This window comes from Malus sylvestris, chromosome 8, assembly GCF_916048215.2.
Source record: "Malus sylvestris chromosome 8, drMalSylv7.2, whole genome shotgun sequence".
Classification (NCBI taxonomy): domain Eukaryota; kingdom Viridiplantae; phylum Streptophyta; class Magnoliopsida; order Rosales; family Rosaceae; genus Malus; species Malus sylvestris.
Window position 1 is genome coordinate 19,335,051 of NC_062267.1, and position 72,089 is coordinate 19,407,139.

General features: G+C 37.9%; 4 protein-coding genes across 4 annotated transcripts; all 4 read right to left on the bottom strand.

Annotated features, from left to right (window-relative positions):
• Positions 1-2,660: 2,660 nt before the first annotated feature.
• Positions 2,661-5,377, bottom strand: LOC126632899 (E3 ubiquitin-protein ligase RING1-like). The gene is made up of 2 exons (XM_050303431.1): positions 4,869-5,377; positions 2,661-3,536 (listed from the first exon to the last, which is right to left on the bottom strand). The coding sequence occupies exons 1-2, from the start codon at positions 5,242-5,244 to the stop codon at positions 2,905-2,907; spliced, it is 1,008 nt and encodes a 335-aa protein (XP_050159388.1). The 5' UTR covers positions 5,245-5,377; the 3' UTR covers positions 2,661-2,904.
• Positions 5,378-16,532: 11,155 nt separating this feature from the next.
• Positions 16,533-18,790, bottom strand: LOC126633489 (uncharacterized). Its single transcript, XM_050304104.1, has 3 exons — positions 17,595-18,790; positions 16,993-17,221; positions 16,533-16,880 (listed from the first exon to the last, which is right to left on the bottom strand). The coding sequence occupies exons 1-3, from the start codon at positions 18,518-18,520 to the stop codon at positions 16,716-16,718; spliced, it is 1,320 nt and encodes a 439-aa protein (XP_050160061.1). The 5' UTR covers positions 18,521-18,790; the 3' UTR covers positions 16,533-16,715.
• Positions 18,791-32,966: 14,176 nt separating this feature from the next.
• LOC126631605 (probable inorganic phosphate transporter 1-4) lies at positions 32,967-34,949 on the bottom strand. The gene has a single exon (XM_050301725.1). It carries the CDS (start codon positions 34,765-34,767, stop codon positions 33,190-33,192), a length of 1,578 nt encoding a protein of 525 aa, XP_050157682.1. The 5' UTR covers positions 34,768-34,949; the 3' UTR covers positions 32,967-33,189.
• A 2,327-nt stretch (positions 34,950-37,276) lies between these two features.
• Positions 37,277-40,718, bottom strand: LOC126632973 (uncharacterized). The gene is made up of 2 exons (XM_050303517.1): positions 40,351-40,718; positions 37,277-38,622 (listed from the first exon to the last, which is right to left on the bottom strand). The coding sequence occupies exons 1-2, from the start codon at positions 40,573-40,575 to the stop codon at positions 37,474-37,476; spliced, it is 1,374 nt and encodes a 457-aa protein (XP_050159474.1). The 5' UTR covers positions 40,576-40,718; the 3' UTR covers positions 37,277-37,473.
• Positions 40,719-72,089: the final 31,371 nt, after the last annotated feature.

Consider the following 72,089-nt stretch of genomic DNA (forward strand, 5'->3'; position numbering starts at 1 on the left):
AAACCTAATTCTTTGCATCATCCTAATTTTGAGCCGTAAAAACCCAACAAGGACGAACAGGTCAATGGTGTAAATGTGACAAAGACCGTAACAGATGCTCTTTACTGTCATTACTCATTAGTGTACATCCAGTTCTCGGAAGATTTTGAAACAATTGTTCATATCCGTAATCACGAGATCATTCTTATTGCAGATGATCTTTAAATCCAGCGCATATACTGAAGGGTTTTCTGCTGGCAAGCGCCATTATACACACCGTACATATTGACGATTGTTTGAGTTCTTTCTCCCATTCTCCGTCGCAAGAGAGTGCAGAATCAATCTGCTCCAGGTTTGAATCATTTTTATGCTCTGCTATATTTCGAATGCTCTTTTCTACATTTGATAGAATATTTATGTGAACATTTAAAACTTTATGAGATGCTTCTTTTCTAAAAATAATGTTTTTGCGAGTGTGTTTCGTGTTTACGATTTATGATGCTGATAACAAAATCTGGCTAGTGCATTTGACTTATTACTTCAGCTCATCGGTACGTTGTCTTCCGATGACAGAACAGCTTATTTGTAGGATTATAACATGAACCTATGCAGAAGTGTTTATATCGTTTATGTAAGACACTCACAACAGTATCAGACAAATAATGTCGGAGCGATAGATAGTATTTTGGTTGAAGGTTTACGGTTTCTGCTGCAGCGTTGAGTTCCGTTTGGTTGAAGATGTGTCATTACGGTTAAAACACGGACCAGTTTGATTTTAAGCAATTTCGATCAAGCCCTTTTTTTTTTCTTTTTTTTTTGTGTTATAGATTTATTTATGCTGACCTTAAGAGATAGAGATGAGCCTATGATCTTCGGGACGCAGAGGATTACAACCCAAAATTATTGAAACATGAAATAATAGCCAATGTTATGGCGTCCGGCGTAATTAACAGCCACTTTTGAGGACTAAAAATAAGGCAAGAACTTCACGATGGATCAGCTGCATCAAAATACAATTTCTCTTTAGGACTTTTTTGTTTTCCTAAAATTGGAACCGTAGCAGGGCTCTATCCATTTATTCACTAGACCAAATTCATTTTTTTTATTTTATTGCACAACAAGAATTCAAGCAATTTAAATCAGGTTTTGGACCTATTTAGTAAGAATGGAATTGTTGGGGGACATTTAGATCGAAGTGGACTTGGGCTTTGAGAACGTCATTTTCTCCCTTGGTACGGATTCGTAATAAGTCCCAGGATATCTCAAAAGAGTTAGCTTGTCTTAGGAAATACGTTATACGCTGATAACATCATTGGCTCGATGATAGCATGAATGATCAAGATAATGACTTGTTCAAGTGAAGCGTGATGTGGAAACTAAAAGATTATCAGTTTACATGAGAGATAAGGGATTTGCATGGTTGCATGGCATTCTTTGCTAGATAATATGGGCTTTCCTAGGGTGATAGTAAGGTTTTTAATGACTGGGATGTTTGATGCAAAGCTATGGAAATTATTAAGGTTGCATGGATGGTGATGCTTGGGGCTTGGAGTAGGCTTCTGGGCTAAGTGGAACTTTCTGGGCTTTTTCCTGGGTGGTTCTCTTTCACTACGTTTTCTCTATCTCCTCCTCCCTGTTTTTCTGAATCTCCTTTTGATGGCTTCTCTCCCTCCTTATGTAAGTGAAGGCTTCTTCTCTAGGTTTCAAGAGAATATCCCTTTGTGGCTTGGTCTTCCCCTCATTTCTCCCTAACTATCCTATTATTCCCATTTTGGTGTAAACTAGTTACACTGTTGAGACCTGCAGATTGTTACTTCCTGAGGCGCGGCTTTCCCAGGGTGACCTTTTGCAAGCGCTAAATCTGGTAGCGCGCTTCATGGCTTAAGCACTTTGGTTGTCTGTGCAGGCTGGGAAGGGAAAGTCAGCATTAAATGTCTGGGCTTAACATGCATTTAATGCAAGAATCTAGTTTAATCCTAACCAAGGGGGGTTGGCTTGCTAGGGAAAGGGATAAACTAGGCTAGTTCTCTCTCAATGATGTTTGCGTGAAATACAAAGGGTATGGACTTGGATCTTTGGGCTCCCAAGTAGCCCAAAGTCTTCCATGACCCCAATTCCACATAGGCCCGATAAACTTGTGTAACCATCCACACTACAATCCACTTGGCAAGCCCCGAATATGTGACTTGGGATTAGCATGATTTGTGGCTAAGGAAGCATGGCGTGATGAATAGGCATGAGCATGGCGCGGCATGCCATGTTTGTAAATATATTCCTCATCGATCATGTGCCTTGGCGTGTGCTTGGGCTTAAATGTAGGCTTTGCATGACAATTGGACCTTGAGATTTGCTTGGATTGGTGTGTGACATTTTTGGGCCCCAACAAGAATATTCTCATAATTATCCATTAACACGACGTGTAGCTTTTTTCATTTATTTCATTTTAGAATCAGTTGTTTTTACAAACATGACGGTATGGACAAATCTTTTGTTCCGTAATAATGTGTAAAAGATGCTAGCCGCGCCTAAAAGTCGAGTATTTTTTTAATTATAGCATTTTAGTCCCACTAAAAAAAACACAAATAAATGAAAACAAGATGAAAAGCAAATCAACTATTGTTTCGGGAAATTTAAATTCAAAACTTTGACATGGTACGAGATGATATGTCACTAAATCAACATAAAAGAAATTGAAGTTGCAATAGTTTAATTAATTTTTGTGGCTGGAAGAGGTACAATGCTTTAAGCAAAAAATGAATACAAATAATAGAAATTGAAGTCGCAACCATTCCCATTGTTATCACAATTATGTATAACATTCATAACTTGAAATTTTTTTCATAATCAAATAATAGAAATAATAATTTAACATTAACATTAACCAACTCTAGAAGTAGAAGTAGCATTATCACCTTGTGGCTCGTTTCAAAGATGCCTTGATCGAAATGGCCACAAAGATCCCAACCTACTCCACCTCACGCGCCGTCTTGTCCGCCCCTCTCCGCCACTATTCGAGTCCCCCAACTCTACCAATCCGCCACCGCATACCTGAATCTCGACCCGGCAAACCGGGCAAGAGTTGTGGAGCCTCAGCCACGGAACAATACAATCGCTGTGGTATATGTGATTGCATGACAACTCCCTCACCTCTCCACCAATCTTAAACTCCTCCATGCAAATTGGGCAACAAGACTCATTGCTCAAATGGACCTCGCTGATTTTCACAGTTGGTATTGCGTTGATTGCCATTTCGGGTACTGGAGGCGGGCCGGGCCTGTCGTTTTGGGTTAGTTCTTCGATCAGTCCGTGAAGGCCCGGCCCAAAAAAGTAGTTTCCTAGATCGACTCCACGTGGAGCGGGTAGTACTGGATTTTCTTGTGGTCTATGAGTGGGTCCCACTGGATTAGAAGGGTCTTCCACGGGTCGGACTATAATCAAATTCCTGGGACGGCTTCGAGTGCGGGGCTCAGATTCAACCTCCCAGTTTTCTCTACCATCAAAGCTAGGGTTGCGCCGCCTCCGTCTCCTATTTGTCCTCAAATCTTGAACTTCAGGTTCTGTTTCAAAGCAACGTGTCAAATGTCGAGAAAAGTATTGCTAATTCATATGAACTCCGTGGCGGAGCCAGGATTTCTTGTGAGAAGGGGCCTCACATAAGTATAGAAGAAAAAAAAACGAATAGTGGTTATAAAATTACAATGCAAAACATTATAATATATATCCAAATAATTAAGTAGTCAAAATTAACATATGCATAGATAATTTTATAGAGTAATCAAAATTATTCTTGGCAAATTCCATTGAAATAGTAGCATCATGTCATCTATACTATTGAAAGAATTATTAATCTCAATAGAGAGAATTACTAAAATTTTTGCAAACCCTAAAATTCAAGTAAGAGGTGAGATAGAATAGAAACAAATGTTTTATAGTGAATAATAGAGTTTCGACAAAAAAAAAAAAAAAGAATAATAGAGTATTACAAACCTTTTTGTTCTTTATTGAATAAATTTGGGAGTTGGAATGACTAAATATATAAAATTCAAGAAGAATAAGGAATAACTCTACCAGTGCATAAGTGAAAGACGGTTTTTTTTTTTTTAAAATTAAAAGTGAATTATGGGTTTTAATTTAATGTTATTGATTTGTGAAATGGTGGTGTTGTCCACACACCTCTTTTTATCTTGCATACACCTCTCTCAATTTTCGGCCATTGGATCAAATGCATTGAAGAATATCAAATGACATAAGTTAACAAGGAGTGTGTGAAAGGTAAAAAAAAGGTATGTGTATAGCACCACACTTTATGATAAATGACCATTTAAAATATATAGTTAATTTTGGGAAGGGATCTGTTGGATGAATAGGAAATAATGATTGGATTTGTTTTAGTTGTTGAGAATGGTTGCAAAGCAATTGAAATAGGTGTAATACTATCTTTTTTTCTTTTCCTTTTTTTTTTTAGTCAGGGTAGGCCTAGGACCGATGTAGGTCTTAACTGCCTCCGCTAGTGTATGGACTGTTTGGATTTAAATATAGAGTCCTTTGTCATAATATTAACTTCTAATCATAATTTGGCGCATACCAAAATATTTCTTTTAAACTACAAAACGAAAAGTTTATGCACATATATCGAAATCTAATTTGTCTCCAAAAAAAGAATAACCTCCTTAAGCCAAACATTTTCGTAATTAAACGGCTTTAAACCGTTAAAAAAACTTATTGATGGACCTATATTTTCATAGTTGGTGTGCATTACTATTAAATTTGTTCATGTTGGATATATTTGGTCGATAACCATAACATCAATGCACATATATTTGATCAACTATGAATAATGTACGAACAACTGTAAATTACTGCAACTATCAAAATTCAAGACCACGTACCTACACCTGCACCTCTGCCCTCATGGCCAAGGTGGCGTCGCCAATACCATGGACGTCCTCTGGAATCGGCTTCCGGGTCATATAATTCACGGTTGAAAGGCCTCATGAGCGGATCGAACATGAGGGAAAGTGCTTCGAGCAGACGAGCTTCCGGGGATGGATCGAAACTGGTGTAGTCTACGAGAAGTCTAGGTGTAATCGACATGTCAAACTCCGACAGAAACTGCCCGAAACAACGAGGGCAGACTGTCTCTGATGGGTTGTTGGAGGCAGTCCTCACCGTCCGATTGCAATGGTAGCACCAGTAGAGTCCGTATAGTGGTGTTGTGCCATCGTCATTGTTAATGTCCCTCGAACGAGGTGGACTCAGAGACATGTTTAGTTTTGGGAGCTTTGAAAAATATTGACGATTCTGATGGAAGTTTAGGGTTTTATTTGGAAAGAATATGAAGGAGAAATGATGGAAATGAAACAAAGAATGGCTTTTGGGGTACACAAAGCAATCCTCTTTCCTTCTATTTCTGCATTCTGAAATGTATCTAAAGTTTGCTTTGTGGGTTTGTAGGGTTTATAGGGGCTTCACACCATTTCGTTTTCACAAAGAAAGGGATGAGTATCATGCATGCATGCAACGATGCATATGTCGACGTTTCGTAGTCGGAGAGTATATTCTTGATGGAGAAACATTGCATCCACCTATGGCTGCGATACCTTGTCCGTCGTTTGTGATTAATGTATTTTTTTTTTACATTTTCTTAATCATTGTTTAAGCATCACTTATTGCAAGAAATCAATTAAATTGGATACTGTTTGGTCATTTGTACATAATAAATAAATAGACAATTTATTATAAAGTTACTAGTTGATATTAAAATTTTCGATTTGTTTGATACATATACATGTTTAAACGATTTTCAATTTGATTGATTTTTTTCAGAAAGTTTTAAAAAGATTACGACTATGAAAATGAACATTTCTGCTGATTATAACATTTATATGGTTAAAATACGTCATAACGGGTGAGCATGGATTTTATTGTTTGGGCCTATTGTTTTATGTTTGTGGACTGGACTTGAAAATGAGCGATGCCTGCAGACTTGGGCAATTGTTTAATTCACTAGCCCAAAAATGAGATATGAAATGATAACTCAGCCCTATGATCGGTCGACCAAATTTTGTTTAAGGACACATTATTCAGTGGAAAAGAATTTACAATTACAATGAGAGATTTTTCAATGTGTTGGAAATACAGAACGACACACCACATGTCGTAGTACAATTGGAGGGACACTTGAAAAGAAAAAAAAAATTCTCAAATTGCATAATAACATGTGATTTTATGTCTCGTGTTTCGAGTACACTGAAAAGCCTATCCAATTGCAAGTCATGGTCACATCCACGAGATAAAAGTGACTAATTATGAAACTAACGAAGATTCAATTGAACAAAACAATGTTATAATTAGTGTTTGAGCTTAGATTATAAAATTGCACTGTCATTATTAACTCTTCAAACCTTAACTTTCTTTAAAACTACTAATTAACACATGATCAGCCACTTAGTACTACTATCTAATGTATTCATCTTTACTTATAAGTGAAAGGTTTTAGATTCGATTATCTCCAAATGTAAATTTGAACCACATTATTGATAGCTCATTGTGAGGCTTAGCCCATCACTCATCCTATAGAATAGATGCTATCATTTGTTCAAAAAAAAAAAAACACTTTTTGTGGTTACACAACAGTGAATTTATATTAAAGAGCGAAAAATTATAGCTAAATCACATAATAGACTAAGCTACAATAATTTGATATTGAAATAGTCATTCATTGAAGTCCAACCTATCAATCTTCAATGCTTATGAAATGGAGATAGAATACCAATTTACTCTACTAAGATTTCTTTCCTCCACTTGTTTTGTTGTTTTAATGAAAATGTTGAGGAATGGTCGACAATAATTTAGATATACCTATTTTTCTACTCATCCAAAAAAAAAAAAGTTATATTCATCTTGCATGTTTGTGCATGACCATTTAATATGTGCAACGTCTGGCTCTGTCTCTTGTTTCCTAAGGAAATACCAAAGAAACATATTAAAAAATGGAAAGAGATCCTATTCGAATTTCTTCCTCCTAATCCATCAAATCAGGAAATCCGTATTATTGAAATTTGATCCAATAGCTACAAACATGGACTCACTTTAAAAGTTATAATAACTTCTGCCGTTAGATTAAATTTCAATAGTACGGATTCTCTGATTTGATGAATTAGGAAGAAGAGATCCGAAGAGGATCCATTTCCTTAAAAAATGCAGTTGAATAATGCAAACCTACTCTTTGCCAAAAGTTCATGGTCATCAAGCACTTTTAATTTCAAATATGATAAACTTATCAGTGTGTGTGTGTAAGGCAAGGGATCCTCATTATTTTAAAAAAAAAAAAAAAAGGTGATGTGGACTCATACTATATCGAATTTTAACAATCCGAATCAGTTATTTTTTAAGTCTTGATTAGATTATCCTTGCCAAAATTTAATTCAATCCAAAATCATTTTGCCTATATAATTATCACGATGAAGTTTTATTGTTTCTTACAAAGTGTTCGTCTATTTCTTTAAACTCAATTAGATGTCTCAAATATTTTCAATTTGATTAATATTTTGTAAGGACGATCTATGAGGTGCAACTTGAAAAATAGATGGTTCGAACATTGAAATTCAATATGGTATTATCTATATTAAATGAGAGGAGGGCATGTTTAGACTTACACTAGCAATAATGGGGGAGGAAATGTGCTTAGCCTCATAATGGGCTAGCAAAAAATGTGGTTTTAATTCGCTTTTAACGAAAATCGAACATATGACATATCACTTACAAATGAAAATGAATACAACTACACCGTAATGCTAAGTGACAACTTTATGTATATTTTAAATTTAAGCATAGAATTTACCACCATCATTTTATAAAATGAAAACTAATGAAAATGACTTGAAAACTTTGAGTTTTAATGATAAGGACAAAATAAAGGCTAAAGTAAATAGTACAATGATTGATTTTTTAATGTAAAAATATGATTTTTCGTTAAAAGTACTGTGAACTTTTCTTTAAAATTCTATTTTATAAAAGTGTGACGGCAGGACCATCACCAAGAAGTAGCTAACAGGACACCCTTTCAGTCAATCATGTAGCCGAAGAAATTAATTTGAACATGAACCCTGATGCTGCAAAATTCAAATATTAAATAAAAACATGTTGATATATACTAAAGTGATGTAATGGCGTGCGTCACGTATTGCAAACTTCCTAGTATGGTAGTGCCCATGTATGATGATTTCAATATGTAATTAACCAAAGGTATGTATATTATATAACTATATTAATTTTTTAATTATAAATTATAATAGGAGATTTCAAGAGTTAATTAGTACTAATTTAACATGATGCTACTTTCTTTTAGATACGTTAATTTGAATTATCTTATGATTTGAATTGTTGATTTTTTTATTTAAATTATCGTACATAAGTCATCTTATTTCATTTAAATTGAAAAACTGTTTAGCCCTTTAATTATTCGTGCACATTTATCGAAAACACTATATTCTATTCTATGTAAGACACGATAATTTTAAAGTAAACCTCGACATGTGGTTAGTTTCATAGTAAATTACTAACTTCATCGGTTCTGATTATTATTCTCAATAATAATTCAATTTAAAAACTTCGTCGGGAATGAAAAACAAATATAACTTTGCCATCATCCTAATTTCTTCGCAACATTTCACCGTATTTTATAAAACTTATTATCGCATTCTATATATGAATTTTTCTGTGTCGTGTCTTACTAACGTGTACATTCAAAATCCACTCAAATTTGTGATTTTTTTTTTTAACAAGGGGTACAACTAGTGGTAAATTACAGTTATCTATCATTTTCAGGTCTAAAGAGGCTATGAGGAATTTTACCATATCCGTGACCACAGTCAAGCAGACTCACCAGCTCAAAGCATTGAACTCGGAACCTCCTACAATTTTTTGTTCATTTTTTTTATTAAAACCGAAGATAGGATATATTATAGACGAATAAGAATGTTTACATCGTGGGCTAGAACATTAAATAAAAACTCTGGCCCAATACAATCCCAAACAAAATCACCACATTTCTGAAAAGCAAACTTCGCCACTGAGTGAGCCGCACGGTTACTCTCCCTAGGCACAAACGAAAACGTCACAGACGTTAACCTCTGTACTAGAAGCTCGATGTCACCAAGGATGCATTCAATATTGTAGTCAGGTGTAGATTCCTTCTTTAGCATATGTTTGATAACCAAAGCATCCAATTCAATTATCACATTGTCAAAGTCGTTGTCAATGCAGGCCATCAGAGCGCCCAGTATAACACACGCCTCAGCAGCTGCCGCACTGTGACAAAAGCCAGTTCCCGATCCTCTAGTAGCTTGAAGCAGACCCACGAAGTCACGGCCCACCCATCACACGCCAGCGCACAGAGAAGACTTACACCAAGCCGCATCGGTATTCATCTTAATAAAACCAAATTTCGGTTTCTTCCAATGAGACTGCGAACAATTTGCCAGCTTGGTGGGTTTTAAGCTCTTTTGACACTCTCCCACAAGACCCTGGGACAGAGCCTCACAGTATTCGGAAATATTCTTCCTCCATAACGTCATGACTTTCAGGTGTTGTCTGTGTTTACCATTGTATACCATTTCATTTCTATTTTTCCATAGTCTCTAGAGGCGCCAAAAGCAAACTCCTGGAGAATCTCCTCACCATTGTCCCTATTCTTGAAGAACCGCAATTCGCGTTCTTACTACTGAACCACGTTTTGTAGTTCAAACTTGTGAATTTTGACGTGGACATTTTGTTATTGATAAATGATAATGACCCAAGTCAAAAGGGACTTAAAAACAACAATATAGGCACTAAGTCAATAAAGAGGATAGGGATTAGGTGACTAAAAACCTCCCAACTAGTTCCCTAATTGCCAAGGAACAAGTACAGTTTATCGCGTCACACACATTTGGTGACTTCCCTTTTTTAAATTAAATTATAAGCGAGATTTAAAGTCAAATTTTCTTGAGCTGTTTGCTTTGGACCGCTTGGCAAGTTTTGAAATCAACGGTCAGGAGATTCCACGATCTTTGCTCTTTTTTTTTTTCTGGGTCTGATACATAAGAGAGGATTCTCGCTGGATCCTCATCACATCCGTTTATCGTACATTGTGCGGTCAATTTTTGTCAGATATTTTTTATATTCAATTTTAAATAAAAAAATTTATAATGAATTTTTACTTCATTATATAAAATGAACGAATGTGATTAGAGGATCCAGCGAGGATCCTCTTGGCTGATATATGATCACGAACTAGGTCATGCTTTGATAAATTCATCACATCCTTCTTTGATATTTTCTGTAACTTTATTATTTTATTTTCGTCTATTTTGGTGTGTAAGGACAAGTGTACTTTTGTTTGATCAAGAAGAAAGTTCTTGCCAAAAACCGAGGACACTTGCGTTGAAAATGAATTCCACGTTAATGAAAGGAGAGACTTAACATATGTTCATAAATAATTAGGCTTTTTCTCAAATTGCTAATTAATTTTATGGTAGAACCTTAATTTTTTTTTTTTGGTATTAGAGCCATGTAATTCCACGTGTGAAGCCCAACGATCACACGTGTTTTACGTCATCTGAATTGTGTTATCCACGTGTTTGGATTGAAAATTCGTCACACTTGAGTGAGCACGTTAAGAATGAATTCCACATTAATGAGGGATGGATTTTACATGTACTTATAAGTAGTTGGACTATTTTCTATATTAACAATTGATTTTATGGTGAAACCTTAATTTTTTTCAACCTGTATATATATTAGTGTTATTGGTACATATAAAGCTAGAAATTATATTCAACCAAATGTTTGGTCAAGGGAGAGAGAGAAAAACACACGAGACTGTATTATACTCCGATGCATCCTATAATTATGATTTTAAACCGTTAGGACATTATCCTTAGTTAAGAATTTAACAACTAAAGATCTTGGTTTATAAGATACTCGAAGCATATTAGGAAGTCTCACGAAAAAGATGAAAGAACAGTGAGCACCACTAGTTTTTCAAAAACAGAAAAAAAAAAGACTTTACCAACTCTAACTCTTAAAGTAAAACTCAAATTTTAGGTTTTAAACTTACCCCAACTTACTCCAACCCTTGGGCCAAATATGAGTTAAACCTCAAAACTCATTTATGGGGCAAATTTAGCCCAGGGTTCTCCCCTGTGGGGCTGGCCTACCATATATGTATATTTTTTTTAGTTTTATATTTATAAATTAATTGAATTCAACAATTAAGATCTAATTTGATTAAATACAACGGTAAAAAAATATATATAACGATCCAAATTTAAATCTAACGGCTAAAATAATTAAAAAATATATTTTATGTGTTTCATATTCTTTCGTAGTGTTCCATGAGTTACATGGTATCAGTTTAGTGATTTTTCAATATTTATCGGAATCTAAATATTTTTAGGTTAAAACGTTCATAAAATTAAATTAGGATAATCTATATAATTTATTTTTTTTAAAGTTACTTTAAGAAAGAAGTTATCTTAAATTCATTCTTTAATAATCTTAGGCTAAATATTTAACCTAGAAGGGTTGGAGGAAAAAAATTGTTTCTAGGTTAAAACCTAAATTTTTTGGGCTAAAAATTTTAGGTTTTAATCTAAGAGTTGGAGATGGTTTCAGCGGTGCTTAAAATCGAAGTGCTTAATGGAACAAAGCTCATGAGCCATTACGACGCAGATTCATAAAGTGATCACTTCCATCTTTTGTGCAAAGCCAAAATTCAATTCCTTGTAGACATTGTATACTTTTGTATTTCAAGAAAGCATTTGCATTCATTTTTGTGAAAATTTGGGAGTTGAGACTGAGAGCAACTTAAGCCAATAGTGGAACCAAAAAGCACTTTTACAAAAAGAAGATCCGAAGTTGCATCATGGTTTGATGGATTTGGAGCCAAACAACAATGGAGAATCTCATATATGTGTGTGCGCGTGTGTTTTGGAAAGTGCTGTTGAGGACTTGAGAGCTAGGGTTCTTTGGGTTTCCTAAGATAAATTGCTATCCATGTTGATCGTATAAGAATAGTGCTCGCTGTACAATTTATGTTTACAAATCTTATTTATATTTCGAATTTTATATCATAAATACTATCTTAAATCATATGATGTACAACGGTCATGGTCCATATGGCAGGTATGTAGGTAGCTCTATAACCCGCCACAATCAGCTCATGGAAAAAAGGTCGGGTTCAAAAGTGTGATTCGAGTTAGAGGGTCGGTTTGAATGATCTAAAATGAAATCAATATATTTGTATCACATTCATTTTTGCCGACCTACTGTGAATAACCTAAAATATAACTGATTGATCCAATAAAAGATGATTGATACAATTTCCCAAAGAAAGGTAATCATATTTATGAGATGTTTTTTTTTTTCTTTTCATGAACATTATTCTAACATTTAAAAAGAACATGATCAAATAAAGAAATCATATCATTGAGGGGAACATGGACATTGAGGAATGCTCGGTGTGATAATGGATAATCGATGCATGAACCAGACATGCCTCTCATATCCTATCCATTTTTTTTAAACACAAAATCTTCTGGAAAATCACTGAACGCTTCAAATTTTATATACACACATATTTGTAGAGGTAGTGTTGCCAATGCCGGAATACGATCCTATCCGGATCCTCTTTATGAGGATCTTAGGGATATGTTCATTATATCCATTCATCAGTTCATTATACGGTTATAAATTATTTTGAATTTTGTATTTATAATTGAACACAAACAGTATATAACGAAAGCTGACCATATTATGTACGATGTACAATAAACGTCTAAGATGAATTGATTCCTAAAATTCTCACAAGGAAGATCCGGAGAGGATCCTTATCCGCCAATGGCATGAACATTAGTACTACTCCATCCTTAGAGGGTTCCTCTCCTTTCTAGCTAATTTCTTATACTTTTCTCCAATTCTTTCTCCCTTCCTTTATAACCTTTTCAATTAATCTAGCATTTCAAAGCCAATTATTGTACAAGGACATATCAAATATGATGTTATACTGTAGATCTGAGCATATATAAAGCTTTGTTAAAACACAATTTAAGATTATTGACCTGTGTCTTATTAGATTTAAAATATTAGATTTTATGGTAATATAGATTAACAGTTAATATAATAGAGACTAACAATGGATCCACATGCATCTTTACTAAAACTTTTAAGATCAATAAGTGAGCTAGAGAAAAGATTACAGAAAAAATTCAAGATTAATTTTGATAACTTCACTAAATTAAAATGCTTAGTTTTTTTTTTTGACAAAAGGATATTCTAATCTATTCTAAACAACAGAAAGTGAGATTTGAATCGAACTTGAAGGCAAAAAAAAAAAAAAACAGTGCATTGTTAAGTATCAACTTTAACCAAACTTATTTACATCCAAATTTGCCCATTGTTACTCAGTTTTAATTACTACTTTGTCTTGAACAAAAACATTTTTATTGGGATTCATCCATAGAAAATTTGACTGGAAACTACTAGTCTAGATTTTAGTGGTTCAAAATGAAGGAAGAACGAAAACCTAGAGAGACACGCATATAATATTTCAATCTCTTCCAACCCAAGGAAACGAGAAATTAGCAAATTTAATATCCATATGTGGACCAAATTGCTAATATTAAAGTTGTAATGGTAGGGACATAACACACTCCAAGACATATATAAACAACAAATTAATTATAATTAATATCCATATAAATTAATTATAATTAATATCCATATGTGGACCAAATTGCTAATATTAATATTGTTTGGTCAGGGTTGACTACATCCATCCCTATCCCTATCCTCTGGGATCTCCTTTCATTTTCTTAACCAAAACCCAACATGATCTCTCCGGATCTTTTGATAAGGATTTTGGAAATCTGTGAATTGTGTTTGTTCATCGTACATCGTACGATTAGTATTTGTCAAGTATTGCTTGCGTTTAATTTTAAATAAAAATATTTAAAATGATTTATGACAACACAATATATGATGAACGGACACGATTATTCCAAGGATCCTCACAAAGAGGATCCGGTGAGGATTCGGATTCAACCAAAACAACCTAAAAAGATCGGTCAAAGATTATAAAATTTTAAAATCCTAAGGGCCCGTTTGGTAGACTGGATGAGATGATTGAATTGGCAATGACTTGTAACTTATATACGAAGATATGTCAGATAATCCACTCTATTGTGGATTCATGACTCATCATGTCCAATCATGTCTATTTCATATTTTGACATAACAAACAACAGACTGGACTCAAATTCATTTTAGTTGATCATAATCTATCCTATCTAGCCCACCAAATGGCGACCTAAAAATGTTACCAAACACAACCAGTGCTTTTTTGCTTGTTGGACTCTCTTTCTCGACGTGCATGTGGGAGTTGTTAGCAAAATTAACCTAGAAAGATATTTGAATCTGGGGAGGGGTATTATTACCCTTGTGACCTAAGATAACGAAAGTAAAGAAAAAAGGAATCTCACATACTATACATTTTAAACAGTCCCGTTCACCTGATCCTTAAAGGGTAATCACTTACTAGTGTTCCAAATTTTTTCGATAGTTTTGATATTTTTGTAGATATACTTGAAAAATTAGAAAAAGATATGAAAAAGATATGAAAATGAGGGTGAAGTCTAAACTTTATCTTATATCGGAGAAACTGTTAAGTTTAAGCTAAAATTAATAGATTTTGTTGATATTTCCAACGTATTAGTTAAATATCAAGAAAACTTTTATATTTCGTCCAAACCAATGTTTGACATTCTCTAAAGTTTCATTTTAAATTTTCATCATTCAAACCGATATCGCATCAATATTTATACAAATTTGTATACCAATATTTCTACGGATGCCCATATTTTAAACCCTTTACTACTTTATCTTAATCTAACAAAGGAGAAAAGAAAGTGTTCTTTCATCTTTTGTTATTTTACATTTCCATCTACCATTTAATTAATATTAAACGACAGGTAATTACAATTTTCTTAGCTCATACATTCTAAAAGAAGAAAAGATGAAATGAATAATAAGAAAAAGAAAGTTGGGTACATCTAGTATTTTAAATTGGGATGCAACAGAGATTGTGGATCCCGCAAGCATGAAAGTTGAAAGATATTAGCGCAAAGACAAGAAGCCTCCTCCCCCACCCACCACCCTCACATGATGCCCTAATTTTGTATAAATGATAGCCAGTCCCCCCTAAACATTATCCTTCCTACCGGACGAGGACTGCACATGGCTGCTTAGCACCAGATTAATAATTCGAATGTGCATGTTTTGGAGTTGAACCTATCGGTGTTCTGCTAAATTATGTTTTTGCTCTACACGCCAAATTAAAAACCTCACTTACTTGTTACATATTGTTTGAGAGCTATTGCTTTGTCTCCAATTTTCATTAAATTGAATAAATAAGGAAAATTAACGAACGTAATTAAAGACGAAAGTGCTGAATATGAAAAGGGGAGTACGGAAACACTCTCCTAATTTTGTATATGGAATATTGTTTGGCTCGTTAGATGTAACAAGGGGTTTCTAATCATTGTAATTAACACAAACAAAATTAAAATACAGAGTGTAAAACTTTAATTTACTTGCTATTAAAAATGACTTGTTTGAAGTAATGAACAAAGTAATTTCGTTTTAAAGGTAACGATAACTTTCATATGGGTGTGTTGAGTAATATCACTTTTGGGCACATGTGGATGGGAGTGTTGTGGTGGAATAGTGGCATTATGCATAGTGGAATACTCCCCTACTTCTCACGTTACTACTCATCTTTGACAGTTTCTGTCATGGGCATGGCCATGAATTGGTCGGAAGGTCCTTGTACGGAAAAGGTTGAGCAAGGACAAAACTTGTCTATAATTTGAAAAAACAATGTGAATATAGCATATGGGGAAGTTTCTTACCCAATTGTCTTCGGCAATTGGACTGTCAATCTAGATCATTGAAGAAGTAGATTGCTTTGTGAATTCCTTGTTTCGAGATTAGATTGTCAATCTGAATCGTTAAAAATTACGACAAATAAGCCAAATGATTCGGCACAATAATTGGTATGTTGAACTAGGTTTTTAAATAGTTTGATGAGAAGTGAAAGAGGTCCAATAACGAACCTTAGCTTCGGTATTGACCTTCCAATTCATGTTTTCTTTTACTAACCGAGGAAAAAAAGTATTGCTAGATCAAGAGCTAATTGTCTTTGCCAATTTATGTTCACTCGATAAAAATTCCGAAGACGAATAATTTCTCGAGCCCCAAAATACATCGTCGAGGGGTAGGGCAGTGAGCTAGTACACTTGACATTCCCATCCCCAAATTGAAGATATGGTTTTGTGGTACCATTTGGTACGCTTTTAAAAGGCCCTGGCATTGACGATAAGCTGATGAGGATGATGATGCTATAGAATAAGAGACAAACTGGGATCGAACACTTGGTCTCATGATTGCAACAACACAATAATGTAACTTGATGCGGAAGAAAAATGCATCACAAAGGGGAAAGGTGCAAATACTTGTCTGAAATCTCTTCTTCCATTTGATATACATGGTGTATGTACAAGTTACGGTGTGATGACCCAGCCCTCTAACACAGGCTCTCTCTCAACCTCCGATGAGCGTTTGCTCGCCGGGTTGACATTCTCGAAAGCACACTTCAAATTAGTGAAAAATTTACACTACTGAAAGAAAAATGTCTTCTAGACATTCGTATCACAAAATTTTCCGTCCATTCCGTTTTGAACGGCTTTAACAGCAGCAACTCTGGCGGCAGTGGCAGCTCTGTTCGCGGCCATGACTGCCTTGTTCACTTGTTCATCCACCCGCGGGAGGTTGACAGCATTCTCTGCAGCTTTCCCAGCAGCCTGCAAAATTCCAATAAAAGATAAAGAATGAGCAATGAATGAATTAAGTATGTGTTAACCATGGAACTGTGATGTGTTTTAAGTACCAGTTTGAATGAGAGAATAAAAATACCTGAACAGCTCGAACAACTGCATCGGTTAGCGGCAGAAGAGGGTGCTTAAGGGTGCCACCGTCCCATATACCGCATCTTGCATTGCCATTTCGGAAAGTGTAAACGCCATAGCCTAGATTACGACCTTCGTGCCATGACCCCTCGTAACAATGACCGTTGGCAAAGTGGTAGATGCCGAATCCATGCATTTTGTCTCCGAAGTATTCTCCGGCGTATCTATCTCCATTTCTGCAAACAGAACCGAATTCATCAATTAAATTGCATTGCAGCAAGAAACTTCAATTTGCTCAAGTGAGTTCAAATACGAATTTACTCATAAATGCACAATTAAGAAAACAAATCTCAAAGAGTTGGTTAACAAAATCAAATTCTTGACCATAAAATGTAAGAGCAAAACAGAGACTTGTTCAGATGTATTAAATGATACCCACAAACAACCAACCACACAACAACAACCAGATTTCCCTGTTTCATCCACCATGAACAGTTCAAGTAAAGTAAAAAAGAGAACAACCCAAAATTGGTAACCCAAAACCCAACGCAAATCAAAATCAATGGCCAAACCCCGAAAATCTTCGAAATCAGGAACCGAAGAACTGACCTGAAATGGTAGCAACCGAGGCCGTGCTTGGCGCCATACTTGAATTCACCAACATAGCAGCTGCCATCGGAGCAAGTCTGCACTCCGACGCCGTGGCTCTGCCCATTGCACCACTCCCCTGCATACGAATCCCCCGCCGAGAATCTATAAACCCCATAACCATGCCTCAATCCTTGCCTGTATTGCCCCTTGTATCTGCTCCCTCTCGCCCAGCCCTCAATCCCGTAGCCGTCGTATCGGCCGTCGATCCAATCCCCCTCGTATCTGCCGTTGACGAAGTAATTATAGACCCCACTGCCATTGCACTGCCCATTGTGAAATTCACCCTCGTAGAAATCCCCATTGCTGTAGAATTCGACCCCTTCCCTTAAGATCTCCTTCTCCATCCGGGTCTTGTTCGGGTTCGAGTCCGACCCGATGAACCACTGGACCGGCTTCGTGCTGCTGTTGGTCTTATAGAACCGGTGGAAGCGGCACCACTTCGCATTCTCGTCCCAGGAGTGCTTGAGGACGGAGACGCTGTGGTTGATCAGACCCTTGTTCTTGTTCGCCAAGAAAAGCGTGACCGCGACGAAGGCCAGCGCCAGAAGGAGGTTTTCGGAGGTGGGTATTTCTTCGCGGCGGAGGTAGAAGAAGAAGAAGAAGCCGGAGAAGCTGAAGAGGATGAAGAGTGTGATGGCGGCCATCGGTAGGTGCTGGTGGCTGATCCGGGTAGACCCGGATTTATGGTGGGTCAGCGCCGGATTGTAATTCTTGGGCCTCAGCTCTTCTTCATCGTCGAGGTGGTGGTGGTTTTCGTTGGCGGCGGCGACGTCCTCCTCCGTGACGGAGTTGAGGCTGTGAATGGAGGATCGAATCGTCGGCGACGACCGCAGCAGCGACGACTGGGTCCTCGTGAGGTTCGCCTGGCTTTTCTGACCGTCCATTTAGAAAACCGACTGATAGACTGGTTCGACACCAACGTCAGATTCTTATAACTAACGTGGCTGGTATTATCGAGCACACCGGCGGCATCTCGCGCGCAAAACACTCACGGCGCACATTAACTTACCACTGGATCCACCGCCGGCGCAATTTAGCACCAACTGAAAAACAACCAACTGTTCTGAAGATTCAAAACCGAGACGAGAGAGAGAGAGAGAAAGAGAGAGAGGGTGAGTCTGGAGTTTTGCCTGCAGAACCGGACCGGCTTCGAGCCTTTTGATTTTATTGATGCTTCATTTTGGAGAGAGAGGGAATGATATTTAATATGAGCCGTCAGATTCTCATCAGACGGTCGAGGTCGATGATGAGGTATGGGCCGTTGGATTAGACGGGTTTTGGGATAGTCCCGATCTTGACGGGACAGATGTGGTCGTCGGATCTTAGATTCGGCTTCCGCTCCTTTTCATTATACTGTGCAGGCCGGCACGTGCCACCTCCACGTCACCATCCTTCGGAGCTGTGTTCACCTGTTACGCAATTTCTCATCAGAATATAGTGTTAGAAACTTTAAGTTAAATCAAACAATAAGTCAGCAATGATAAATTGATACTGAATTATCTAGAATTAAATCTAAAATATCTTATTGACAAGTAAAAAAATAAAATAAAATTAGACGTGTGCAAACTATAAAGTGACCTTTCGATATTTTTAATTAACTTAATTGATTGATTGATTGATATTAATTCTTGGAGATGCAAAGTACTGGTTCAAGTGTGCCAAGTGAGAGTTTCTTGGGGTATCACTTTGCATAGAAAATAAAGTAAATTAACGATGAGATCTGCCACAACTCACCGGGAAAAATAGTAAAATATTTATATTTATTTATATTTAAGCATGCAAATATGCAGTGCAAGTGGGGGCCACCCTCCCATACTTTTTGGAAAATTTCCCAAAACCATGTCTAATAATTTGTCAATTTCTCATGCATTATGATGCTTCGTGTTGTAATTTGTATACTGAACAGGCTTCTGCATGTGAGAATTGAGAGCACCATTTTGCACCTACCATATGCCAAAAACAACACCAATAATATTACACATTAATGTGAAATTTGCTAGCTACTTTTCAAACATTCGTTTTCACTTTTTTTTTTTTTTTTTTTAAGATGGTACGTGGTATCGACAAATAAATGTTGACAAAGAACAGACACACGTACAATTAGTGAGTCATAAATTTGAATATTTGGAATTCGAATGTTTACGTATGCGAGCAATTAAATTTACCTGACATGGGTGATTCCAGATGAATTGTATGTGTTCAACGATCATTTTAAGACGTGTTCTCGATGAAGCGTGGTGCTTGAAGACTTTCTTTCTTGAAAAAGTATAAAAACAACAACTTTTCTTTGATTTCGTACCTGTTCTCTTACCATTCTTTATATAGAGAGAAATAACAATGGGATACTAATTAAGACCTACAACCTGTAAAACAACCAAGAGATTACAAATCAAAGTTAATTAGAGATTTCACAGAAATGTTTACATTTCAAATCCGTGGCTAAGCCGCGGAGTGTCCCTTATGGCAGATAAGTGTGAGGCAAGGCACTTATCTGCCCTACCAATTTCCGGAGTGTCCCTTATGGAAATGGCAGATAAGTACCTCGCATCAATCAACAAATAAACCATAAATCACAATAAGGCATAAGGGTTAAGGATAGGAACCAATCCAGTAAGGATATAAAATAAAAATAAAGTCCAAATGATCCAATTGAAAAAAAAAGAGAGACATAAATCTTCCCGCAAAAATTGTCATGTTTACTATGTTGTATTCTCGCGCCTTACGTTAAACTTACTGTACGATAAATTTTGATCATATACATAACCGACGTAACGAACTAGACAAACACAAAAATGAGTTGTCACATATTGCATAGATATATAAAAAAATAAAAACATGGCGTTAAAAATTTGACCTAAATTCTATGTTCAAGCACAATTTCAAATTTTATAGTTGCATGCACAGCCGAACCTTTTCGTGTTCTTTACTAAGTGACAAAGTAATAAATTATGTTTAATACTTGGGTCCTCACCGGGGAGGACCTAACCTACTGATCCAGTTAAATATAGCCACGTGTAATTTATAAAAGCTCTCTAAACCTATAACCAAACAACCAACAATAACCTTGCATCTATAACCAAACAGCCAGTTTCTCCTTCAAGCCCATGCACCCCCCCCCCCCCCCCCCCACAAAACAAGTCATAGGCCAGTTTCTCCTTCAAGCCCATGCGCCCCCCCCTCCCCAAAAAAAAGTCTTAGGTCTGGCATTTTGGACCCAACCCATTAACCCGACCCGACCTATTAATATTTGTATTTGAATGGATGCTTAACGGGTCGGGTCGTTAACGGATGAATTCGTTAACAACCTGTTAAATAATGGGTCACTTTAAATCAACCTGTTAGACCCGTTAGGACCCATTAACACCCGTTAATAGATGATATTTTAGTAATTTTAGTAAAATCTTAATAACAAAAAATAAACTTTATGCAAAAAAAATAATAAAAATTGTTAACAGGTGAAACGGATAACTCGTTAGCATAACAAATTGGATTTGGATGACCCGTTAACTTAACGGGTCAGGTTCAACCGACACAAACCCAATACACCCGACCTGTTTACAGGTCTACCCAGTCCCAGATCTCATCCCGTCCCTCTCACTTCCGTCGAACTTTGCTCTGTCGATCTCCAACCAAATTTTGGGAACTTTAATGAAAAGCACCCGGTACTGTTCACTTTAACGAAAAACCACATTTTTACACTAAAAAGTCAATCATGGTACTATTCACTTTACCCTTTATTTTATCCTTATCATTAAAACTCAAAGTTTTCAAGCCATTTTCATTAGTTTTCCAACAAATTTTTTCATCAATCTCTCTCCTCCGTCTACCTCATCCTAATCCCTATCTTCTTAGGGTGACCTCACCCCGAATCCCTCTTTTCTCCATCAACCTCATCCCAATCCCCTCCTCCAACCCGTTGCTCCATCCACTGTAGCAGCTCTCCAAGACAATGAATACAGAGATTATGAATATTAAATTTTTTGATCTCAAAAATCGATCTTTGGCCTTTTTGATTAATAATATTTACAGAATGATTTTGAATAAATACAGAGGAAAGAGAGGGACTGAAGGTGCGTCTCCAGAGAAGAGAGGACTGGAAGCGGGTCTTCGGAGAAGAGAGGGATTCAGGGTCAGGTCTCCCGGAGAAGAGAGACTTTTTGGAGTTGGAGAATAATAAAGACCGGGTGTGTTTGGTCACGTGTTTAAAAGAACAGTGGCGTGTTTGGTTATAAGAATAGCAGAGTGCGGGGTGAAACTTGAAAGGACAAGTGTTTTAAAATGGTTGGTCGATACAAGAAGTCAGTGAAATTAGGTTCTCCCCAGTGAGGACCCAAGTATTATCCATAAATTATAGCTTTGTTGACCAAATGAAATAGAAAATATCGTTATTTTACGAAACCAAACGTCATCCCTTGGTAAATTTGCTTTTCCTTAGTCCATGTATAATCATTTAAGCAGATCTTCGTTTTCAAAATTTGTAGGCTACCTGCACCACAAACAACACCCGAAAGTTAACATCGAAAAATATCATCTAAGTTGATAATGCTTTACCGGGATAGCAAAAAATAATTATGTCTATCTATAACAGTGCAAATTCAATTTTCATTGATTCTTTTTCTCTCGTACAACTAATTATTTAAATCACTAATGCTATTGTTTGTCAAAAAAAAAAAATCTCATGTAATCAACTATAAATGTTACTGTAACTGGTGTCATGCTAATTACATGTATGGTTTTGATGTAATCTCGCATAAATAATATAATTATGTGAGACATATTGTCAAATTACTTTTAGTAAGGTGTAGTAATAGTAGAACAACAAGTGGATACTTAAGAAGTCATGCGTACCTATCACTTCACTTGTATATAGTTTTGGACAATTACTGAATTTAATAAATACTTTGTAACTTAAAAACGATAATGTGTCTTTTATTTTTTGGAGAACAAAAAAAAAAGGATAATGTTAAGTGTTCTTGCTTTTCTCTTGCAATTCCTTCTCAAGTTTGATTTGGCTCCCAAGCGTAGCTTCATAAGTTGCCTCAAGTCTCGATATGTCATTTTCCTGAGCACAGATCAAGGCCTTGGTCTAAGTATTGGCTTGGAAAAAGCAAAGGTAAAAAGACAGAAGAAAAGAAAAGAAGAAAGCAATACCAAAAGTTAGAGGAAAGAAAACCAAATATTGGCTTTGATAACGCTTCTCCTTAATGGCCTCCTAAATTGCGACCTCTCTGAGATCAGTAGGGGAGATAGATGAGAGGACCAAGGCCTGAGTATGTTGGGCATTGTGCAAGCTGCTCGCGTCCTAGGGAAGTGGCTTAAGTTGAAGAGAGGCGTGATTGTTAGGCTCAAAGCTTTATTAAAAACCCCTTCAGAAATGGCTGGCGGAGTAGAAAGGCCTTCAACATTTCTTTGAAGTGGAGATGAAGCGCAAAAGAATTCGAATGAATGACTTATGATCCATGAATCGATAGCCAAGGTCTAGGAATCTGGACGCTGGGATCGTTCATCTTGGTCTGTTACAACTATTAGAAGAACTTGGCTCGTCAAATCTTCAACAAGACTTTTTAGCCTCCCAAAAGTGGTGTCTCCCCCTCTTCACCACCTGCTGACGATGGATGATGGACACCTTCCTCTATTGAAAAAGTGAGATCGATGGTGACTGGAGCCTTGTCCCGATTGCCACTATGGCTACCAAGCAGCTTAGACTTCTTTTTCGAAATATTCGGACAAACCTCATTGGGAATTGTTTCTTCAGACTTCTTCCTCTTCTCTTTCTCGGGTTTAGAAGCGGTTTTGGCATCTTTAGGATCTAGGGGCAGTCTAGCCATTTTCGCACCAACCCATTCTGGGTTAAAGATGGGATGATTTGAGCAAATGTCTGTAATGACATTCCTCCCATGTGCTCTCTCCTGTTCATGAGCTATGAGCCATTTCCAACTCTGGTGGGCGGAATGAATGATTTTGAAAGCCCTATCAATAAGTTCAGGTGATAAAGGCCCAAAGACTTGACCTTGATTTTCCGAACTTGCTTAACCGGTTTGTTGGGAACCCTAGCTTGATTTATGTCTCATTCCTAGCTCCTATCAACGAGAAGGATGTCAATGTACCAATCATTGTCTTGACCAGGGAAACCAGTGTTGTAAGGCTTTCATCTAAGACTAACTCGAGTTTGAAGGTAGTATCGAGTGTTCGTGTTCCTCCGTAGTGCATAAAGGACAAGGAATCAAGGAGTCCCAACTCAACCCGTACCATTCATTCAAACATTCAAAGTAGGTGATTATCTGAAAGGAAGAAGGGGTGAGGTTACAAATGCTTATTTGAAAGAAGACGAGAATTGCCTTTAGAAGGGGTGATAGGGGAAACCTCAAACCTAAATTAAGGTACTAGGGATGAATCCTGGTACAAGGATGTTTAAGGTCTGAGGGAGGTGGAAGTTCTTCAGTAACCTCATAATTATCTTCCCAGCAAACTTTGCAATACATTCATAATATGGGGGCGACCAGCCAAAAAAACTGCTTCTTCTTCTGTATTACGGACCCTTACCATTGGAAGATCTGGAGAAGAATCATTACTGCCAAGAGAGGTTGAGTGCGTTGATGGAAGATTAGCCATGAGGTGCAGAATTCTGGAGAAGTTGATGTAGATTGGGGACATAGGGTGATGGATAACTTTGTGTGGAAATAAAGATTAAGGTACGATCAGGATTTAAAAGGGAGCATTTCAAATAATCTAGTCGTTGAATACGGAATTACCCGTTTTTGGGATTATATTTGATTAGAGATAAAAAGGTATGTCGAAAGTGATTTCTCATTTCCCAAAACAAGATATGGAATTCCATCATTGCTCATTTTATGACACGAAACTCGAAGCTACACGTTTGAGGGCTAAAACGCCTCCAACTCTTCCAGTAGTCGAACTACTGCAAAACAATAAAAAACCAATCAATACATATTTCAGCTTGCTTTGAAAGGGTTTATGCATAATTAGGGGCAATTGTGGGACCATGATTTTCTAGGGCTGGGGAAAGGCTGATTGGAATAACGTTACCTCAGAAGTCCAGTCATGGACTCGGCAACTCCGAGCAGAGTTGTATCAAACGGAGCAGTGGTTCCATCGTCACCCTGGTCTGAGGCAATAAGAGAAGTGTGACCAACTCTGCCATAATGACCATACTTGTTTAGCAAGGCATGTGATCTAATTGGGATATGGACACAATCAGCTTGCTCACAGTTGTTTCTTGTAGGTTACTTGAGTTCGTGCCTCTTCAATTCATGGTGGCACACGAATTAAGCTCCAACACTTCTCTATGAATTTTTAAAGTAATTTTATAGACAAATACTTCTCATGTGCTTCTTTATAGATTTTTTAAGTAATTTTATGAAAAACACTTTCTCATGTGCTTTATACGAGAAGTGATTCTGAACGTGCCCAGTAAACATCTTTGAATAATGAATGTAAAAGTACATAATTTGGATCATTGAAGTATATAAAAAAAAATTAGTGATTGGGATGACTGATAAATGGGTTTGGGCTGGCCTCGGCTCTTATATATATCACCATCTCAAAAAGGAATTCACCTCTGCATCCAATTTGACACACATTTAGCAATTATACACCTCCATGTGATAATTCTTTACATTCTTCTGAACACATACCTGAGGCTGAAGCTCATTAGTTGGCTATTATCATTATTTTCTAGCTAGCATTACTTTGTAGAGGATGGTCCAAACTACCATATATTGTATTCCAAAATACACACACACACACACACACAACATAATCAAGATTGGTTTCCTATATACAGTACTACTACATGTGCATGTTCTGAAGCTCTCTAACTCTCTAAGTTCTCAACCATATACATACATACATATATATATATATATATAATGCTAAAAAAAGAAATGTGAAATATTATTTTCTATTATAAATATGTAAAAGTTAGATGGATAGCCTTTTTAGTGAATGAAGCGAAGCAGGTGTAAAATGTCACACTTTTTAGTGAATGAAGCGAAGCAAGTGTAAAATGTCACACTGAAACGATAGCACAAGAGGATAACAAATAAAAGATGGAGGAAGAGATGATGTTATTGATCATTCTTTATTTCTGTATGTTTTGATTGCAGAGTAACTCGTATTACTACATTTTGAAATTTACAACCCTCAGCTTTGAAAATATGTTCCTTTTTGTTTCCAAAGTCTATTCCAATTTTCATGGGCATTGAAAGTGTGTGTGTGTGTATAACAATGCCAATGTTGACAACTAATCTGTGAGGGGCATTGAAAAACTTTACCAAAGGCACTGTGGGCATTCACTACCCCAGTATTTTTGAACACTCCCCCTTGGATGCCCACATATCAACATCAGTTGCCTCATTAAAACCTTGCTTGGAAAAACCTAGTGGGAAAAAACCATAGCGAAGGAAAAATAGTACAACTTTACCTGGATTGTTGATATAATGTTAAGTATGCTTATGTTGCCTCGTTAAAACCTTGATAGGAAAAACCCAGCAGGAAAAATCCTAATCGAAGGAAAAAGAGTACAACATGCATGTATCATGGATGCTCCCCCTGATATACATCTCCCCCTGATTTCGCATTCTCCAAATTTAGCTGTTTGGTAAGTCGACGTAATCTAATACTTTGCACTAACTTCTAAAACATGCATTTTGGCAGAGATTTGGTGAACAAATCTGCCAGATTTTCATTAGAACAGATTTGTTTGACTTCAATAACTTTAGCCTTCTGGAGTTCATGTGCACTGAAAAACTTGGGAGATATGTGTTTAGTCTTATCGCCCTTGATGAATCCTTCCTTCATTTGGGTAACACATGCTGCATTATCTTCATGAATGAAAGTTGGAGTGTCTGTCTTTGAAGTTAGACCACATGAATTCCAGATATGATGGATCATTGATCTTAACCAAGAACATTCACGACTTGCTTCATGTAAAGCAAGTATTTCTGAATGATTTGAAAATGTAGCAACTAATGTTTGCTTTGTTGAGTGCCATGAGATTACTATATCTCCATTCTTAAACACATATCCAGTTTGTGAGCGGGCTTTATGCGGATTAGAGAGGAAACTAGCATTTGCATATCCAATAAGGACCTGGTCATTTGTGGAGTTCTTTGAGTAGAAGATACCCATGTCTGTTGTCCCACGAAGATATCGCAATACATTTTTGACACCCTTCCAATGACGAATTGTTGGAGCAGAGCTATATCTGGCTAACAAGTTGACTGAAAAAGCTATATCTGGTCTAGTACATTGTGCTAAATACAACAAAACACCTATTGCACTCAGATATGGTACTTCTGGACCAAAGACCATTTCATCATCTTCTTTTGGACGTAATGGATCTTTGTTAATGTCCAAAGAATGAACGACCATTGGCGTGCTGAGTGGATAAGCTTTGTCCATGCCAAATCGCTTCAGGATTTTTTCAATATAAGCTTATTGGTGGACCAAAATTCCACTAGCACAATGCTCGATCTGCAAGCCGAGACAAAATTTCATTTTTCCAAGGTCTTTCATTTCAAATTCACTTTTCAGATATTCAACGGTTTTATTTAACTCTTCAGGAGTTCCAACTAGGTTCATATCATCGACATATACTGCCACTATAACAAATCCAAAGTTGGATTTCTTAACGAACACACAAGAGCAAATGACATTGTTGATGTATCCTTCTTTGATTAAATACTCATTGAGATGATTATACCACATTCGTCCAGATTGTTTTAGCCCATACAATGATCGCCTTAATTTGATCGAGAGCATACCTCGTGGTTTTTACTTGTTTCAGGCAACTTGAGTCTTTCTGGGACTTTCATATATATGTCAGTATCTAATTCTCCATATAGATATGCAGTGATGACATCCATAAGTTGCATGTCAAGTTTTTCTGAAACTACTAAACTTATTAAGTAACAAAACGTAATTGCATCTATTATAGGAGATTATGTCTCCTCATAATCAATTCCAGGTCTTTGTGAAAAACCTTGTGCAACGAGTTGTGCTTTATATCTTGCAATCTCATTTTTCTCATTGTGTGAATACCCATTTGTAACCCACGAGGTTTACACCAAGCGGGGTTTGGACTACTGGTCCACAAACATTTCACCTTTCTAAGGAATTTAATTATGCCTGGATTGCATTTTTCCACTTAGGCCAATCTTGTCTCTGTTTACATTCATCAACAGAGCGGGGCTCAATATCATCACTTAATATGATTTCAGTGGCCATTGCGAATGTGAACATATCGTCGATGATTATTTCATTCCGATCTCACAATTCATTAGTACATGCATAATTTATGGAGATTTCTTTGCTCTCATGTACTGCTGTCTCTTCAGGGACATGTGTCTCATCAAGGACATTTTCTTCTTCTGGAAGTCCAGAATCATGAATTGTAAATTTGTCATTCATTCTCTCTTCTTGAATGATTTCATTTGGATTTAGCTGTACCCTTGTCTTTCTTTTTCGAGGGGCTAAATATTTTGAACCTAGGGTCTACCACGTTTCAAGCGTGCACTAGATGAATCATTCGTAGCCACTTTATTTTGTCCAACAAGGACATCAATCCTTGCAGGTGCATTTGCAGCTGGTATATATGATTTTGTCACTTTCATAGCATCATTAAATGCATCTGGCATTTGATTGGCAATGCTTTGAAGATAAACGATTCATTTCATTTCATTTTCACATTGAGTGCTACGTGGATCAAAATAAGACAATGTGGGAACAATCCATGTCAGCTTTTTCCCTTCTTCTGGAACGGTCTTTTCTCCCCCTAATGACGGGAAGACTATCTCATCAAAGTGATAATCAGCAAAACGAGTTGTAAACATATCACCTGTCAATGGTTCCAAATATCTAATGATAGATGGTGAATCAAAACCCACATAAATTCCCAGTCTACGCTGAGGTCTCATTTTAATGCGTTGCGGGGGTGCAATAGGCACATAAACAGCACAACCAAAAACTCGTAAATGTGAAATGTTTGGCTGATGCCCAAACACGAGTTGTACTGAAGAATATTGGTGGTTTGTTATAAGTCTCAATCGAACCAATGATCCAACATGTAAGACAGCATGTCCCCATGCAGAAACTGACAATTTTGTTTTCATAAGCAGAGTGCGGGCTATTAACTGAAGCCGCTCGATCAATGCTTCTGCTAAACCATTCTGAGTATGGACAAAATGAACGAGGTGTTCAACATCAATGCCCAATGTCATGCAGTAATCATCAAAGGTTTGAGACGTAAATTCACTAACGTTATCAAGTCGGATTGACTTAATGGGATAATCTGGGAACTGTGCTCATAACTTAGTTATTTGAGCAAGAAGTCTCGCAAAAACTACATTTTGAGTAGACAAGAGACAAACATGTGACCATCGGATAGATGCATCAACCAAAACCATAAAATATCGAAATGGTCCACATGATGGTTGAATAGGTCCACAAATATCCCATTTAATTCTTTGTAAAAATGATGGGGATTCAGCATCAACCTTTAGTTGTGATGGTCTAATTACCAACTTCCCTTGAGAACAAGCCTTGCAAGGGTTATCATTTGAGATAGCAATGTGTCTGCTCAATAATGGATGTCCATTAGAGTTGGTAATGATCTTATGCATCATGGTAGATCTTGGGTGACCCAGACGGTCATGCCAAAGCATGTAAACTTTTGAATCAATGAACTTCTGGTTCATGACAGTATGTGATTCAACTGTCTTTATATATGTATAATACAATCCACTCGACAAACTACGCAACTTCTCCAATATACGCTTTTGGGTATCATTGGAGGTAATGTATAAATACTCCACATTTTCTGCATTTTTCGTTTCAATGTGGTATCCATTTAAATGTATGTCTTTGAAACTTAACAAATTTCGAGTAGATCGAGTAGCGTACAATGCTTTCTGTATGGACAATATTATTTCATTTGGTAACATAATCTGGGCCTTCCCTGAGCCTTAATTACATCTGAAGGTCCTGATATTGTTGTTACCTTTACTTTTGTAAGCATCAATCTTGAGAAATACTTTCGATCTCGAAGTATTATATGCGTAGTTGCGCAGTCTGCAAGATAAATGTCTTCGCCATTTCTCATGCTTTGAGAATGACCATAGTTTTTATCCATGTTTTCTGAGTAAGGGAATCAAAGTTAAAGGCATGTTATAACAAGAAATTTACATGCCACTTTTATTGAATCTGAAATGCTAGTTTTAAACTACAAGTTCAGCATAATAAAAGTACATCAAACATAAACGATTTAGTCGGACCGGTATACTTCATTCCCCCTTTCCACAATGAAGTCTGAAACATCTAGGTGGGTTGTGTTCAACTGTCCTGATAAGTCACACATGGTTCAAGTATATTTATTGGTTTAGTCTGGTCGAGAAAATTGGTCTCGACACCCTTCTCCTTGAGGGAGGCTTGATACAGATCCTTCAGAGTTTTTAGGAGCATTGTTCATGTGAACTTTGCCTTTGTGGCGATTCACATTTTTAAAGCTCGGGCCTGAATTATGCCTTGGAACCTGGTTGTGAAACTGACCACCATGGTTCTTACATTTCCTGTTCCACCGAACTCGCTTGTGGCCACGTCCTCATTTATGATTATCGCCACCAGAGGATATGGCGTTCACTTCGAGGGAAGCATCATTCACTTCTAGGAATGGTGCAGATCTAGTAGGTCGGGAATGATGGTTTTTCATCAGGAGCTCATTGTTCTGTTCAGCTACTAGGAGCACAGATATCAGCTGGTTGTATTCAGTAAAGCTTTGTGCTCTATACTGCTGCTGTAGGAGCACGTTAGAGGCATGAAATGTGCTGAAAGTCTTTTCCAGCAAATTTTCCTCAGTAATAGTATCCCCACAGAGCTTCATCTGAGAGGTAATTCTGAACAACGCAGAATTGTACTCTGCCACTGACTTGAAATCCTAGATCCTTAAGTGAGTCCACTCATAGCGAGCTCTTGGAAGAATCACCATTGTCTGGTGATTGTATCTACTTCTCAAGGCTTGCTAGAGAGCTAACGGATCTTCAACCGTTAAGTACTCGCTCTTTAGTCCCTCATCAAGATGACGATGAATAAAGATCATGGCCTTCGCCCGATCTTGAGAGGATGAGCTGTTCTCTTCCCTGATGGTATCTCCAAGATTCCCTGCTTCAAGATGGATTTTGGTATCTAGTACCTAGGTAAGGTATTTTTTTCCCAATAATGTCCAGGGCAGCATATTCAAGCTTCGCCAAGTTCGCCATTTTCTTTTCTAAAAGAAAAATGAGATGTGTAAGAACTTGCAACAATATGTATTCCTGGAGGAATATAGTGTTATAACTTCTGATTCTTACAAATTTTTCATTTTGATCTTCAAGCCAAAATGATAAGTACTAGAAACTTTTTGCTCGAGATTTTTAGGGTGAATGAGGAGGGCGATTGTACTGCACCATTCTCATTGAAATAATATAACATAGGATGGGCGATTATTCCGCACCACTCCAGTAGCAGGAAAAATTTAAATACTCAGAGTAGGGCAGGCGATTATACCGCTCCACCTAAAATTGCAATGAAATTAAACAGCAGGCAAATTTAAATATGCAAGTTAGGATGAGCGATAATACCGCTCCACCTAAAATTGCAGTAAAATTAGATATGCAGTCCAAGATAGGCGATGATATCGCACCATCTTGGATCGCAGTAAAATTAAATTTGTAGTTCAAGATGGGCGATTGTACCGCACCATCTTGGATTGCAGTAAAATTAACATAAATAAATACTGGGTTACAATATCTACACCAAACAAGAATCAAAGAGGTATGTAACTGTTAGGTTGAGAACTAGAAGCAGACATGGAGCAAACAGTTCGTCGTGAGGGTATATCGCGCAGTTGAGGTAGAAGAAGAAGATGAACAGTAAAAACCTTAGAGGAAACATTTTTTTTTCGTTCGGCGAAGAGAAATGATAGAATAGTTATATTTAGAGACTCGTGCTGATAATGTATTAAAAATATGTAAAAGTTAGAGGGATAACCTTTTTAGTGAATGGAGCGAAGTAGGTGTAAAATATCACACTTTTTAGTGAATGGAGCGAAACAGGTGTAAAATGTCACACTGAAACGATAGCACAAGAGGATAACAAATAAAAGATGGAGGAAGAGATGATGTTATTGATCTTTCTTTCTTTCTGTATGTTTTGATTGCAGTCGAGTGCTCTATTTATAGAGCAACTCGTATTACTACATTTTGAAATTTACAAACCCTCAACTTTGAAAATACGTTCCTTTTTGTTTCCAAAGTATATTCCAATTTTCATGGGCATTGAAAATGTGTGTGTATAACAATGCCAATGTTGACAACTAATCTGTGAGGGCATTGAAAGGCTTTACCAAAGGCACTGTGGGCATTCACTACCCACCAGCATTTTCAACATTTTCTACATCTTAACCTAGCTATACATTGTACGCAGCAACAAAATTCAGAAGCCTCAGAGAGTCAGAAAAAATCCAGGACTATGGTGTACAGTTAGTCAAATTGATCAGCTGCATGTAGTTAAAAAGCTAGACTTCGGTTGATCTGGCATTATTTGTTAAGATAGTACTGTTATATTTTGACCGAATAAATACACTTTTTTCTTCTCCTGTATGGTACCAGATAAATGGACGCATGCTACATATTAGTCAGTTATGTACAAATAAAATCAATGCACATGGAGACGGTATTATAGTTCCACTCAAAATCTTTTTCAAAGTATAAAGAAGACTTCATATAGTGATTTATATGAGCATGATTATCACTTGCTCATATATAATATACGTACGGTTAAAAGATTGATTAATAAACAATTGTAACCATTGATCATAACTAAACCAGAGATTGTAATTATACTGTGTATAATCTCATCTCATGTAATTTTAGAGCAGTTTGTCTAAATTTTGGATTCTTTTAATCTGCTCCCAAAAGCAATAATATTGTTAGACGAGCAAGCAAGCATCACAGTCCTTGTCTTCAACCACACTTCCTGATAAAATCATATCCTTAGATGATAATAGTGATAAGGTTATGAGATATAAATATTGAGAGATGAGATTATTGTAAACTTCTATATACCAAATATACAGTCCTTAGATGCAAGGACTGTGATGCTTGTTTACAATAATCTCATAACCAAAGCAAGATTCTTGCATCTGTTTATACGTTTATCAGTATAGTGAAAATTATCTCTTCCCGAATTTCCTTTTCTACATAAATTAATGAATGAAATTGCTTTGGTTTCATCAGTCAATGCAAAAGAACTTTAAAAACAATAAATATTCACTTATTTGGATCCTGATGATAAGAAAAATAAAAAAATTCAAGACATTCGCCACATGATAAAAACGACTCTGATCATTCATTAATTCTAATCGTCCAGATGTACTACACCAACTGAGCAATCAAATTATTGAGAACTAACAAAAGGAAACTATCTAGAGCAAAATTAAGAAAAAGTAAACCTAAAAACTAAACTCAAATTCTTACACCCGCAAATTCCTTAAAAAAAGCTAAACTCTGCTGGTCTGCACTTCAGCTTCATCTTCGTTCTCTCTTGACATCTCCTCTAGTGATTTTCCCTTAGACTCTGGCACCAAAAACGTAAAGAAGAACCCAATAACATTGATTCCTGCAAGCACAAAGAGAGCATTCTTCATTCCAATTCCAGCTGGGTACCCTGGATCAGCCTTAGCCGGGTCTTGATTCTGAGCTGCATACAGAAACCCGAAAGCCCCTATAATCGCTCCCAACTTGCCAGAAGCCGCTGAAATCCCATGACAAGTGGACCGAAGCCTAGCTGGGAAAATCTCCACCGGCACAACAAACGTTGTAGCATTGGGTCCAAAATTGGCAAAGAAAAATGTTAGGCCATATATGACAATAAATCCAATATTGTGTTGAGGTCTAGACCAGTGCTCATATGGAATTGCCAAGACAAGCATGAAAACAGTCATGAAAAAGAACCCAATTAGCTGAATTGCAAACCGGCCAATGTAATCAATGAGGAAGACCGTGGCCCAGTATCCTGGAACTGTGCCGCATAGGGCTATTAGGGTTTGTGCCCTAGCGATTTTGAAAAGCTCATCTAGGGCACTCATAGAGCTTGCTGACGGCAGCCATCCCACGGCGCTGAAGATGTCCTTCTGGAAAAGGTTTTGGCTGTAGTAAGCAATGTCCAGCAAGAACCAACAGGTGGTCGTGCCCAATAAATGTTTGCCGTGCCGCTGAAGAAACTCTCGGGAAAATAGACCAAAACTTGAGGACTTGTTAATATGGGCATGCTCTTCTTGTTGCAGCTCTTTGATTTCAATGTGCAACACTTTAGTCATGTCTTGGCACGCCTTGCTTTGATCCTTGGCTACCAGGGCAGTGTAACGAGGGGTCTCCGGCATCTTCATTCGGGAGTAGAAAGTCAACAAGGCTGGGACTGCTCCGAACATGAGAATAATCCTCCACACATAGTCTGCCTGGGGGACAGTCGACCCAAGTGGATCCACGGAGTAGGGCTCAGCATGGTATAAAGAATTAAAGATAGCAGAAACCACAATAGCCACCACCCCACCAGCCAAGATCCCAAACCCTTGCATAGCAAAAACAGCGGCTATAAACGCCCCTCGGCTCTTTTTGTTGGAGTACTCCGCCATGATCGTGGCCGAAAGTGGGTAATCACCACCAATACCAAACCCTAGCCAAAATCGGAAAAAGCATAAAGTGGCCATGACAGAAGTTGGGGAGCTACCCAAAGAAAGGCCGGAACAAATAGAACAACCCACCATGAGCATTAGGGTTATGCCGTAAACACGCTTCCGGCCGAGCTTGTCACCCAGCCACCCAAAGAAGAGCTGACCGACAAGGGTTCCGCATAGGGCAACTCCATTGACCGCGCACGCCACATTTGGGGGTAGACTACCTGGCTTTGAAGACCCCGGAACATGGTAATAAATGCGGCCAAGGAGCTTGGTGACAAGTGAGATGCAGAATAGGTCGTATGAGTCTGTGAAGAAGCCCATACCTGAAATCACCACCGCCGTAAAATGGTAAAATTTTGTTTTGGCCGAGTCCAGCTGGCTCAGGAGTTCAAGCGCCATGACGAAGGCCTGTGAATTTCTCTCTCTCTCTCTCTCTCTCTCTCTCTCTCTCTCACTTTCAGATTAATTTGTTTGTTTCTAAACTCAAATTATTGAATAGAGTGTGCGTAGTGAGAATTTTTAAGGGTTTTAACGAGAGGAGTTAGAGATGTTTTTGGATTCTGTCTTTCTGTGCGGGTGGTAAGTGAGCTAAGGAATATACTAGGGAATTATATGATTTTGCAGTTGTACCTCAGTCACTAGATAAATATTACTAAATACATAAATATGCATAACTAAAAAAATATTCATGTTTTGAACTCCAATTTGGAATCAAACAGTAATTTGGGCATATCTAACTACAAATCTACTCTCTCTCTCTCTCTCTCTCTCTCTCTCTCTCTCTCTCTCTCTAGTACATGAATATTTTTACACTAGAGGAGACACTAGGAGAGGGAGAGTTCGGCTAAGCCACACGATATGTAGCCTAATTTGGTATCGAATTCGTCATTCACTTCGAACATAAAACTCTCATCTCTCTCTCTCTTCTTAAATTACATTTGTCAATTTTCTTTTCTATTTACTTTAACCACAACTTGAAAACCAATTAAGAAGAGTATTATCTTTACTTTGTATTGTATTCCTAATGAGTAATTGTGAAAGTGTCGTGAATCTTTTATCGTGTTTTAGCCATTAGATACGTTTGACATGCATATTCAATAGACATTAATGATTGTTTCTTACTAACTTTTTACTTGAAAAAAAAAAAAAAAACTAATAAAAAGGGCTTGAAAGCTTTGAGTTTTAACGATAAGGACAAAATAAAGAGTAAAATGAATAGTATCATGATTGAATTTTTAGTGTAAAAATATGATTTTTCGTTACAGTGAACAATACCGGTAACTTTTCGTTAAAGTTCTCTAAAAAAAACTCAATCCTGTTGTGGGTCGGGACTTAGACTCCTTTCGGGCTTTGTTATGAATTTAGACTTTTTTCGGGCTTTGTTCTGAACAAGGATCAAAATATCGATAATATCGGCAAAATATCTTTTTTTTGAGATGACGATATTTTGTGACTTATCCCTTTAAATATCGTTAATATATCGCGATATGAAACCTAAAAATACTTGAAAATTTCTGAAAGTTCACAATCTTGAGCATAGAGGGATTCGAATCCCTTCCATTTGACTCCTTCAATGCCTTGACCACCATATCACTTATGTTTTTGTGAAAATATGCTAAAATATTTATATATATGGTTTTGTTTTGAATTCTTTTTGCAAGAAACAAATTTGCACATATTCCAAATTTTTTGTGGTATTATATTTTAAATTGTGTCAATTAATTACTTAGTCAATGACATGTGGTTTTTAATTTTTCTATTTTTTATTTGGTCACTTACATGTAGGGCTGGAAAAAATTCTTGAAAATCCCAAACCAAACTGAAAAAGTCCAAAACCCAAACCAAAAAAATCTCAAACCAAAACCATCCCGAAAAATACCGTAGTATTCGGTTTCCTATTGACTTTTGGGTTTTAGTTCTTGAAAGCCATTGCCATGGTTGCTGACTACTCTTCACAATACACTTACTTTACACATAGAGATGATCAAGATAGTGAAAATTTTGAACCTCATAGGAACTCTATATGTTACTAAGTCACTCATGTATCTTACCATGCAATGTATAAAGTGTAAAATATTGTATAAATCATTATATATAAATGATTATGGTGTGTTTAAACTTCTTTCATTAATTACTACATATTTTCTACACTTACAATATTTGCTAGCTCGCTATATAATCAACTTAAATCAGTTAAATCCATCATGCAATGCATTTCCTTCCAATTTTTTGTGATAAACTAATAGATAATTGACTAAATAAACATCCTGCAAAGTTTCCATAAAAATTTCCAAGTTTTTCTTACAATTTCCGTGGTTTTTATTCAATTTTTATCGATATCGATAATATCCCGATATTTCCATCGAAATTTTCTTGTTTTTGGACTACCGATATTTCCGATATCATCGATATTTTAGACCATGATTCTGAATGAAATGGGACTCGACTCCTTTCGGGCTTTGTTCTGAATGAAGCTTCTACTATTCTAAATAAAAAGGAAAACATGTCTATTGTACGAAGAACATGTCTCACAAAAATAAAATAAAAGTAACCAACATGTAATTAAAGCGATACTCCTCTTCAGGGCTTTCAAGTACTAGTTGATTAGAAATATAAATTTTGTCACAAGATTTTTTACAATTTTCTTTTTTTAACAAACAATAGTGTTAATGAGTTAAACTGTTAGTTGTTATGGGAGAGGGGATCGGTAGGAATCAAACTTGTACCAAGGTGGATAAAGATAATTGTTTTCCGCCACTGTGGTAAAACTTCATTTGCTATTTTCTTTGCACTTTGAGAATGATGATTTGGGTGTATAAACAATACACACTGGAATATACCAAAGAATAATCTTACTAAATGCACTCGAATTGAGAGTGTTTCTGTATAAAAGTAATCGGAAAAAATATTTCCAACCAAACATGAAAGGGTTGCTCAGAGCAATATATTATCACAAGCCAGTAAAATTCCACACAACTAAATAATCTTATTTATAAGACGTCTGAAAAAACGTGGCTTCAAACTGCAGGGCACAGGGATAAGATCCCTTGCATTCAGATACTTGCTACAAGTTTGAGTTTCACTTATTCTAACAGCTCATTCGAATTATCTTCTCAACTTCTCCTTCATCCTGTCAACGGCAGCCCTAAGAGTTCCTTCGTCTTTGCAGAACGTAAACCTTACTAGATTCTTTCCATCTTCCGGGTTTAAGTAAAATACGCTGGTGGGGATTGCCACCACTCCAACTTCCTTAATCAGATACTCGCAAAATGCAACATCATTTTCCAGTCCAAAAGGTGTGTGATCAACAACCACAAAGTAGGTACCACTTGATGGATACACTTTGAAGCCGACAGATTTCAATCCCTCTACCAAAATCGCCTTCTTTGCCTGGTAATCTCTTTTCAGCTCCACATAGTAGCAGTCGGGAGCTCTGAGAGCGGTTGCAGCTGCCCATTGCATTGGAGTGGAGGTCGCAAATGTGAGATAAGAGTGTGCCTGCCGAACTCCCCATGTCAGGTGTGGTGGAGCTATAGCCCAACCGATCTTCCACCCAGTCAATGAGAATGTTTTCCCCAACGAATTCATGGTTACTGTACGCTCATACATTCCAGGAAGAGAGGCCGGTGAAATGTGATCCATTTCAAAAGCCAACTTATCATAAACTTCATCACTGAATACCAACACATCATTTTCGATGCAGAGTGATGCAATCACATCGAGTTCCTCTCGAGTGAACATTTTTCCAGTAGGGTTATGTGGACTATTTAGAAGAATTGCACGAGTATTCTTTGAGATTGTGGACCTGAGCTCATCAATGGGAACAGCAAAATCCGGAGGGCGTAATGTGATACCTTTTACTTTAGCACCAGCCATGGATAGAGTAGCTTCATATGAATCATAGAAAGGAGCAAAGAGGATAACCTCGTCACCAGGATTTATCAACCCCAGCATAGTTGCCGCAATTGCCTCTGTGCACCCAGAGGTGACAGTTATTTCTTTCTCAGGATCCACAACAAATCCAGTATCCTTCTTGAATCGCTCAGCAATGGCATTGTTAAGGTCTGGAACCCCATATCCGCGAGCATATTGATTCTTCCCATCTATAACAGCCTGAATTGCTGCTTCCTTTACAAACTCTGGACCATCAAAGTTGGGGAAGCCTTGCCCAAGGTTTATTGCTCCATGTTTAATTGCAAGATTACTCATTTGCGTAAAGATTGTCGTCTTGAACTTTTCCAAGCGCTTTGCCACCTGACACAAAAAAAAATGCACATACATGAGGAAGATTTCAACTCTGCAACTGCAGATCAATTCAGGGAATAAGCTTTTACACATATAGCTCAATCATAGACGGTATCTTATGCACAAACCACATAAAAAATTCACATGTTATAAGTCATGACCACCGCCTATATTTCATCTCAATTAGATATCACTATCCCATGACATTGTCGTCTATGACCCCCAAGTCAAATAATTTGGCACAAGAAGCATGCCTAAAGCTTTTGGAAGCAAGCATGCAGTGATATAGAGATAGAAAAAGTAGGACTGAATAAGTTGTATGATGCAAGGTTTAAGTCTTTATACATGAAACCGAGGTACAGAAGGCTGGAATTGAAAACGAAGAAGGGATACCAATAAGAAGAAACAAAAGAAGATAAAAATACGAAGTTACAAATTAACAAATTAGGAGGCAAAAAACTTCAACCTTTAATATCAGAGCAGCTGTATTAGAATATAGCTGGGAAATCCAGAATTAACTGCCCCATAACTGTAATTAGGGGTCACTAGTAGTCATTTTGTAATTTTCATCATAACTTATTGTTTTGTTTTACTATTACCACCACTGTTTTCACTTGGTTTTCTTACTCAATACATATTTGACCTTACAGTTGCAAAAAAATGAGAAAGAACAAGATTAAGGCCGGCAATACTTTGTGGCACGGAATGTTGCGCGTGCAAGCATCAACACATGTAGAAAATGAGCATAGCGGAGATGAGAATGCTTCATTGGATACGTGCGCACCAGAGAAAGGACATGATTAAGAATGAATGAGAGGTAAAGTAGGAGTGGCCACAATTGAAGATAAGAGGAGAGAAAATAAGTTATGGTGGTTTTGACATGTGAAATGAAGATCTACAGATGTTCCGGTTACAAATTCAATTGTGAGATAGACGTTCAGGGCAAAAGGAGTAGAGGAAGACCTACGAAGACTTGGGAAAGAGACTTTAAGAAAAGATATGGAGTACTTTGAACTAACGGAATACTTGGTGCAAAGCCGAGCACAGTGGCGTCTAGAATTCATACAGCCAACCCCACTCAGTGGGGTAAAGTTTTGTTGTTGTTGTTGTTGTTGTATTTGACCTTATAGTTGGCAGAACAGGCAACTCCTTCACTTGATGTTAAAATATGAATCTTTGGACTTTGTGGCACTAAATTTAGACATCTAATAACCCCATTATCCAATGATAAACCTATATTTAATTATACAAGTGCATTATCTAATTAAATTGTTAATTACATTATGTTCTTGCTTCAGCAGGATTTAAGTTGCGTAACATGATGGATTGCAGTCAATTTTTTACAATTTGCAGTACATCGGCTAAAGCTTCACAATCATTCTACAAGTTAAAAGTAAATTGTAAACAAAGATTCTAACCTTACCTGAATAATTAATCCTGCTGCGGATCATAAGAAAATCAAAGAGCCCCAAAATCCAAATAACAAAAATGAAGTTTTTTTACCATTTTTAAGTTAGCAAGTAACAAAAAAAAAAGGTCGTTCGAGTGCGCAAGGCTCCCGTTTTACGCAGGGTCTGAGAGAGGTGAATGTCGGCTAGCCTTACCCCTATTTATAAAGAGGCTGCTCCCAAGCCTCAAACCGAGACCTACCGCTCATGGCCCAAAATTCCAATTCGATTCAAACCACAAACTAAAACAAATCTCCATGAAATAGGAGCAATGACAAGTGGGCAATACCTGTAAAGGCTGCTGGGTCTTCTGGGTCGACTCGGTTTGACCTGAAACGACATCGTTTTGAGTGGGAACGGCGGACATGGCGGCTGAGAAAGATGGGCAAGGAGCGGAGGATGGTCTTCCGGTCCTGATAAAGTTAAAATCTGCACAGAAATGCTTGGAAAAGTTGAGGAATGTGGAAGGGCCGAGGCGCATCTCATGGGATGGCCAGGTGAATTTATTCTGCATTACAAAATGCCTCAATGGCAACCAAAAGGAAAGTGAAGAGTCGGAAATTCGGAATCTGGACTTGGGAATCTGCTCGGTTAGGCAGCCCTTAGCCGGACGACTATTTTTGTTGGAGAATATTTTTAAGTTTTGTGGGAATATGGTTTTCAAGGGTGGCCCAAACCAAAAACTATAAGGGCACTTCCAGCGTGCTCTTTAGCCTGGTGGACAGGAACATTTGGAACGCAATCCCCTCCCAAACTAGCTCCAGCCCATTTGGGTGGTTGTGCTAAGGGGGAGCCCGTGGGAGTCTAAGGCCCAAGTGCTTGAGGGAGAGTGATACAGGGCTGACATCAGCCACATTATAAATTTTTTTTACGTCAGGTGCGTGTGTGGGGGTGTTTCTCGAGTAGATTTTCAGACGATGGGGTTGATAACTCATATATTTCATGGATTATACCATCCATTTCTAACCTCTTTGTGATGTTTTTGAGTTAAATTGGTTGCATTTTATCTTATTTTGTGTTAGTGTGCAGTTACATGTACTTTAGGATCAATTTGATGGCAAAAGAAGTGAAAACGTGCCATTTTTGGAGCTAACCCTTATTCAAACGTGGAAAGAAGTTTAGTGGTATGTTTTGAAGCCCAAATAAAGAATCCAAGATGAATCTGGCTTGTTAGAAGACCAGGAACAAAATGGGAAAGGAATTGGGATATCTAGCCTGATTTGGAGGTGCCAAATAAGGCAAAAACGTGCAAAATAAAGGCTAAGTTGTTGAGATCACTTTGGAATATCTTGTAGCCCTATTTAGCATATAAATACTAGGGTTTCATATCACTTTTATACAAGCCCCCCTTGGGGTCGCCCAGAGCTCTCTCTCTTCTCTTTCTTTGGCCTTTCTTTTAGAAACAAAACCCTATTTTCCTTCGCCATCTTCTGCCACCGAGGAAACCACGCAGACGCGCTGTTCTTGGAGAAGTTCAACATCAGAATTGCTTCAAAGGGGTTTCTTCTATGAATTTAATTTCACTCATGTTGTTCTTGATATTTATATGTTTTGTAAACATGTTGTGTAATTAAGTTCATAGTTGGGGATTTCGATGTAGCCTTGCAAAACTATTCTATGTTATTAAGTTAAAGTATTTGATTCATCAATCTGTTTTCTTGTTTCATTCACTGATTTTATAGTTCAATTGTTTGTTTATCTTAAAGTTTGATCACCATTATACAGATTATTTGATCAAGGTTATAGTACACATCATGCTTAATCTTGGTAGACATGTGAATGAATGAAGAAACTGTTATGCATACATCCTGCGATATGATTTCTTTGGTTCTTTGAAGTTATCTTGTTTTTAATGGATTCTTATTTGGTAATCTAAGTTGAACATCACAACTAGGTTGCAGATTATGAGTACTTGATTACAACCACAGATCAAATGGATGATCATAAATGAGTAAAACGAACCCTAGTTGCAGATTGGAGAGTTGAATGTGTTTTGACTTAATTTTTATGGAATTGGCTTGAGATGGTGAAATTAGTATCCCTAGTTCCATTCCCATCATTTCTGAATCATTCTATTATTCATATTCACATTCTCTTGCATTTTAAGTTACTTTACTTCTCAAATCAAAATCCAAACTCAATTTGTTAGGTTCATTGTTTAGTTAGGGTTCACATAAAGCTAGTAATTTGTAAAGGTCTAATCAACTCTTGTGGTTCAAGACCCTTACTTGTGCTATTATACTATCCTTATATTTGCATTTGAAAGGAACACAAGGCTTGTGTGTTAGCCCCACTTGGTCACTTTTAATTTGGACCGTTTGATTTCCAAATCAATGATCCAATTTTTCGGCTTTAAATTTTTTATAGAAAAAGAAAAAAAATCTGAAATGTTTGGGTGGGCCATGTGTCTCATTCTGGATTGTTGGATTTCGAATTTTTTGTAATCAGACGGTCTAGATTAATTAAGTTAATATTTTTTTTAAAACTAATTAAAAATTTGAAAAATAAAAAAAAACTATAGTTTTTTTTAAATTTTTTTTATTTTTATAAACACCTTACCATTTTCTCCCACCTTACACCACATTTCAATATTTTCAACGATTCTAAATAGGTAAGGACATGTCGCGCGATGGAATTAGTTAAAAATCTTATCGAAAACTATTCACAAAAATTGTATTTTCAGATAATGACACGTGGCGTGACAAGATCGGTTAAAAATCTTATTCGAAATTTAAATTTAAATTATTTTTTATTATTTTATAAAATAAAAAATACTAATATTTTATTGCCTATTGCCATGACTGTTCATTAAAAACAATTACTATTTACTGGAAGGGATTCAATTGCCAATTGCCATGGTGAGCCTTCCTACACTGGAAGTGCTCTAAGTTAGTGGGCCCTTGTGAATTTTATTAGGTTGGCATGGATCATGTTTGTGGAGCCAAAAATATTCACTAGGCGACACGTGGATTTTTGGACAAAATAGGACAAAAATACCCTGGAGGCATACCGGGTCTCCTACACGCGAGCAGTGGAGAATCATCCAACAACCAAGTCAGGAGTACCCAAAATGGGTAACAATTCAAAACCTATTTCATATATGTTTTTACCTCATTTTTTCCTTATTCAATTAGCCATTTATTTCAAACATTCCATAACATCCTCATCTTTCCCATTTTCCTTATTAAAATAATCATTCATTTTTATAACCACCCATTTATTATTTTCATATTTAATTAGCCAATAAATTGGCAAATTAAACATGAAATTAACCCCCACAAAAACCCTATGGCTGACTACTATTATTCAAATAGGGCAAACCCTAACTCTATAAATAAACACATATTCTCACCAAAAATTCATTCCAACTCTCTCACAAAAAATCACAAATACTCTAAACACTATTTCTCTCTAAAATTCTAACTTTGGCATCGGAGGTTCTTCGGCCAAAGCCCCCCCCATTCATCGTGGGCGCATGAGGCTCTTGGCCTTAACCTAAGGTGCTAGTTGTTTTGTAGGTGCAAAATCGTCCAAGATCGAAGAGGAGAAAATTTGCATCCACAAATTGGTGCTTTCATTGAGAGTTGAAATCCATACTCGTAGAAGACTCTCGCACAAAAAGGTTTTTTCTTTATTTTCTAGTCCATTTGAATATTTTTCATACGTTCTTATTATTAGAATTTTTTACTTGCAAAGGTTATTTGATAAAACGTATAAGCAAAATATAATGGCTAGAAATTTAGAAAATTCCACAAGTGAAAATTCTAATGTTCAAGAAATGGGATTGCGGAGATCCGTGAGGCTAAATGCGACAATAAGGGGAGCGGTATCATCATCACGAGCTTCCACCATGGGAACCACCGTAGTGGCTACCTCGGTAGCCACCCGCGGCGAGGTCCATGGTGCCTTCACCACGGCCACCATGGGAACCACCGCGGTGGCTACTTCGGTAGCCACTCGTGGCGAGGTCCATGGAGCCTTCACCACGGCCCGGAGATCCGTGAGGCAAAATGCGACAATAAGGGGAGCGGCATTATCACCACAAGCTTCTACCATGGGAACCACCGTGGTGGCTACCTCGGTAGCCACCCGCGGCGAGGTCCATGGTGCTTTCACCACGGCCACCATGGGAACCACCGCGATGGCTACTTCGGTAGCCACTCGTGGCGAGGTCCATGGAGCCTTCACCACGGCCCGAGCCGTGCCATCTAAGGCTCACGGTACCAAGACCACGATCCAAGCCGTGCCATCCAAGTTTACGTGGACCCAAGCCCAAGCCTCGTATTCACATGCACCGCGCATTGAGCATCCTGCTCCTGACGAGCAGCCCACTTCCGTGGCCCAGCCTGCTTTCGTCGAGCAGCCCACTCCGGTGGCCCAGCCTGCTCCTGCCAAGCAGCCTGTTCCCGTGGCCCAGCCTGCTCCTGCCAAGCAGCCTGCTCTCGTGACCCAGCCTGCTCCCGACGAGCAACCCACTCCCGTGGCCCAGCCTGCTCCTGCCAAGCAGTCTGCTCTCGTGACTCAGCCTGCTCCCGACGAGCAACCCACTCTCACGGCCCAGCCTGCTCCCGTGGCTTTCCAAGCAGCCCAAGTCGGCCCAAGACTATCTCAACCATCCGGACCTACCATCGAGCCGGGGGCATTCTCACCACATTTTTTTCGCGGATTTGACATTTCCCAACTCAAATCTCGCGCCTGGAGTCTACCACATTTCCACTGCCCAAGGAGGCGCATTCCTTCCAAGCTCTTCCAATCCAAATGGCGAACAACATTTGTCTCGACAAGTCATAGAGTTGACGAGCGCCCTTGCACAACAGACAACTTTGGTGAATCAACTTTTGCAACGCATCGGGATCCAACGTGCCCCGGACGAGGTATCCCGAAGTAGGACAAAGGCAGACAAACCTTTCCAGCAGCGTCCCAGCAAGCAGCCATTCGACCAGCCACGAGCTGAACGTTCAGGCAGTGTACATTCCCGATTGGGCCCCCGAAATAGCGTATACTCCCGTCTTAGCGCGCGGAGGAGCGTGTACTCTCGACTAGGCCTACGGATGAGCATACATTCACGGTTGGGGTCACACTCCGATAGTCAACATGAGCAACCTTCCGGACAAAGTGTTCATTCGCGGCTAAGCCCACAAGAAGCATCATCCACCTCACATCAGAGTAGACAGCACGACGGACGGAGAGAAGCAGTCACTCAATCCAGCTCAAGTTCAACTAGCAGCCTGCGAAGAACTCGCTCGCCTGCTAGAAACGCACCACATGCACTGCATCTGCGGCGTAGACGAGCTAAACACATGGAAGAGCAGCCTAGACCAGCAAGTCATGGCTGGGGGCAGCCGAGAGCTCCGCTACCCCAACAAAGGCAAATTCAGGAAGAAGTAGAGAGACTCTTGACCAAACGATTGCATGATTTCCAACGCAACGAGGTCACCGACGAGGCACTACGACGGAACATGACCAACATAAGCAGGTCACCCTTCACGGACGAGATCGAGCAGGCAGAGCCTCCACGAGAGTTCAGCATGCCACATTTCACATTTTTCAAAGGGGATGAAGACCCGGAGAGACACTTAAAGCGCTACCGAAGCGCAATGATCCTTTATCGAAACAATGATGAGCTTATGTGCAAGATATTCGCCACCACTCTACAAGGCGAGGCGCAAGATTGGTTCTACACCCTGCCGCCACAATCCATCCGGAATTTCTACGAACTTTCTTTGGTTTTCACCAAAGAATATTCATCCTATCGCTCGATCAAAAAGAAATCTGATCATTTGTTCAACGTCAAGAATAACCCAAACGAGTCACTTCGCGACTATGTGAGGAGGTTCAAAGTAGAGAAGGCAAAAATAGTCGGATGCAACGACTCGATAGCTAGAGCAGCCTTCCAAAAAGAACTTCCAGCAGACCACCCGCTATTCGGAAAATTGATCATGAAAGAAGATCTAACTCTGGCAGACTCTTTTGCTTTAGCAGAGAAGCATGCACTTTGGGATGAGGCTCGCCAATGCATATTCAAGGACTTGAAGAAGTACCCGACATCACCTCCCTAGAAGCAGCGGAGGACTTATTCGCATGTTTGACGGTATCTAAAGTAGCAATAAGCTCTACCATCATGCGAGAAGAGATGGGGGCCCGACTACCTGTATTCCACAGTTACCTGTATTCTACAGTTCAAAAGCTCTCCTCGATGTTATTAAAAATTCAAAAGCTAACTTTGGCGATAGTTGTTGCAACCCAGAAGCACAAGTTTTACTTTCAAACGCATGCAATCATCCTAATGACGTACTATTCTGCCTAATCCAGACGCGCGACGATAAAGGCGTAGACCCTGGCGGATGTAAAGTTTTCTGACGAACGCAACACTGGAAGGACACACTCGAAAGCAAGTTTTGTCCTCGTCACCCTAAAAGATTCTACATAGGAGCAACATGTACCGGCAGTTGAGTACCATTTCTTGCTGCGCATCACACGGCCCTAGCCGACCCTTGCTCAATGATTCAACTCTAGAGTGGCCCAATACCAGCAGTTGAGCATCTCCTGTTGCGTATGACATGGCCTCATCTCCACAGCTCCCTACTGCGTCTTCACGCCGAGCCTAGGTGACGCAACAGAGCGGCCCAACGATGCCTCAAAAGTAGCCGAGCACACTCTAGCTGCGTCTACTCCACCCGATGGAGACTTCTGGCATTTGCATGTCGACGACGCAGAAAAGCCTTTATCACTGCCGGCAGAGAAGGCTCCAAAAAGATGGATCCCATCTGGGAAGGTCCGTACAAGATCAGCAAAGTAGGGGGCAAGAGTAATTACACCCTCACCACCATGAAGCGGCAAAAAGATTGAAAAGAAATGGATGGCCTACAATCTGAAGAAGTACCATGTGTGACCTCCCGCTACATCAAAACCCGAAGACTCAATAAGCTCGACGGGCACCACCTCACAAGCTGAGGACTATCCAGTTGTTATGCAGTTCCTACCTTACAGCTAAAGTTCTCGTTCGTTTCACTCGTTTTTCAATGAGGAATTTAGAAGTAATCACAACTTAGCTTGGCTGCATGCTTACAACAACTAATCACTCCTGCACTTCAAAAGAAGACTGCGCCCTTCTTAGGGACTTATCGCAGGAATTGCGCCCCCCGAGGGACCAACCATGCTCTCCAGTGCGAGAGGGTAAACCAATTCTCCGACACCCATATGGGTCAGCTCTCCAAGACGGGAGGATAAACTTTACACTCCGAATATCCAGACGTGGATGAGACTGGCTGCCCTAGTATAACTAGATGCACGATGGCTTGCGCCGGGATTCCTAGAAGTAGCCGCAATGGTCTTTTTTCAAGGCTTAGCTAACTGAAGGATTTTGGGTCTCTTGGCCTAATCCGTGGGGAACCGGGCCCTAGAGACGGAGAGGGCACATTACGCAGTACATCCGATGGACGGCTGCCCTGGAATCCTAAAGCTGCTACCGAGTGCACTAAGGTAGCCTACGGATTCTGGAAGACTGCATACAGCTTGCCCTTCGAGCAGTGAAGCCGCACTAGACTTATACAACCGCACATTCTTGTGAAAGGTTAAACAAGCTAGCGCGCATATACGAAGTTTTATCCACTGCCGACATGCTACGTAGTCGATAAGCTTCACCTCTGCCAAGCGCGGAACAACCTACACCAAGTCCTAAAGTGTTGTGATACTTGCTACGCAACCTACGGAATTGAAGAAAGTCAAGGTTAACAGCCTAGTGGTTACGCGGACTTGTCTGCTTCTGTAAGTAAGGCATCCGGCTGCCAACCCTATGGCTAACAACTTTGCAAAGTTCTACACCAACACCTACGGCTGCATAGGCTACGCAAGTTTGTCTGCTTATAAAAAAGTAGCATGCCTGCCACTGGTCTATCAAGTCTAAAGGTTAGGGCATGAACAAAAGAAGTGAAGATGAAGAAAAACGAAGGAAAACATGTTTATAAACAACTAGCAAAGGCCGAAGGAGTTCAAGCAAAACAAAAGCTACAAGGAAAAACAAAGAAAATCCTAAAGGCTACCTAAAATACTACACTACAGCAACTTGGACATCCCACGACTACTCGGTCGCCACACTTTCTACAGCCGTAACGCTCTTAGCAGCGGCATCATCCGACGCTTCACCCCTGGCTGCCCCAGTCTGGGCACTAACTTCTCCAACTACTTCACCAATGGAAGCCTTAAAAGTAAAAGCAAGCAAGTCTTTCGAAGAAATGGAGAAGGTCTTAAAACCTCAAGCCCATCATTCTCACCCTTCAGCTGCTCATTCTTCTTAAGCAGACTAACATGGATGCGCTGTAGCTCATCCACTACCTTCTTAGCATAAGTAGCGAAACGAAGCTCAGAAATTGCAAGCTTAAGATCTTCAATCTGAGGCGAATCAATCTCAGCAGCAAAGGGAGCAGGCTTTGGCTCCACTTTAGCAGCAGAGTCCACCTTACCACTCTTCATAATAGCAAGTCTCTACAAAGGTGAACCGGACTTGGCTCCCAAAGAACGTCCTGGTACAGACTTCGGCAATGGGGGCATGATAAAACTTTTACGCTGAGCAATCTTATCCAAAATTGTACTAGCCATTCTCAACATGGAAGACGCCACATGCTCAGATCTAGCAGCCTTATTTTTCTTCCCATTAGACGAAGTCATGTCAATCACATACCTTTCGGTAGCAAGCGGACCCTCATGAGCAGCAGAAAAAGTCTTCAGTTTTTTTTTAACTAGGCATCTCATGAGCAGGCGGGGAAGATCTCTTCTTTCCATCTTCATTCACAGTAAGCTCCACGACAGCGATCAAACGAGCCAATGCATCCGCCTTGATCCTCTTTACCTCATCTTTCTGGAGCAGCCCACCTTTCTTTCAGCAAAGAAGACTAAGCAGCCAACGACATTCATGGTACTCAGCAGGGGAGCTCAACCCAGCATTCCAGCAGGCAAAAGGCCTGCATGCCCAACATTCCAGCAGTCCATGAGACCCGCAATCTCCTCATTTCTCTCAATCGCCAGCCTGGCCCGAGTCAAGTCCAAGAGCCCAAAGGACATTAGCCATGCGGCTCGCCTAGCATTGCGCCCCAGCGCCACAATCCGCGACCCCAGCCGCACAAGCTGCCCTTGGCTCAAGCCAAGCCAAGTCTGCCCAAGCAGTGGTCCCTGCCACGACATCTCCTCGGCCCATGCCGAGCCAACTCCTGGCCCCTGCCAGCCGACGTACTGCACCACCCCGACGGCTGCCCCGCAATAGCACTAATCCAAGAAGAAGGCAAGAAAAATTAAATTTTTCTTACATCGGTGCAGCACGGAGAAGATGAAGAAATCAACGAAAGACGGTCTTTTGCACGGGCAAGATGTAGAAGATTGCTAGAGGAGGGGGAACAAATATCCTCTAACTTTCTCTCTCTTGTGGGGTAGAATAAATTGCTCTCCAAAGTTGATTTAATAACCCACTTAAGGTGGACTTAAATAGGCTTTGAGAGAAGTTTATTTCCCTTTCCTAGAAGGGCCTAATTTCCAATTAAAGAGAGAATCAACATCAAAATAAGAAGCAATCCTACGTTTCCTAAAGCAAGAAGATCTCTACACCTGCTGCCCTTTCCTACGAGCAGCCCAACAGGTGTGGGGGCATTTGTGGAGCCAAAAATATTCACTAGGCGACACGTGGATTTTTGGACAAAATAGGACAAAAATACCCTGGAGGCATACCGGGTCTCCTACACGCGAGCAGTGGAGAATCATCCATCAACCAAGTCAGGAGTACCCAAAATGGGTAACAATTCAAAACCTATTTCATATATGTTTTTACCTCATTTTTTCCTTATTCAATTAGCCATTTATTTCAAACATTCCATAACATCCTCATCTTTCCCATTTTCCTTATTAAAATAATCATTCATTTTTATAACCACCCATTTATTATTTTCATATTTAATTAGCCAATAAATTGGCAAATTAAACATGAAATTAACCCCCACAAAAACCCTATGGCTGACTACTATTATTCAAATAGGGCAAACCCTAACTTTATAAATAAACACATATTCTCACCAAAAATTCATTCCAACTCTCTCACAAAAAATCACAAATACTCTAAACACTATTTCTCTCTAAAATTCTAACTTTGGCATCGGAGGTTCTTCGGCCAAAGCCCCCCCCATTCATCGTGGGCGCATGAGGCTCTTGGCCTTAACCTAAGGTGCTAGTTGTTTTGTAGGTGCAAAATCGTCCAAGATCGAAGAGGAGAAAATTTGCATCCACAATGTTGCTATAAATTAATAACCAAATATCGAGGTTTGCTACGAATCCAAGAGTTTTTAGAGCATTTCCAAGTTAGACGTTAAATTCGAAACATCAAATTTCAATTTGATAGATGACTTGTGTCACATCCCGGCCTGGGCTCCCACCACATCCCGGGCTCGATTCCATCGTAGCACGATATTGTTCGCTTTAGGCCTCGACCACGCCCTCATGGTTTTGTTTCTGGAAACTCACACGAGAACTTCCTAGTGGGTCACCTATCATGGGATTGCTCTCACGTGAACTCGCTTAACTTCGGAGTTCCGATGGAAGCCGAAGCCAATGAGCTCCTAAAAAGCCTCGTGCTAGGTAGAGATGAGAATATACATATAAGGCTTACAAGATTCACTCCCCTGGGTGATGTGGTATGTTATAATCCACCCTCCTTAGGGGCCCGACATCCTTGTCGGCACACTTCGGGCCAAGATGTGGAAGCTCATTGGCTTCGGCTTCCAGTGAAACTCCGAAGTTAAGCGAGTACGAGCGAGAGCAATCCCATAATGGGTGATCCACTAAGAAGTTCTCGTGCTCGGTAGAGATGGGAATATATATATATATATATAAGGCTTACAAGATCCACTCCCCTGAATGATGTGGGATGTTACAATCCACCCCTCTTAGGGGCCCGACGTCCTCGTCGACACACTTCCAACCATGAATTGGCTCAACCATGAATTGGCTTTGATACCAAATTGTCACATCCTCGCTTGGGCCCCAACCACATCCCGGGCTTGATTCCACCGTAGCACGATATTGCCCGCTTTGGGCTCCGACCACGCCCTCACGGTTTTGTTTCTAGAAATTCATACGATAACTTCCTAGTGGGTCACCCATCATGGGATTGCTCCCGTGCGAACTCGCTTAACTTCGGAGTTCCGATGGAAGTCGAAGCTAGTGAGCTCCCAAAACGCCTCGTGTTAGGTAGAGATGAGAATATACATATAAGGCTTACATGATCCAATCCCTTGGGCGATGTGGGATGTTACAATCCACCCCCTTTAGGAGCTCTACGTCCTCGTTGACACACTCCGGGCCAGAATGTTAGAGCTCACTGGCTTCGGCTTCTACGGAACTTCGAAGTTAAGCGAGTTCGCACGAGAGTAATCCCATGATGGGTGACTCACTGGGAAGTTCTCGTGCTAGGTAGAGATGGGAATATACATATAAGGCTTACAGGGTACACTCCCCTAAATGATGTGGGATGTTACAATCCACCCCCCTTAGGGGTCCGACGTCCTCGTCAGCATACTTCCGGCCAAGGATTGGCTCTAATACCAAATTGTCACATCCCCGCCTGGGCCTTCACCACATCCCGGGCTCGATTCCACCATAGCACGATATTGTTCATTTTAGGCCTTGACCACGCCCTCACAGTTTTGTTTCTAGAAGCTCACATGAGAACTTCCTAGTGGGTCACCCATCATGGGATTGCTTTCGCGCGAACTTGCTTAACTTCGGAGTTCCGATGGAAGCCAAAGCTAGTGAGCTCCCAAAAGGCCTCGTGCTAGGTAGAGATAAGAATATACATATAAGGCTTACAGGATCCACTCCCCTGGGCGATGTGGGATGTTATAATCCACCCCCCTTAGGGGCCTGACGTCCTCGTTGGCACACTTCAGGCCAGGATGTGAGAGCTCACTGGCTTCGGCTTCCATCGGAACTCCGAAGTTAAGCGAGTTCGCGCGAGAGCAATCCTATGATGGGTGACCCACTGGGAAGTTCTCGTGCTAGGTAGAGATGAGAATATACATATAAGGCTTACATGATTTACTCCCCTAGGCGATGTGGGATGTTACAATCCACCCCCTTAGGGGCCCGACGTCCTCGTCAGCACACTTCTAGCTAGGGATTGGCTCTGATACCAAATTGTCACATCCCGGCCTAGGACCCCACCACATCCCCGGCTTGATTCCACCGTAGCACGATATTGTCCGCTTTGGGCCCCGACTACGCCCTCACGGTTTTGTTTTTGGAAATTCACACGAGAACTTCCCAGTGGTTCACCCATCAAGGGATTGCTCTCGCGCGAACTCGCTTAACTTCGGAGTTCCGATGGAAGCCGAAGCTAGTAAGCTCCAAAAGGCCTCGTGCTAGTTAGAGATGAGAATATACATATACGGCTTACAGGATCCACTCTCTTGGGCGATGTAGGATGTTACAATCCACCCCCTTAGGGGCCTGACATCTTCGTCGGCACACTTCCGACTAAGGATTGGCTCTGATACCAAATTGTCACATCCCGGCCTGGGCCCCTACCATATCCCGGGCTCGATTCCACCGTAGCACGATATTGTCCGCTTTGGGCCCCGACCACGTTTTCACGATTTTGTTTCTGGAAACTCACATGAGAACTTCCTAGTGGGTCACCTATCATGGGATTGTTCTTGCGCGAACTCGCTTAACTTCGGAGTTAAGATGGAAGCCGAAGCCAGTGAGCTCCCAAAAGGCCTCGTGCTAGGTAGAGATGGGAATATACATATAAGGCTTACAGGATTCACTGTCCTGGGCGATGTGAGATGTTACAACTTGACAATTTAATATATTGTTAATATTTCACTTCCACCCGATATGCCAAAATGTATTGCTTCATTTATGTTTTGTTTTAAACAAAAATAATAAAAGTTGAGTTGTTATTGGTTTAAAAATAATAAAATAATACTTAAATATTCTAGCATTTAAGTTAAGCCAAGTGGAATGCCTTTGGTAATAGCGAAAACCATATTTGAAGGCAACGTCAATTTTGATATCTCTTGGTCCATGTTAGCTTAGCACTCTTTTCCACGTCAGCTTTCATATCTCGGTTGGAGTAAATGGTATGTCATTTGTTACCGTTATATGCCTATATGACATTTTTGACATTTCACTTAGAGATGGTCTTAGCGTGCTTCTTTCAGTTTCATTATTTTTAATTCTATTCAAAGGAAAAATTTAAGGGCTCATTTAGTAATTAGTAATAGAAATGAAAAGAAAGAAAATCTAATTGATTTAGAACTTCGTTTGCGTTTTTTTGCACGTAAAAAATCAAAATCCGCAATGAGATGCTTTCAAATCGTGAAAGGAATACCACAAATTCAAGAATTTGATTAACATGGGTAGACCTAGCATTCGTGTCGCTTTCGTGACATACCTGATATCTTAACTGGTCGTGTCGTGTAACACCCGTTAATGTAAAAGGGTAATTTGACCAATCCGAAATTGTCCCGTTAATGTTATCAGGTAATATGACCCAACCCGTTAAAGAAATTATATTTTAAATCAATAAATAATGAAAATGAAAAACATAATTGGACAAAAAAAAGAGTGAAAAACATAATACTAAATTAGTATATGCACACTATATTGTCATATAAATATTAGTTCAAAACATTAAAAAAAAAAACATTTGTCTTTCAAGTATTACATACCCAAAACAAGAGCCTAATGGAAACATTAGTACATTACTACAAAATACCAAATGTTCAAGGATATGCAAAATGAAGGGAATTGTGTTTCATGATATTTGGAGGGTTTTAAAAATCTAAACAACCATGTAGTCTAAGTGTATAGGATGCAATCACGAGCGTTTATATGTGATTTCACATGTTTTAGACTTGTACATTAATAATTATGAATTTTAATTATTTTGAACTCCCTTAAATATAATATTCACGAGAGTTTGTGTGGTTTTAAAAGTTCAAACGATGATGTACCCATCCTCAAAGCGTAGATGATGCGATTACGAGCGTTTGCATATTCTTTCACATTTTTTGGTACTTATAAATTAATTTTTATAATTTTTTAATGTGTTTGGTATTTTTAAATTACTTATATTTTTATTTTTAATGTGTTTTATAATATTTTAATCTCACTCTTTGCCTATAGTATACTATAAAAATAAATAAATAAAACTTAAATTTTTCAAATTTATATAGAATAATAATAATACAAGAATACATATTTAATATAATACACGCACACACACACACACACACTCACTCACTGTGACAACCCATCCCTAATTTTACGATTTTATTAATTTTAAATGAGTGATTTTTCGAAAATGCCCTTAGAGGCGAGGATGTTTAACTTTTGTTGATCGTCTTTCCGTGACGTGTACTGTGAAATTCCTTCCCTGAAATTTCACTATTCATTATGTATTTCCTAATTTAAATTCGTATTTCACATTTACATTATCTTTATAAGTTAATTTTAATTCCGTTAATTTTAGGAATTAAATTGAATAGTTAAACGTTAATTTTTTAATCAAGTGAATTCCCACCTGGTGGGATGAGGCCCAATCAAATTTTGTTCAAGGACCAATTAGATTAGAGTTTTAGGTTGTGTTTGTTCCCCTTCACTAGGCCTCACTGGCCTAGACTGGACTAACAATTAGTCCAATCCATTGTTTGTTATTTGTGTGGATTAACTTAAGTGGGACTATGTTTCACTCGCCCGAATGGGAGGCCTCACTAAACGGGTCTTAGCAAGACCCCTCGAAACCCAGGGGACTGCTAAGACTGTCTGTCTCTCTCTCTCGCGTTCTCATCCTCGCCTTTTGAAGCCACTCAACGTCGTCGTCTTCCTAGCGTCCCCAACTATTTTCGACCGCGATGACGACGCTATCCAATAAATCAGAAACGCCTCTCTCTTAACGCACCTCCCCTTCATGATCTAGCAACCACCAAAAACCCTAAATCCCCAAATCAGATAATCCTTCGAATTCCCACTCAATCCCTATCAAACCTTAACCGAATGGTCGAGCCTTAATGTTCAGACGAAATGGCCTCCGCCTATTCCTTCTCTACTGGAATATCTGAATCTGCAATTGGAGAAAAACTAATTTGCATCTAAACCAGAGTAGGAGGGAGAAAATGAGGGAGAGGGTTGATGGGCTCGAATCGATGGTTGGGTAGACAAAAACAAATTGAAGTTTGGATTTATAAATTGAAAATTAGAAGAAAAAAAAGGCTTAGAGGAAGATAGGGGAGTAGCAACTCTCCTTTGTTGTTGATGCTTCTAATTTCCAACGAAGAAGAGAGAGTCTTGCCTAATTTTGTTGTAAAATTTTGGATTTCATTGTGGGTCAGTCATGTTATATTTTCATTATCGTGCTTGTTTTTGTGGTTAAATTTCTTCTAGGTTCCTTGATTATTGTAGTTTTGTTGCTAAATTTGAAGACCCACTTCCAGTTTTTTGTTCATGGGTTTTCTGTAGCTCTGTGAAGAAGCAATGTGGAAAAGGTAATGCCGTTACATTTCATTTGTAATTTTCAGCAATTTCAGATTCTGGGTTTTGCTTTAAAGCTTGAATTGAATATTTGTTGTGGGACTAGTCTTTACAGAGCCACATTCGTGTGATTTACTGCTTTGGGCTGTGTAGTATGAAATGGTGAAATAATTTTTGTTTTTCTTTAAGAAGGAGAATCTGGCTCTTTGAAGCTCTTCCAAGTTCAAAGATTTTGCCTTTTTTGTCAGAATTTTTTTTGTTATTCTGATGAACGTTTGGGGTTCTGGATGCATGTTTGATTCCAGTTGTAGTTGTAGAAAGTTCAAAAATTAGTTGAGTTTATATCCTTCCATCTTAGTTTGACACTTCAACAAACGTTTCACTAAGTTAGTCCAGCTTAGTCTATTCTAAGCCAGGCCAGCTTAGTCTTTGAAGTTAGTCCAGTCTGAGATAGTCCGGTGTAACAAATGCACCCTTAAGGGCCAATTGGTGGAGAGAGAGACATCAACTAGAAAAAAAAAAAACAACTTCCCAACCTTCCCGTCGACCTGTGCACCCGCACACCCAACCGACCAAAATCTGACGAATTCTACCATTTTTTCTGTTGAGCCACCACCATCCAACACTTGAAAAACACCCAGTGACTTCTCTTCTTCCATTTTCGCCCAAGATTAAAAGGTTTAAGGTCCAATTTCGTGTAGAACTTCACCGGAGCTCCGGAGGTGTTTGACGATGATTCCTCCTATCCGGCGAGTTTCACCACCCATCACCACCCTTAATCAACTCCCCTTGGACCCAGGAGCAAGACCCAACCAGTGGTAGGGGCAGTGGAGCACCAGCGACGATGAATTGAAGCTCACCCATTTTAGGGTTTCTGACGGGTGCGAGCTAATCTGGGGCCTTTATCAACCAAATTGGACTTGGCCACAGGTATAAAACTTGTTCTATTCGTAGAGATCTTCATTCTTGTAAAATTTGAGAATTTTTGGAATTAGATGAATTTTTTGGCTAGCCGGCTGTCGCATGGGCAGAGACACCATTTGACCTCCCTAGGCTAAAATGGTTGCCCCGATTTCATATTAGACATCCGATTGACGAAATTCCGTCGTTTGGTTATATTTCCGTTAAGGGCCGCCACTTGGTTATTATATGATTCAACGATTTGACCATTGGATCGTCACTAAACTTTAATACGTAATAGTACATAATATTTAAGGATATTAGGAACTAGTGGATCGGGAATCTAACGTATGGATCTTCCCAGATGGGTTTTCTAAGTTTGTAAATCTAAACGTTGGCAACCACTTAATTTTAGCAATTGGTGGAGATCCGACCATTGGATTGTTCCAACACTTTAGGACGTTGTTCTAGAAACTTATTAAAACTCTTGGAAAGTTACGCATCAAAAATCCGAGGTACGGATTTTCCGGATCGAGTTACGTAGGGTTGTGGACCCTACCGTCGACATTTGACCGACGGTTGACTTTTGATCAATGGGTTATGATCGGATCATATTTATATATATTTTTACTTCAAATTCACTCGTCTTTTCTTGGTTAGTTCCTTATATTTTTGAGCTATTTACGTTATTTTTGTGTTTATAGGATCTGTTATGCAAAGAAAATAAAAATAGCACAAATGAGTTTTAAATAATAAACAGAAATTATTTTATGTAGGAGATTATTTTTGGCTGATATGTTGACCATTTTCAAATGTTTCACTAAAATGATTAAGGTCACACCACCAATAATTTATATTGCTTTCCAGCTCACAACTTCCACATGCTGTTGGTGCTGCGTATTCTTTAAAGATGGATAGGAAAGTGCAGTGAATGGAATAGGGTTGGTGAAGTTAATGGACCGAAGAGAAATGGGACGGTAGTGGGGAGATGAGTGCGCACAAGGCGCGGGTAGATGCTGGACAGCAGAAAAGAAGAATAAAAGGGAGACTGCGAGGGGAAAAGAAAAAAAGACAAATACAAGCTGCCTTTGGCAGCGGGAGGGGTGAGAGAGATTGACAGCAAGGTCATGCGCGCAGAAAGGAGGTCAGAGAGGACTGCGCAGCGAGATGTCAGGGTGGAACGAAGCTGCGGGGAGAGAGGAGAGGTCACGGACCAGAAAGAAAAAGAAATAAAATAATAAAAGTCAGAGGGAGAGTGAGGGAGCTGCCCTTGGCAGCGGGTGAGAGATCAGACATACTGACTGGACAGAATGAGTAGGCTACCTTTGGCAGCATGAGAAAGGAGTGCGCACGGATTGGAAGCAGATCACAGAGGCACGGACGCAGCAGATCTTCTTTTCTTGGTTTTATCTTCTTAAACCCATGTTTTACTTTTGGTTTAATTTGAAAATAATGTGTAACTAAATTTATTTTGGCTAGAGGTTAATTCAAAGCCATGAATATATTTGTAATATGAATTGATTACCTTTAGTTGTGATTTCTGAGTTGTGATTTAATTTGCTTAACTGCTTGATTGATAACTTATTTTTGTATGTCGATTAAGAATGCATACTTAATTTACATGCATGAATTTGATGCTAGAATATAAGTGAATTTCACCTAATCGTTATGAACTTATATTCACAAGTAGTGAAGGTTGTTATCCACAATCGTGTTAAGTGAATTCTAGGCTGGATTAACATGCGTATTCCATAGTTATGAATGCCTAGTCAATGTTTATGATTTCCGTTGAACTTAATGATCTTTGTTGAATGTCTCTATCATGCGTATTCCATAGTTAGGGACTTTGATGAGGAATAATTTGGTTGTAATGCGTATTCCATTCAATCCAATGAATCTAGGGAAATCTAAGAGTTAATTTAAGCGGACCTAATTAACTTGGAACATTGTCATTCACAATTTATTGAAAGAACAACTGAAAATCAATTTAGGTTGCATATGTGTCATGTGTGGAGAAGAACCCTCTAGCTAGTCCGTCATCTATCCTTTCACCTTAATTCATGCTTTTGTCAATTCTGTAATTTATTTAAGTTTAATTTACTTCTCGTCAAAACCAAACCCCCCCATTATTAAATTATATTATTTAGTTAGTGTTCATTGTTGTTAGTCTTTTAATTCAATTTCCGTCCATTTCAGTTCCTAGTGTCTAAATTGATTGTTTCCATTACCATTTGAGTCATTCTAAGTGTGTTTCGAGTTATTAGAGTTTTTAGCCTAGTTTTGTGTCCTTGAGTCTTATTTAATATTTTAAAATTAATTTAGAATAGATTAGCAATCCCTCCTAATCCCCGGCCTAGAACGATACCCTACTTACATCTATACTACAATTGTCAAAAAGAGGGTTTAATTTGTGTGTCAAGTAATTTTACGTATCAGGTTACAAATCATTTTAGAACATCCTTGGGGATGTGTTTTATGTAAGTTACGTGTTCTATCGATAAGAATTCTAAAACATTATTTGATATTTGTTCTAGGCGACGATCGTTCGTGATGCCTCGATATTTGTGCTAGGGAGTTATAGCGCGAACTTTAGGTGAGTGGGTCTTTTCTTTTTTATAGTGTGTGTGTGTGTGTGTATATATATATGATTAATAGTTTCCATTTATGTATTTGAACAAGAATTTCTTACGTACGTCTAGATTAGACTAAAGTTTATAAGAATTAGCGAAATAACGGAATTTATGAAGTATGCTACATCCTATGGTAGACTTGGCATTTGTGTCGTGTTTTTCGTGTTCGTGTCATACCCAATATCTTAATGAGTTGTGTCGTGTAACATCCGTTAAAATAAACGGGTAAAATGATCCGACCCGAAATCGTCCCGATAATATTAACAAGTAATATAACTTGACCTGTTACCCGTTAAGGAAAATATATTTTAAACCAATAAATAATCACATGAAAAACATAATACTAAATAAGTATATATACATACCATATTGTCACATCCAAAACATAAAAACACAATTTTCTTTTAAGTATAATTCGCTTACCTAAATTGATCAAATGGTAAAATTGGAAAATATTGGAATAGAGAAGGGGTTTTTTCGTCCAAAAAAGTTCTAATAATATAAGTGAAATAGAATCCAACGGTACAAATTTACTCTCATTTATCTTACTACTGTTATTTAAGTAAAATCTTTAATAGTTCTTTAATTAGTGGAGAAGTGTAAAAAATATAGAAAAAAAATATATAAACGCTCGTAATGACAAGCTCTACAACTTTCATGAAGAGCTTAACTTCGAAATTCGCCACTATAATTATATAAATCATAGATCAAAATTTAACAGTTGATTATTGTTTACATTTACGCTTCATTGTTCTCATCAAATTTTGTTTTTTTTTCTTTTCAGATTTTCTTTTTTGAAAACATGATCTATTAAAGGATGTAGAAAGATGAACGGTTTGGATTGTTGATATTATATTCAGAGTTTTACAGTTAGTGAAAATATTGCTTGATGTTTATAAAGTTTCTACAAACTACATGACATCGACTCATATTTCAGTTAACTGTAAATATCAAAACGTGATATCAAAGATCTGAACCGTTCATCTTCTTACATCTGCTAGATGATCATGTTTTAAAAAAAAAAGAAAATAAAAAAAATGAAATTTAGTAAGAAAAAAAAGAAAATAAAAAAATGAAATTTAGTAAGAAGAATAAAGCGTAAATGACAATCGACAGTTAAATATAAATTTAAGGTTTATGGATTATAGTGTTGGATTTCGATGCTGACCCTTTCATGAAAGTTGTAAAGCTTGTCACTATGAGTGATTGTATATTTTATTTTACATTTTTTTTACACTTCTACAATAATTATTATTAATTTTATTAATTTTTCACTCAAATAAAAATATTATCAAAATAATTTTATTCTTAACGGGTCGAAACGGGTTACCCACGTGTTACCCGCGTGTATACCCGTTATTAACGAGTTCCTAATGGGTCACCTGATAATGACCCGATTAGTTATCGTGTTGACCTGAAACCCGTTATTTTCGTGTCGTGTTAGAAACTGCCGGGTCTATCAAATGGGATGCACATGTATGCTTATAATCTTTGATGCCATAATTATATCTATGACTACGAATGTTAGTATGTTGATTAGAACTATTGAATCACTGTGGCATGACTATATTGTGTTATCTGCTCATCATTTGCTGCACCCGATGTTAGTGCTTGCTCAGGGCCAAGGCCAGTCTTTCACGTGTATATTCACATTTGCACCGCACGCTGGCCTTGGATCCAAATAGGTGTCAGTCCTGTCGTACAGGTTGCAATAGGCAACTTTGACCCGTATGTGACTGTGAATAGCACCAGTCTTCACGTGATTGTAGCATTAGAGTGTATATCATTATTACATTCAGTCCTGTTCATGTCAAACTACCTCTACATGAACTCGTGTGTTAGCATATGTCGATGAGCACTCATTATGATATATTTTCCTATGCTAGAATATGTGGTTACTAACTTAATGTGTTTACGTACGGGATTTGTATCGTATTGATATCTTGATATTTTTGCAGGCTACGGTAAGTATTTTCATACTATACTTGTTTTACGGCGAGGGGTTATAACGTTTTCAAAAGGTTTTTGTTAAAACTTTAATTGTTTTAGGCCCACCCACCCTTATTTTTTTGCCCCTCTAAGTTTTAGCAGCTGAACTTTTGTACCAACGAGGATTCTTGGCAAATCTAGGTATAGGTGGCTACCTTTGAGGGTATAATCCTTATCCTATCATATTGTACTTTACTTATACTCTAATATCACATGTGAAATGGGTTCATTCCCGCTCACTTTGCACTCTTGTATTTAGGCACATATAGGTTTAAATTTATTCACATACTCCACTACACTACACTACACTTTATAGCTTCGTCACCTTATAGGTGCCAGCTAGCACAGCTCAATTCGGAGTCCAAATGGACATCCTGGGTCGGTGTGTCACACACACTATGACTATTGACTATTGTATTTTATAGTAAGTTTTTTTAGTAGTTTAAAAATTAAAATCATCAAAATAAATTTTTTCCTAACGTGTCAAAACGGATTACCTGCGTGTCATTGTTGTGTAAACCTATTAAGGACCCGTTATTAACGAGTTCTTATCGTGTGACCCAATAACGACCCGATTAGTTCTCGTATCGATCTGAAATCCGTTATTTTCCTGTCATTTACGTGTCATGTTAACTAATCGTGTAAGAAATTGCTAGGTCTAAACATGAGGTAATTTATAGAATTCCTTTTCCTTTCCTTGGAGGTTGTCTTACAAAAATCGCCCTCAATATTTTACTATTTCCAAAAAATAACACCTCGTGCAAATTTGTATAGCAAGTTCTTTATGCTCCAACTTCTCCTGCATTTTGATTAATACTTTTTGCTACTTCTCCAGCAATTTTTTTGTTAACATATGTGGCTTTAACAAACAAGATCACGTCGCCTGCTCCTTCGATTGTATTTACTGGGCGCATGTGTATCGAGAAGCAAATTTTCTGGTTGACATTGTTACGAGTTCAGGATTCTAGTACGAAAACCTCCACACTTGGGATAGAACTATACCTTTTATGACTCGTAAAGCCCTCTTATTTTATTTTATGGTCATTGGTTGTAATCGTGGTGACTCTCTCTAATTTAATTGTTTTTTATTTTGAATAATTGCTGAACTTTAATGAATGCTTTACACTGTTTATTTTCTTAAGAGATCATCCAACATGAAATGTCTTGTTTGCATATGCAAGTGTTAATTGGTGTATTTGTTGTATATAATATGTGAAATGAATAAGGCACTTTAGTAATGACGCAAAGACAAGGGTATTTTAGGAATCAAGTTTTTTCATTCCGATTCATTATAATTAGTAAACAGTAAAATGAGAATGCAGATATTTTTATTCCGATTTCAAATGATTAGTAAATAGCTTAATAGGACTAACTTCTTTCCACACAGGTGCCTTATTTTTCTCTTTACCGCAAGTACTCCAAAATACCCTTCGCTTTATATTCTTTCCCAAATTATCAATCGGGTCAATGACTTTGCTTTTCCACCAGGACATACACACTAGGCAAAAACTAAAAAAAAAAAAAAAAAAAAAAAAAAACACAAACAAACAAAAACAAGATCAAAACAGAAGTGAAGAAACTATTCACGACCCACAGACTCTCAAGTTTGGAGTATTGAGCTTTCTTGTTGAAGTGCAATTCACGAACCAAGCACACTAGATGAGAAACCATACCGGAATAACTAGTTATTGAACTCTACAGTGATTTAGTAACCTTGTCTTCAAATTCTAGAACTCAAGGCCAAAATGTATTCCTTCTTCGACACCACCACAACCACATCTATTCTACTTGCCCGACCTAGCTCGCTTGTGAGTTGGCACGCTCGCATTCACAAGAAGGATGTAATTAGCTCATAGTTACTCTGCCTGCGCGCCACACAGGCTTTATAATTTTTAGGATCAGCATTTTGGCACGCCTAGTGGGACCAGTGCTAGGATAACTACTAAGTTTATATGATATTTCATATTTCAATCCAGCTCCATTTGACTGATTGGACGAGATCTAAGCACAACTGGAGAGACACATTCGAAAGTGTGAGTAGAATAAACGAGCATGGGAACATAAAAAAATTCTTGATGCCCATGACAAGATGTGAAAATCCTTCGCCCACATGTTGAAAGTGAAAGCTCCTAGCACCCTACAAGAACATTAGGTAAAAGAGGATAGAACCCTCTTTAATACTTGGCTGGATGACAAGCACTTTTCTTTTGTTCTTTGGTACAAGTTTATTCCATGTAAAGAATGATTGGATCAAAAGTCGGGGAAACAATTTTACGTTCCGGGCACAATCAAGCTTTGGCCTAAGAAGTTTGTCAATTTGACCGAAGAAGAAGTTAGGCCACCTATTTTTTCGGTCAAGATTGAAAATTTGTTAGAAGAAAACATTTCCGATGGTTTGTGTGAGGAATTTCCTAATGACAAACAAGGCCGAAACACGGCCTCAAATGCAAAAACCATGTCAATTGATATTTTTTTGGAGATAAGGCCAATATGGAGCAATCTTGTTCAGTTGAATTGTTCGATTTTAAAAATAAAATTGGTGGAGTGATTATACTCAAAGGGGGGGGGGCATAATAGCTCAGCGTATTTGGTGACTGAGAATAGAAACTATTTGGATGAACTAAAAATATTTGGAGATGATCCTTTATTCGGCCTAGAGCAAAATCGGATTGAAAATGTCGGCATAAAAAAGATCTCGGCTCGAAATAAAGCATCGTTGGCCTCCTCCTTATCATTGGTTGGCCACTTTTATTTTCGTTTGGTAAAATAATACTTTTATTTTCTTAACCATTTGACTGTTTAGGCGGATGCATAAGAAAATAAAGCGGGCAACAAACAGTATGCGGCGAAAAAGCTGTCCGTCGATTCAGAGGTCAAAGAGTGTTTGCATGGTTGAAAGTCCTTTATGAAATCGGTGGAATTTACACATATACTCCTTTCCTTTCAAGACTTTTCCGCTCTACAAACTTCCATAGACTAAGGTAGGATATAATATTTAAGCTTTATGGGTAAGGAGAACATGGGTCATGAAAGAACATGCTTATTTAGGTTCAAATGGTTATCTAAGGGATAATGTATTAGGGACACTAGCTTGTTTGGCCATGGTGGATATCCTAAATGCCTTCCTCATTTTCAAGTTATCACATGAATTGAAATATGTTCGAAATGTTTAAAGCAAGTTCTAGAGATACATGTGATTGTGAGATCATACACACAAGAATAAAAAGTGATTGATGTATAATGTTTCAATCATATAGGCTAAAAAACTCACAAGGCTACACAAGATCACTAGATTCACATATTAATCTTTAAATCATGCATTAGTTTCACATCAAGATGGCTATGTGCATTGCTCTTCCAAGAATAATCGAAAAGGGAGAGAGCTAATAAAAGAATAAAGCATCTCACTTAAAACATGCTCAATATTTCCTTAATAACCATGTATGAAGTTCAATTCAATCTCATTGGATTGAGAAACTAACAAAAATCTAATTAAAAACAGTAAGAAAAATGCAAATTTTTTTTTCTTTTTCCTTTTTTTTATATTGGACTTTTTTTTAAGGGACGAAAATTACATAAAATAAAAATAAAATGAAAAACAACTCAACATGTCGCCAAAAGCAAGTAAAATATACTTCTACTCCCCCCAACTTAAAACTGACATTGTCCTCAATTTTAATATTCATAAGAATAATAAGCAAGAAAGACACGCAATTTAAATGGAGAAAAAGACTCAGGAAAGAATACACCTGAAGGTCTAAGAAGGCTTTGAAATTCTTCCAGCAACTGGTCGATGACACATTAATAAACTGAAAAAGAAACAAAACAAACGAAACAGAAAAATAAAAGAAAATATGGGCCAGAATAAAGAAATCAGTCTTGATAAACAGGATCCTCCAAACCAATGGTCTCATCCTGCAAGGCAATACTTTCCAAAAAGAGCTTAAGCTGCTGACCATTAACTTTAAATACATTACCATTCGTTGGATCCTTGACCTCCACAGCTCCAAAAGGAAAAAATCTTTTCACGACATAAGGACATGTCCATCTAGAACGAAGTTTACCAGGAAACAAATGCAACCTCGAATTGTACAAGAGTACTTTATGCAAAGACTCAAAAGTTTTTCTCAAAATATTTCTATCATGGAAAACTTTCATTCGTTCTTTGTAAATTTTAGAACTTCATAGGCCTCATTCCTAATTTCTGCCAATTCATTCAATTGAAGTTTTCTATTCAAACTGGCAGCATCCAAGTTAAAATTTAACATCTTAATAGCCCAGTAAGCTTTGTGTTCTAGTTCCACAGGCAAGTGACAAGGTTTCCCATAAACTAGTCTATAGGGAGACATACCAAGCGGGGTTTTAAAAGTTGTACGATAAGCCCATAGCGCATTGGTTAGTTGGATAGACCAATCTTTGCGATTTGGGCCAACCATTTTTTCTAAAATTTGTTTATCTCCCGATTGGCAATTTCAAATTGGCCACTTGTTTGGGGGTGATAAAGGGTAGCCACTTTGTGAGTAATACCATATTTTTTAATCAAAGCTTCAAATGGTTTATTACAAAAATGTTTACCCCCATCACTGATAATAGCTCGAGGTGTTCCAAATTGGGAAAATATATTTTCTTTTAAAAAATGCAAAACAGTTGTGTGATCATTTTTCTGACATGGAACGGCCTTGACCCATTTTGAAACATAGTCAACACCTACTAAATATATAGATATCCGAAAGAAATAGGAAACAGACCCATAAAATCAATACCCCAACAATCAAAAGACTGAATGACTAAAATTGGAGGCATCATATTTCTACGCGTTATGGCACCAAACTTTTGATAACGATCACAAGTTTGACAGAAAGCATTAGTATCTTTGAAAAGAGTAGGCCAATAAAATCCACATTGTAATTTTCGCAGCAATCTTTTTAATAGAAAAATGACTACCACATGCCTCATTGTGACAAAAAGAAATTATGGCATTGATTTCATGATCAGGCACACATCTCCTAATTATTTGATCACGACAATATTTAAACAGGCATGGATCATCCCAAAAGAAATTACATACCTCCACTAGAAACTTCTTTCTATCCTGCGCACTCCAATGAATCAGAATTTCACCTGTAGCAAGAAAATTAACTATGTTAGCAAACCAAGGTAATTCCGAAAGAGAAAATAATTGCTCATCAGGAAAAGAATCATTAATGGGTGTTGGTTCAGAAGAATCATCAAAAACCAATATGGACAAATGATCCGCCACCACATTCTCTACCCCTTTTTTGTCTTTGATGGTGATGTCAAATTCTTGGAGTAAGAGAATCCATCTGATCAAATGAGCTTTTGCATCCTTCTTAGTAAGAAGGTATTTGAGGGCCGCATGGTCAATATAAACAATAATAGGAGAACCAACAAGATAAGCCCGAAATTTGTCCATAGCAAATACTACAGCAAGAAGTTCTTTCTCAGTTGTTGAATAATTCATTTGAGCACTATTCAAAGTTATATTTGCATAGTAAATGACATACGGTTTCTTATCCCTTTGTTGCCCCAACACAGCTCCAATTGCATAATCACTCGCATCACCCATGATTTCAAAAGGCAAAGTCCAATTAGGTGGTTGCATGATAGGTGCAGAAGTTAACATGCCAATTAATTTATCAAAAGCAATTTGACATGCATCGGTCCATTCAAAAGAAGAATCGTTTAATAAGAGGTTACATAATGGTCTAGATATCGAACTAAAATTCTTGATAAATCTCTTATAAAAGCCAGCATGACCTAAAAATGATCTAACATCTTTAATGGTCTTCGGAATAGGCAATTTAGCAATCAATTCAATTTTAGCTCTATCAACCTCAATTCCTCGAGACAAAATAGTGTGGCCAAGAACAATTCCAGATGAAACCATAAAATGATATTTTTCCCAATTCAAAACAAGGTTCTTTTCTTGGCAACATGTTAAAACTTTTTCCAAGTTATTCAAACAATAATCAAAAGAATCACCAAACACAGATATATCATCCATAAAAACTTCAAGAAATTGCTCCACCATATCACTAAAAATACTAAGCATGCATCTTTGAAATGTAGCGGGAGCATTACACAATCCAAATGGCATTCTACAAAAAGCAAAAGTACCAAAAGGACATGTAAATGTAGTTTTATCTTGATCGTCAATGGCAATTTCAATTTGATAATAACCTGAATAACCATAAAAAACGCAATAAAATGCATGCCCAATCACTCGCTCTAAAATCTGGTCTATAAAAGGCAAAGGAAAATGATCCTTTCGAGTCACAAGATTAAGCTTTCTATAGTCAATACACATACGCCAACTAGAAATGACTCTAGTAGGAACCAATTCATTTTTATCATTTTTAACTACAGTTAAACCAGAATTTTTTGGAACGACTTGAGTAGGACTCACCCACTGACTGTCAGAAATTGGGTAAATGACCTCTGTTTTGACAACTTCTTTCATGTTAGGGTTCAACCTACGTTGTGGGTCCCGATATGGTTTAGCACCATCTTCCAAAAATATTTTGTGTGTGCATACAAGAGGACTAACTCCTTTTATATCAGCAAGAGTCCATCCAATGGAAGATTTATGGGCAGTCAAAACCTTAATTAACTTACTTTCCTATGAAGAGTTGAGTTTGGAAGAGATTACCACAGGGAAAGTGTCATCTGGCCCTAAAAATGCATGCTTGAGACCTGTCGGTAACGGCTTAAGCTTTAATTTGGGCACCTCCAGACTAGATGGTATGACTTTTAATAATGGTGGAAGCTCTTTAAACTTAGGTCTCCATCTATTCACTTCTTGTACCTGACAAGAATCAAAGACAGTAGCAATTTCAGTTATTTTAGTATCATTTTGTGCATCATGATTCAAAAGAAAAAGTTCTAAATCATCCTCAATTTGACTCCTCTCAAACTGTCCATGCATTGCAGTCGAAATGAAATTTACAACCTCGCATTCATCATCTCCATGTGGTTGCCTAAAAACATTAAAAATGTTAACCTCAATTGTCATATTTCCAAAACAAAGTTTCATTATCCCACTCCTTCAACTTATGTTAGCATCACATGTAGCTAAGAAAGGACGTCCTAAAATTACGGGAATGTGATTTTCAAAGTCTAGAACAGGTGCAGTATCCAAAACAATAAAATCAACAGGATAGTAAAACTTGTCTACTTGCAAGACAGAGTAGGGCTTCCTGGATCTTTATATTTTGGTGGAATTTTATTTTGCAATACACATGGGCAGCTAAAAACGCAGTTTTCTTCACATTATGCTTTCTTTTATAAGTACACAAGTCTTTCAAAAATTTAGCATAAGCGGGAACCTGCTTAATAGCATCTAACAAAGGAATATTGATCTTTACTTGCTTAAAAAGCTCAAGAATATTAGAGTTATAAACAACTTTCTTTAAGGGTTGTAAAGCTTTCGGAAAAGGTACAGGCACATGATATTCCTTGTCATTTTCAAAATTCTTTGAGCTTGTCAAGTTTATCATTACTTTTAGTTTTCTCAACCCCATCAAGTAAAGGTGTCGTATCAATTATTTTACCATTCCTAAGAGTAATCACAGACTTAGCATGCTCAAATTCGGTATCAATTGAATTAACACCTTTAGGATTAGCTTGTGTGTTTGCTGGAAATCTTCCTTTTTCATTAACTGACATAGAGTTAGTTAATTTCGAAAGTTGACTCTTTATTTCTTTGTTTTCCTCAACAAGTTGACTAAACAATGAATCAAACTTTTGACCTAATGCTTGAACAGGATCTACATATGACTGTTTATGTTGAAACGAATTAGGAGCAGAAAATTGGTGGTTAGGAGCACTTACCTGAGGGTACGAGTCATTCCTCGAACGTAAATTAGGATGATTTATGGTTGCCGGATTGTATGTCTCTGAAAAAGGAGTATATTGCTTTTGATAGCTTCCAATGGCAGCACATCGTTCTTCATAAATTCCTTTCATTTCCTGCAACATTTGACAATTTTTAGTGGAGTGACCATTCTCACAACAAACATTGCAAATTTGATCAACATCAGACTGATAAACTTGTTGAGGTATATTAGATTTTCCAAATTTTAATGCAGCTATCTCTTTGGCAAGATTATCATATTTTACTTTCAATTCATCTTCTTCCCTCAATTGATAAATTCCTTTACTACTAGAAGATGTGGAAGGTCTAGAGCGATCAATGCTCTTAAGTAGGTTAGGACCTTTCCATTGATGGGTTTTTTTTAGCAATTTGATCTAAAAACTCTAAAGCATCATCATGTTATTTTGACATAAATTCCCCATTACACATAGACTCAAGAAATTAACGATCTCGAGAGAGGAGACCCTAGTAGATGAAACTAGCAAGACGCCAGTCTTCAAAACCATGATGTGGGTACAAATTCAAAAGATTCTTAAATCTTTGCCATGTTTGATACAATGATTCACTCTCTTTTTTAGAAAAAGTAGAAATTTGTTGCTTTAAAGCTGTAGTCTTATGATCCGGAAAAAATTTTGAAAAAATTCATCAGTCATTTCAGACCGCGAACGAATAGACCTAGCCTTTAATGCATACAACCAACGTTTTGCTTTGTCTTTTAAAGAGAATGGAAAAAATTTTAATCTCACCCCATCCAATTGATCATGTGCAATATTATAAAAAATACTAACATCATCCTCATATTCCCTAACATGCACATAAGGATCTTCATTTTCTAAACCATGAAAAATAGGAAAAAGATGAACCATTCCATATTTAAATTCATAATTTGGCATATTGGCAGGAAAAACAATGCATGAAGGAGAAGCAACACGAGTTGGATGCAAATAGTCTTTTAATGTTCTGGGGGGAGGGTTTCCCTCACCTTTAATAACTACACGGTCAGCCATGTTGACAGACTCACTATCATTATCAAAAAGATCTCCAAACAATGTTTCAATTTTAGTTTATGGACACTTCGCAAATCTGCCTCGGTGATCAAGATATCGCATGAAAATTTTAGAAAGAAAACAGAGAAAAATAAAACGCAAACAACAACCAAATAAAAAAAATAGAAATAAATGGAAAGAGTGTACCAGGTGGGAGGAAAAAAATTATGCGCTCCTCGCCAAATCGCTCCCTTAGCAACGGCACCAAAAAATTGCTTGCTAAACCTAAGGGCAGGTGTCACGAAGTAGTATAAACTCGAAGTCCGAGTGTCATATTCCTCAAAGAGTGTTGAAAAAGAATGTAGAATTATCAAGACTGAAACAAAGAATAATATTGAATAAGATGTAATTTTTAAAAAGAAAATCCAATCATATAAGAGCACCAAGACATTAGAGTTCCACCTTCAACATACATATTTAATTTCATTAATTTGATTCTTTTTATAACTAAATCAAGCTGCAACATACAGTGCATCCGATCGGATGATATGACAAATATAACTGTATTAAAACACACACAAAAATATAAAAACTCTAAATATGGTTGTTCCCAATAAACTCAGTAGAATTCTTTATAGGAAGAATTCCAAACATAACCTGTACCTCCAGCGCAAGCTATTAAGAAATACTTCCGTCAAAATTACTAGATATCTACTAATTTATCTCAATTCACAAAAGCATGAATGCTGAAACTAAACCATAGGAAAAACATGATTGAACCTATGAATATTAACAAACATTCATTAATCGACAAATAGAGAAAACTAGATATTAATTTGAACAAACCAATAACAAGAGTTTATTGTTGATACCGCAATTCGAATCAAACTAATAAAACCACATAGTAGTTGAAGGTTTTCCTCCTAGCCTTAGCTAAAGTGATTAGTTCTCCATATAACAATATAGAAAAATAAGAAACTCTAAAAGTTATGAAAGAACAAAACTGCTCCCCCCAAAAACATAAAAATGGGAATGGTTATATTGAGATTGCCGTAGCCAACCCCCATAAACCTCTTGAATAATGGTCATTGATAAGCCTTAATGCCATATTGAAATGGTAATGGCTGGCCATTTCTTTTTCCTCTTCTTTGTGTTCTCCTTTCTTCATTTCTTTTCGGTAACCGACATAGAGTTAATCACCAATTTATTGTCTTGTGCCTCACCCTTTAATTGCCTTGCAACATTCTCATAGTCTTGCACATTAACATTAATATACCATCAGTCAAAAATTAAAACAAATTAGATATAAAACCTATTTGACCAGTTATCAAGGTATAAAATATCGATGATATCGGAAATATCGGTAGTCCAAAAACACGGAAATATTGATGGAAATATCGGGATATTATCAATATCGATAAAAATAGTATGGAAACCACGGAAATTGTAAGAAAAACTTGGAAATTTTTATTGAAACTTTGCAGGATGTTTATTTAGTCAATTATCTATTAGTTTATCACAAAAAATTGGAAGGAAATGTATTGCATGATGGATTTAATTGATTTAAGTTGATTATATAGCGAGCTGGTAAACATTGTGAGTGTAGAAAATATGTAGTAATTAATGAAAGAAGTTCAAACACACCATAATCATTTATATATAATGAATTAGTACAATATTTTACACTTTATACATTGCATGGTAAGATACATGAGTGACTTAGTACCACATAGAGTTCGTATGAGGTTCAAACTTTTCACTATCTTCATCATCTCTATGTGTAGAGTGAGTGTATTGTGAAGAGTAGTCATCAAATGATAAATCCCCAAAATAGTTTTGCATGTAATTGTTAACATGCCACCCATATGGATCCGAGATTGGTTGACGTTGTCCATAAGCAAAATCATTTGAAGATTGAGTCTCGGATTGTTTCCATGAGTCGCTCGATTCCATCCTAACAGGAATGAGATATGAAGGGCAGGGAAATGGTTGGTTATGAGTATAACCATAGTTACTACTTCCCACTCCAACAGAGTCCGAAGTTATAGATAATGAGTCATCTTCTTAACTTGACAAAATCCCCTTGCCTCTTTCTCTACGGGTATAGTCCTTCCCT

Excerpts from the sequence above, each read along its gene's own strand:
- LOC126631605 (XM_050301725.1), bottom strand. The coding sequence starts at position 34,767 with ATGGCGCTTGAACTCCTGAGCCAGCTGGACTCGGCCAAAACAAAATTT.
- LOC126632973 (XM_050303517.1), bottom strand. The coding sequence starts at position 40,575 with ATGCAGAATAAATTCACCTGGCCATCCCATGAGATGCGCCTCGGCCCT. Across the intron at positions 38,623-40,350 it reads AGACCCAGCAGCCTTTACAG|GTGGCAAAGCGCTTGGAAAA; the intron begins GTATTGCCCACT and ends TTTTTGTGTCAG.
- LOC126633489 (XM_050304104.1), bottom strand. The coding sequence starts at position 18,520 with ATGGACGGTCAGAAAAGCCAGGCGAACCTCACGAGGACCCAGTCGTCG. Across the intron at positions 17,222-17,594 it reads CTCGGTTGCTACCATTTCAG|AAATGGAGATAGATACGCCG; the intron begins GTCAGTTCTTCG and ends TTCTGTTTGCAG. Across the intron at positions 16,881-16,992 it reads CAGTTGTTCGAGCTGTTCAG|GCTGCTGGGAAAGCTGCAGA; the intron begins GTATTTTTATTC and ends GGAATTTTGCAG.
- LOC126632899 (XM_050303431.1), bottom strand. The coding sequence starts at position 5,244 with ATGTCTCTGAGTCCACCTCGTTCGAGGGACATTAACAATGACGATGGC. Across the intron at positions 3,537-4,868 it reads GGGCAGAGGTGCAGGTGTAG|AACCTGAAGTTCAAGATTTG; the intron begins GTACGTGGTCTT and ends GCTTTGAAACAG.